General features: G+C 36.7%; 2 protein-coding genes across 2 annotated transcripts; one reads left to right on the top strand and one right to left on the bottom strand.

The window, feature by feature from the left end:
- Positions 1-38,050: 38,050 nt before the first annotated feature.
- On the bottom strand, positions 38,051-38,755 carry LOC142985797 (uncharacterized). Its single transcript, XM_076134045.1, has one exon. It carries the CDS (start codon positions 38,753-38,755, stop codon positions 38,051-38,053), a length of 705 nt encoding a protein of 234 aa, XP_075990160.1.
- An 8,152-nt stretch (positions 38,756-46,907) lies between these two features.
- On the top strand, positions 46,908-47,910 carry LOC142985796 (uncharacterized). Its single transcript, XM_076134044.1, has one exon. The coding sequence runs from the start codon at positions 46,984-46,986 to the stop codon at positions 47,908-47,910; it is 927 nt and encodes a 308-aa protein (XP_075990159.1). The 5' UTR covers positions 46,908-46,983.
- Positions 47,911-72,089: the final 24,179 nt, after the last annotated feature.

Here is a 72,089-nt window from a genome sequence, read left to right as displayed (position 1 = left end):
ATATTAATTTTAAATGATATAAAAGTTCTGAAGAGTTTACAATTGATTGATGTAAAATGGATATCCTGCTTAGTGCTAGTGCAGTTTCAATTTCGCTTAATCTATACTTATAATAAATCTGTAGAGAGGTCAATTCTGTACATCGAATATATTTAAAAAAAAACCAATGGGGGATGTTTAGTAACGGATACTGATACCGAATCTGCAATTTATATTTTTCTTTTCTGTCTGTCTGTCTGTCTGTCTGTATGTTACGCTGCCACGTAAAAACTAACGTATAGAATGCACTGAAATTTGGTATATGCATAGAATAAGTAGTGGAGCAACTTATAGGATACTTTTTATCGCATAAAATTTCGAAGATTTTTAGAAAATTGAAAAAAATACGTACAAATCGTTTGAGCCTGCGTTTCCCTAAAGAGACCATAGATGGCGTTGCAATTCATTTCACAACATTTGCATATAGTTAACGCGGCGCCCGCCGTAACGATACCTGTTGTTCACACCAACCAATAGATGGCGTTACAGTCCGCAACACAGCATGTTTTTCCTAATTAATTTATTTTGATTGCTTTATTGTAAAAAAAATACCTTTGAAACAGGCTATACATTTATAAGATTTTCAAACATAAATGTTGTATGATATATTACACAAAAATGTTGGTTTACGTGGGTCTGGTGCGGTCAGGATATCCTAGATGGCAAACCGAGTAATTTCGTTTGTTGTCGTTGTTCGCCGCAACTAAAAGATGGCGTTGTAGTTCGTAACACATAACCAAATTAATTGGTTGCATTAAGGAAATAAATTGGATAGCTATGAAACAGACTATGTGGTAAGTTTTAAAAAATAAACAACGGATGATATATAAAAAATAATTACGGGTTACGCGGTTACGAACGTATCATCGCAGGTATACATTATTACGCGTGTTAGAGCTCAGGCGCAGATCATAGGTCTGTCTGTACCTATAATAATATTCTGAATCTAAACGGGTAAGCAATGGTCAGTCTATAATAAGGTATTATAATTTTACACTGTAAACTGCTACGGATACAGACGAGAGCGGAAAAGAAGGCAACCACAGGAAATCAGGCCTGCCTGAGCTTGTGTCACATTGAGTGCCCTTCGGGTCCCTTTCGTAAATAAACATTAGATGACATATGTAAGTGTATCGAGTGCTTCGCAATTCGCGTGCTCAAACGAATAAGCAACAGTACGAAATTCACGCGAGCGGAGCCGCACGGGTCAGCTAGTCTAATAAATATAGTACGAAAGCTACTCATAAAAACATTGAATAACCCAATTACATAAGTTAGAAAATTCCAATTATTTTGTTGGACAGTTAAATCTTTAATTAGTAGTTCAATTTTATTCAATCTGTTATGAAAATTAACTGTAATCTGTGAAACTGTTTCTGTGATATTTATAAAGCTATCAAACATTTTAGAGACCAGAGTTAACTTTTTAGATAATATAATGATTTGATAGTGATTTAGTTTTGAAATAAGTTTATCATATTGTAAAGCATCATCATGGTCTAGATTACCGGTAATAATTTTTATAATAGAACCCAATGGATTTATAAAACCACGCCTAAAGCGTTTAGATTGTACAAGTTGCTGATACTTTTCCATAGTTATATCGCGTATAGACTCTGTATGTAATTTTATACTAAAAATTTCTTGTGAATATGATGCATTCCAATCGATTAAATTACAAAGTTTTTGATAGTTTGTAGAGATATAATGTAAATCTTTATAAATCTGTTCAAGACTGATAGCTTTTACAATAGTCCAATGATCGGTTTGGTAATATGCTTGGCCTTGTTTCACCGGCAGTATTCCTGGATTTCCTTCAAGGGTTTGCAGATGAAGGGCCAGCGACGGCATTGTCACTGTCATCAGTAACACGACGCACCTGTGGAGGGCGTTTTATATTTTTAATAGGAATTTTAGTATCTCTATCTCCTATTTTTATGGGTAAAACGTTTCTCTCTGCTTCACCTGTGACCTTAGCTTTTGTATATCGGGGCTTATCCTTACTTTTACGTTTATTTACATCATTACCGAAAATAGTATCGCCTTCTTTAAATTTTACATCGCCTTCACCACCTTTCCTAGCTCTATTATGTTCTTTAATAGTAACCATTTTTTCCGCTAAGTGTTCATATAAAGTTTTTATTCTTTTTGCATGATCTTTTACTAATTTTTGGAAGTAACGCTTATCTAATCTAATTCTATGCTAAAAGGGCTAGTTGAGTCAGTGTGCCCGAAGACAACTTCGAATGGAGTAAGCTCAGTTACAGAATGAATAGTATGATACTAATGATACTAATATTATAAAGCTGAAGAGTTTGTTTGTTTGTTTGATTGTTTGTTTGTTTGTTTGAACGCGCTAATCTCAGGAACTACTGGTCCGATTTGAAAAATTCTTCCAGTGTTAGATAGTCCATTTATTGAGGAAGGCTATAGGCTATATACCATCACGCTACGACCAAAAGGAGCAGAGTAGAAATAAAATATGTTACAAAAACGGGGAAAATTTTGACCCATTCGCTCTTATGTGACGCAAGCGAAGTTGCGCGGGTCAGCTAGTTGCTAAATAATTTACGATGTTCATCTTCCTCAAAGTAAATAAAATACTAAAGTTTTGGTTGAACGTATTTCTTTAGAAATTCCTTTACCAATTCGGGATTATTCTTAGGAAGGAAAACTTCTAATATCTTTTGTTTTTCGCGTGATAAATTGTTAACATGCATCTGATTTTTAAGCCATGAAAATATTAATATTTGATTGGGCTTGATGTATATTGCTTCATCTATACTAATATTATAAAGCTGAAGAGTTTGTTTGTTTGTTTGTTTGAACGCGCTAATCTCAGGAACTACTGGTTCGATTTGAAAAATTCTTTCTGTAATAGATAGCCCATTTATCGAGGAAGGCTATAGGCTATATATCATCACGCTGAGACCAATAGGTGCAGAGTAGCAATAAAAAATGTTACAAAAACGGGGAAAATTTTGACCCATTCTCTCTTATGTGACGCAAGCGAAGTTGCGCGGGTCAGCTAGTGTAATATACATAGGTATTCCAGTTGATTCTTACTCTACGGCTGAATGAATAGTTCCGTCTGATTTACTGGATACTGATCGCATCGGATAATCATTAGTATTTTGGTTACTGTCTCTAATATTTTTAGAAAATTCTATGGGACTACTACATGACGCAGTTCGACTAGAATCAGATATCGTTATCGTTGATGAACTTTTTCTTTCCTGTTTATTTCTACTTAGCTTTTCTATGTCTTCAACTACACTTTTAACGTATTTTTTTTAATTATTATCTTCCTTTTCACCAACATTAACTGCCATAGACTGATTTTTGTCGTCTGAGGATTATGCATTAAGGTTGATTCTGGAGAGAGCATCTGCATTTGTATTTTGTTTACCAATCTTGTAGATCAATTCGGAATCGTAATCTTGTAAGCGTAATCGCCATCGAGTTAGTTTACTGCTAGGGTCTTTGAGTGATCGAAGCCAAACTAAGGGGCAATCTGTGTAAATATAAAATTTTCGACCGTATAGGTAGGGCCTAAAATATTTCACTGCCCAAACGAAAGCGAGTAGTTCACGTTCGATAGTGCTATAACGTGATTCTGTATCACTGAGAGTACGGCTAGCATAGGCAATAGGCTTGTCACTTCCAATCTGTCCTTGCGATAGGACAGCACCTAAGGCGACATTTGACGCATCCGTGGTCAGAATGAAGTTTTTTTCATGGTCAGGGTATTGTAAAAATGGTGCGTGTGTCAGAAGTTCCTTGCATTGATTAAATGCGTCTATGTATTTTTAGTCAATGATAATTTTGTTACGTTTCTTTAAGCAGGCGGTCAATGGTTGAGTAATTTTTGCAAAGTCTTTTATAAAACGTCGATAGTAACCGACGAGACCGAGAAAGCTTTTTATCTCAGTTGTAGTCTTGGGTAATGGGTAATTAAGTACAGGATCTATTTTGTCGTTGTTGGATCTTAGTCCGTCTTTAGTTATAGTATGGCCAAGATAAAGTACTTCTTTGCGCAAGAATTCCGATTTGTCTAACTGAATTTTCATGTTGGTGGCTCTAAGTCGGTCAAATACAATTTTAAGTCTGTTTACCATTTCGTCAAGGCTATTTGCGTAAATTATGATGTCATCTAAGTAAACCACATAGTGTAGTTCCTGTAAACCGCGCAGTATGTTATCCATAGTACGTTGGAAAGTTGCCGGGGCAGTCTTGAGTCCAAATGGCATTCTGAGGAACTCAAAATGACCATTTTGCGTGGTAAAAGCAGTCTTCTGTCTGTCCTTCTCCTCTACTTCTATTTGGTGGTATCCACTTGCTATATCTAGCGTAGTAAAATAAACACTCTTTCCTAACTTGTCAAGAAGATTGTTGATATTGGGTAAGGGGTACTTGTCGTCAATAGTAACGTCATTTAGTCGTCTGTAGTCAATAACCATCCTGTATTTAATTTCGCCAGATGCATCTTTTTTCTTTGGGACTAGGTGAACTGGAGCACTCCATGGGGAATGCGATTCTTGTATGACATTGTCATGTATAGTTTTTCTACCTGATTACTAATTTCATTTTGAATGAAAGGTGCCTGTCTGTAAGGTTTAATGTATATGGGGTCTTCATTCTTTGTCCGTATGTTATGTTTGACCTGATTTGTAAATGTCAAGGGAATTTGTTCACAGTAAAATATATCTTTGTATTCTTTACAAAGTGCATATATTTTGTTACGTTCTTCGTCATTAGCGTGGTCGAGTCTTAATTTATTTAAATTTTCCTCGAGTAATTTGTCTATTTCTATGGTAGAGTCGCTTGCAGTAAAATTAGTATTACATTCAGAGTTATTGTATGTTGTCACTGAAAAAGGTCGTGTAATTGTCAATTGTCTGGGACAGACTGAAGTAGTTTTTATGATTGTAAATGCATATCCGTGATCACAATTTACTATCGCGCTTGGCATTCGTAGTCCATTTTGAAAGTCATGATAGTCAAGAATAGCGTCACCTGAATACTGGTCTACTGGTAATTTGACACGTTGTTCTGTACGTGGTTGTATATTAATTTTATAATTTAAATTATCTATACCAATATTATAAAGCTGAAGAGTTTGTTTGTTTGAACGCGCTAATCTCGGGAACTAATGGTCCGATTTGAAAAATTCTTTCAGTGTTAGATAGCCCATTTATCGAGGAAGGCTATAGGCAATATATCATCACGCTACGACCAATAGGAGCAGAGTACCAGTGAAAAATGTTACAAATACGGGGAAAATTATGATTCTCTTATGTGACGCAAGCGAAGTTGCGCGGGTCAGCTAGTGCACATATATAAATCATATACAAAATATATATAAATAACCAAATATATAATAAATATAATATATAATTATATTAATTATATTGATACAGAGATAGCAAGAGGAGTTTATTAAGACAGTCATGGGAAAGTAAAGAACTTAGAGTAGTGAAAGCTGAGAGGTATTCAAGAAAAAGTGTCTTGCAGTGATAAGTAGTGTTCCTTCACCCGATTTTTAACTGATGATTTTGAACTGGTGATTTTTAACTCGAATTTTACTACAAAAAAGGTAAAAATGCAACGCAAGCCGCGAAAAAAATTGCAATGTTTATGGACCTAGTGCAGTGTCTGTGTGAGTAGCACAAATTTGGTTCAAGCGTTTTCAATCCGGAAATTTTGATGTCAAAGATGCACCTCGCTCTGGTCGCCCTATCTATACTAATATAATAAAGCTGAAGAGTTTGTTTGTTTGTTTGTTTGAACGCGCTAATCTCAGGAACTACTGGTCCGTTTTGAAGCCCATTTATCGAGGAAGGCTATAGGCTATATAACATCACGCTACAGTCATTAGGAGCGGAGTAGCAACGAAAAATGTTACAAAAACGGGGAAAATTTTGACCCATTCTCTTAGGTTACGCAAGCGAAGTTGCGCGGGTCAGCTAGTTATTAATAATTGGAATACTAGTAGAATTGGTTCGTAAGGTTTGTTCTTTTAGATCAATAACAACGCCTAATTGTTGTAATAGATCATTACCGATAAGTCCATCATATCTTATATCAACATCGTATACAAAGAACTTATGCCAGTCGTTACTAACAAAAGTAGGTAAAAGTGGTATTTCAATAACTTCGTCATGGGCACTAGTAGCATGTGTACTGACAACGTGGAAATTTTCTTTACCTATATAGTCACTGAAATATTCGTACGCTTTCCTAGGGCTAATAAAAGAGCGCATACTACCCGTGTCTATCATCATTTTTGCGTCTATTTCTTCTATGTAAATATAAGGTAATTTTAAATTAGAGTCAAAAGGAGAATGCTCAAAAAAACCCAGGCTGTACACAAAAGTTATGTAACTCAAAAAATTTGTTATACTGTGTAATTGAATTCCCAATGTTTACCTCTATCAAATTCGATGGCTGAACATACTATTTTGCTATAACTTTTCAGTAGGGGTTTTCAATATATTTTTATATTTTTTAAATAAGTTACCTATATAAATGTTTAATCTTTTTTGAGTCACACATTTTTAATATAGGTATGTAACTGAGTTACAAATTAAAAATATTAAAAAATATATTTTTGAAAAATGAGTCATCATCACCAGGTCATATATGTCCCCACCGAGGGGCACGAGCCTCCCCTCTTAACAAAGAGGGGGATCAGGCCTTAGTCCACCACACTGGTCTAATGCGGTTTGGCAGACAATTGGAGGGCTATTATAAGGTAGAAAAGTGTTGTCATGGTGGTAGATTGCTAGCCTATAGCCTATGAAGCACCAAACCCTTCCATCCCTCTACTGACTTTTGCAGTATGCACGGGAAGAAATGCAGCTGGCACCTTCTATGTTTTTTTTTCGCTCTCAATCCAGCATGGGAGAAATGAGTGATACTGTGTAATTAATTCCAGATATTTACCTCTATCAAATTCAATGGCTAAACATATTATATTGCTATTACTTTTACTTTGTTTTGTACTATGTAGTGATAGAATATAATTATTTTATTGTTAATTATTTTTTAAAAATCACAGTTCCATTAAAATTAATTATTTATTAGTATTAGATATTTACTTATACAATTATATTATTCAAAAAATAATCATTGTGATGAATGTTTGAAAAATATTTATTTTTTAAATTTACCTTTTAAATAGTAGATAATAGCAAAAAATAGTATTTAGCCATCGAATTTGATAGAGGCGAATATCTGGAATTGAATCACTCAGTATCACTAAAATTCAGAGTTACACACCGTTTGTGTACGGCCTGGGTTTTTTTCCCATACATTTTGAGCATTCTCCTTTAGTTCTAAGATTTCTTGCTGTTCGAGGCTATTTTCCCGAAAATTTTCATTATGAATTTCAGCTTCCGTTTGTTGTTCACAATCAATAGTTTCATCATAATAATTTAAGTCGTAGTTATATTCATCGTCATAATTAGGGCAATACTCTTCGTAATAAGGCTCATAATATTCGGTACATAATTCACTAACTTTGAAACCTTGTGGCACATTTGATTTAGGCTGTGCTGTACGCATGGAAACGTCCGTATTTTGCAATTGCGGTTTTTGTTGTTGAGGAACATTGAAATTAGTAGGGGGTTTGTAACCAAACTGTTGTGGTGGTTTATATCCTAACGGTTGAGGTTGAGGATGCCTATAGCCAAACGGTTGAGGTTGTGAAGGTCTATTGCCAAACTGTTGAGGTTGTGGTGATCTATAGCCAAACTTTTGCGGCACAGGTGGTCTATAGCCAAACGGTTGAGGTGGCTTATATCCAAACTGTTGAGGTGCCTTGTACCCGAATTGTTGTGTTTGGGGTACGTAGCCAAATTGTTGGCGTGATGCATTAGATGGTTGACCTTGAAGCATTTTATTTTGGGGAATAATAATAATATTCTTTATTGTGGATCATAGGTTAGTACATGATATATTGGTGTTATAATACAATTAATTAGTTCAGCTATGTCCCACCCATAGGGCATACAATACCTACTTGCAGATACACAAAAACAAAAAATTTAATTAAATAGAATTGAAATTAAAATACAATATAAAATTAATTGGATTATTTCATAGTATAAAAGAGAAAAACAAAAAATAAATATTTTGACCAATGAAAATATGGATAGCAATGTCAAGAACGATAATATGAGGAGCTCGTGGCTTAGTTTACAACAGCCGCACGGATCGATCTCTGAGGTTAAGCTACGCTTGCCGAGGTTGTTCCGTGGATGGGTGACCATCTCGAACATATCGAGTTCCTCCGTGTTTCGGAAGGCACGTTAAATTGTGGGTCCCGGCTGTCATTTTCGAAGATCTTTGACAGTCGTTAACAGTAGTCAGAAGGTTGAAAGTCTGACAACCAGTCTTACCGAAGGGTATCGTGTTAATACCTAAGTAACTGGATTGTAGAGGTCAGATAGGCAGTCGCTCCATGTAAAACACTGGTATCCAGCTGCATCCGGTGAGACTGGAAGCCGACCCCAACATAGTTTGGAACAAAGGCTAAGCGAATATACATATAATGTCAAGAACGATAATATAAAAGCAGAGGATACTGAACACATCATGATTGAGGTATCATGTAATGCAGCAGTGACTTATCAGATCATCAGAATCTTTAATTGAATAATAACATTTATTTACCAACAGGTTATGTAATTTATTTTTAAAAGTGGATACTTCTGTTACTATTCTGATTTCTTTTGGTATATTGTTGTATATAATTGATGCTGTACAGAATACACTCTCATGCATTAGATGAGTCTTACAAGCGACTAATGAGAATACCAATATAAACACCAATGATTTTTGTTATGAGCATATTTAAAAACTAGGTACTTCAAGGATAAAAAATCTGTTTTTATTTTTTTCGTATCTTCAAAAATGACCGAGATATTAAACGTCAAAGTATGGCCTTCGCGCCAAACTCCGGCGAAGCGGCCGCACGGACGTGTGACGCCATCTCGCGACACTGCTATTTCGTCAGTACTTGCCGATACATACATAGGCTCGTTGCGCTCTCGCGGTTTCGCTTTAAATAATTTGTTTTGCTTATAGTGGACAAACAAAATGGTTAGAAAATATTGTATTGTTCCTATGTGTACTAACTCCAGTGAAAAAACACCCCAAAAATTGTTTTTTTCTGTACCATGTAAACTGTTTTATATTTTTGCAAAAGACACCTACTCTAACACTTAACGCCTGGTTCAGATACTGTCAAGCGCAAATGTTAAATAGAAGTTTATTGCCTTTTGAACACTTCCTCAAGATCAAGATGCCATATCATGTTCATACCTACCTTAGCAATGAACTTCTACTAAACAGTTGATACTATTTAATGAGCAGTTCAATGACCTCACAGGCGGCGGCGAGCCGAGCGCGGCGGTTGAGTTAGCGATGGTTTTTTGTTTTGAAAAGAGAACCCATGTTTATTAAATCTAATAATATCAAAATTAAAATGTTAGTTTAATTAAAAGTTCTCATTACACACCCAATCATATAAGACTACCTACAGAGTAGATTCATGCGTTCATATGATAGCCATCAACCTGACTAAAGTCAGAGGCAGGGGTGACATTTTTTTTTTAATAATATTGTTTTAAAACTATGTTTTCCAAATTTACACTTGGTAGGTACGTAACACTCATTATTTGTAATGCCAGTTGTAACAAACTTTCAATTTTATTGTTAACTACACACAAAAATATTATTAGTAGTATACGAGTTCAACTTTCTTTACCTGGGTCTAGTTGATGATTGTGTGCGTGGCGATCGAGATCGAAGATATCTTAGTGGAGGCTTATTTTACAAAAAAACACGATGATTAAATTTATAACACATACACAGACTCTTTAAATATTAAATGCAAATCACTTTTCAAATCAAAACTCCGCATCACCCGCAGTCGAACTAGCGTGTCTGTCGCGACGTGACGTCAGCGCATAGCGCGCGAAGCAACGCAAATTTTAAAAAGCAGTGAAACTTTATAACGCTGTAACTTCGGTAATTTTGAACCGATTTTGATAAAACAAAAACTATTATTATCAGCATAACTACACAAATTAAATGCAGTTTAATAGTCATATTTTGATGTGCTGGTGTGACTCATTGTAATTTATCTTTATGTCTTATGCGTCCGCGATAATTGAATAACTTAGGATTATTCTTAACAAATAATGCAGTCTCCAAAATGTACAGACTTGGCAAGGTAAGAATTTTCATACTTTTGAAGTGTGGTACACATGAGTCTGTACCGTGCAAATTAAAGATGGCCCTTATGCATCGTTTTTGTGCTACAAATGCACGGTCTTTATCTACACTATTACCCCAGAATATTACGCCGTACCTAAGGGTTGAATTGACGTAGTGATATATATGATATGCGGTCAAAAGTGTTTCTTTATTTGAAACTTTTCTTAAGCGATTGAGGGCATATGAGTACTAACTTAATTTTTTACAAACAGAGTCAACGTGTAATTTCCAGTTAATTTTGCTGTCTATATATAACCCTAGAAATTTTGTGACTTCTGTTTCTTCAATGTCGCTATCAAGATATCGAATTTTTATAGGATTTGTGCGATGCTTGCGTATTTTAAAATTCATTATTTTAGTTTTATTGATATTAATGTCTAAATTATTCATTTTAAGCCAGTCTATTATTGTGATTAAAGATTGATATATGTCAAGTTCTAAATTATCGAGATTATAATTGTTAAATAATATTGTGCTATCGTCAGCAAACAGTGTGATGTCATGATTTATTGCTAAGGGCATATCATTTATATAAAGGAGAAAGAACAAAGGGCCCAGGATACTCCCTTGTGGCACACCAAATTGTGCTGTTTCTGCTTCAGATTCATAGACTTCTTCAGTCATTGACAGTGGGTTTAGCTGACGAATCTGTGTGCGTTGTTGCCTATTTGTAAGGTACGATTTTACAAGTTCATATACATTACCTCTTACACCATATGCATACATTTTTTAAGGAGAGTTTTATGCTCGACACGGTCAAATGCTTTTGACATGTCCATGTAGGTATAAGGCTATAGCCGGTAATCCTTTGTCTAAATTATTCAGAACTTTTTGTAAGAAGTTGTATACTGCAACATTTATAGATTATTTTTTTCTGAAACCATATTGACTAGGCGTTAGGATATTATAACTTTCCAGAAATCCGTATATGTATTTGTATACATATGTATTTTTCAAATATCTTTGCAAAGACAGTTAACAGAGCTATGGGCCTATAATTACTCATATCTGTTTTATTACCTTTTTTAAACACTGGCTTTATAACCGCTATTTTTAGTTTATCTGGATAGATACCGGTCTCTATGCATATATTAATAATGTGGCTTAATGGTTTAGATATGACACTAGAAACATCCTTGACAATATTTGTCCTAATACCATCATAGCCCACGCTGGTTTTATTTTTCAAAGCTAATATAATATTATTTATGTCATTAGGAATAGTTGGTGCCATGAAGATTGAATTGGAATTATATGTCAATTTATTATATGAATTATTAAATGAAGAAATCTGGTTTCTATTATTTATGTCAAGAAAATGTTTATTGAATGTTTGGGCAATGTTTAAAGGACCGTGTATGATAACCTCATTATTAATTAATTGTTTTATGTTTTCAGTTGGATAATTACATTTTATATCATCAATCACTTTCCATGTTGCTTTACATTTGTTTGCGGCTTTACTTATGAAATAATCATTTTGAGCTTTTTTTGTCAGATTTATGATAGTTTTGTACTTTTTTGCATAAGTCTTAAATATGTTCTTATTTGATACACTGGGCTTGGTTCTGTATTGCCACAAAAGCTGACATTTGCGCTTGCTACATATCTTTAGTCCGCGTGATATCCATTTCGGTCTGGGTTGATGATAAATCTTGGTTTTTACTTATGGAAAGCAAAGTTCATAAAGCATAGTATAGTTCTCATGAAATTTATTATAAGCACTATTTGGATCCATACAGTTATAGACGTCATTATTGCTCAGTTGAGCCAAATATTCTTTGAATATTTCTCGATTTTCTTTAGAGTAAACTCGATTTATCATATACCAATACTTTATTAAGCACGTTTTCTTTACCGGTATTTTGAGAATTTGGGCATTATGGTCTGATAAGGCCAATTCACTGATAGTGCCTGTACATGCTTTAATGTTGTGGGCTATATTATCTATACAGGTTTTGCTACCGAATCTAATAATTTGCTTAAATTGTAGTTTTAAGTTAAACATAATTAATAGTTCCTTGAATTCTGTCGATAGTTTAGTTTGCTTTAAAATATCAATATTAAAGTCTCCACACAAGACAATTTTTTTATTGTTTAAGCATATACACTCAGCGGCAGAAAAAGTGGCCCAAAGCAAAACTACGATAAAACTTTTTAGAATATCAATATATGGTTACTATTTTGACTATAACTATTAGTTGAACAGTTTATACACAAGTTTAGTTACAATTTACACTAAATAGTCGTAATTTTTAATCAAAAATGGGAAAAATTAAAAAATACAGCTTTTGTCGATATCGCTTACTGAAAGTTTTTGCAAAAACCTAATTCTGCACCAAAGAAAAAATCTAGTTTATACCGCGTGTTAACTCCTCTAGCATTTATGGTGACCTGCATGCATTCTGGCATGCTTTGGAGGATGTTTTAATTACTTCTTGAAGAACTTTATCCCACACTCTGACTAGAGCGGTTCTTCGCTCACCAAGTGATTCTGGTGGGTTGTGCAGTGCGCATACACTGTTTTTTAGTATGTGCCAGACATGTTCTATGGGGTTGATGTCTGGACTGTGAGCAGGCTAAGCCAGTTTTTGAATCCCGATATCAGCAAGGTGCGATTCCACAACGCGGGCGCTATGAGCGCGCGCATTAAACTGCATTAGAGTTAATCCTCCCGACCAATGAAATCCATAAGTGGTACAACATGGTCTTGGAAGATTTCTTCAATGTACCCGGCTGCTGTTAGGCGCTGATCTACGATGACAAGCTCCGTACGTGCCTCCAAACATACACCTCTCCATACCATAACAGACCTACCTTTGTAACTGACCGTCTGACGCGTTGTGTTGGGAAAAAACCGTCCTTAATGGCGTCTTTACACTCTCTCACGACCATTTGGTGCTCTTAATGCTACTCAGCACTCATCGGTTAACAAGAACTTGCTCCATTGGTCGATAGCCAATTCACATGTTTACGAGCAAATCGTAATCGCGCAACTCGATGGTGTCTCTCGAGTTCTGGTACTTGGGTTGGTCTTCCTGCCTGTAAATTACGTTCTTTTATCCTTCGCCTCATGTTCCGTTCACTAAGAATGACTCCGCGTGCCGCTTGAAGCCTCTAGTGAATCTCAAACGCTGTCAGAAAGCGGTTTCTCAGCACCTCGAGGTTAACAAATCGGTCATCTCTTGCGGATGTACATCGTGTTCGTCCAATTCCTGGTCGCCGCGTGTAGAGACCAGTCTCACGATACCTCCTAATCGCAGACCTTAAAGTGGTACGCGATACATTGAAAAATGCAGCCACATCTCAATGGTAATGGCCCTGATCGGACAACAAGACCACCTAAGCTAACTTGTTCAGCAGTAAGTGGCATCTTCAAATCTTTTCTAAAATCTAAATAGACCAATAATCAATAAAAATCATAAAGAAAATCGTTTCCGTGCAGCAATATTTCAAAATACAGAATTCAACTGACCTCTCGAATCAACACTGAATTCAGTTCTAACACACATTGTTAGAAAAAGTCATCCGTCACTTAAATTAATCTCAAATTAAACACTTCATAACACTAAACAGATCACTTCGCAACTACTTACAACAATATATCTTTATTTAAAAATAGGTATTAATGCTATGGGCCTATAATTACTCATGTCACCTGTGTCTCCTTTTTTAAATAATGGCTTTGTTATAGTTATTTTTAGTCTTTCCGGGACGGTGCCTTCTTCAATACATAAATTTACAATGAAGCTTAGTGGTTCAGATATAATATGGGCTACATCTTTTACAATTTTTGTCACAATGTTATCATAGCCGGCACTGGTTTTATTTTTTAGATTGGTTATAATTTTATAAATGTCATTCGGTATAGTCGGTTGCATAAATATTGAATTAGAATTATATGTCAGTTTATTGGAAGATTTTTGAGGTTCACTAGAATTATTATTATTAATGTCAAGAAAAAAATTATTAAATGAATTTGCAATGTCTTGAGGATGATTTACGATTTCACCATTTCTAATTAATTGATTTATGCCTTCATTTGGATATTTAGATTTGATATCATTTATAACTTTCCAGGTAGCTTTGTTCTTATTTATAGCAGTTTTAATATAGTAATCGTTTTGAGATTTTTTTGTCAATCTGATTATATTTTTATACCTCTTTGCATATGTTTGGAAAGCAGTTTTAGTGGTTGGATTGCGATTATTCCTATATTGCCACAGTAGTTGGCATTTACGTTTACTGCATATTTTTATGCCACGTGAAATCCATTTCGGTCTAGATCTACTATGTATCTTGACTTTCTTTTGAGGAAAACAGAGATCGTACAACATAATGAAATTATCAGAGAATGTATTGTAGGCAGTGTTTGCATCGGAGCAGCTATAGACATCACTATTAGTTAATTGTTTTAAATATTTTATAAATATTGCTCTATTATCATAAGAGTAATCCCGTTTTAAGATATACCAATATTTTATGCTACATGTCTTTTTGACTGGTACCTTTATGATTTGTGCATTATGGTCTGATAGCGCTAATTCCCTGATAGTGCCTTTGCAGGCTCTTATGTTATGAGCTATGTTATCTATGCACGTTTTACTAGCGAATCGCGTCACTTGCTTGAATTCTAATTTTAGATCATATCTAGCTAAGAGTTCTGTAAATTCTGTGGAGAGTTTTGTACGCTTTAAGGTGTCTATATTGAAGTCTCCGCAGATAATGACCTTTTTTCCGTTTGCGCATAAGTTATTTAGTATTTTATTCAGAGTAATGAAAAAACTATCAATAAATCCTGCAGAGTTATTTGGCGGCCTATAAATACAAAGGACATTTATATTATGATCTAATAACTCGATTGCAGAACATTCTAATGTGTTGCTAATTGAAAGTTTTACTATATCGTTTAGATTTCTATATTTAAAATTATTTTTTATTAATATACAGGAGCCTCCGTGTCTGCTGTCTCTCATATAATAGGATGCAAGTTTATAATTTGGAATTTTTATATACACTTCATCACCATCCATCATGTTGTGTTCAGTGATACATAGTATGTCAACAGTTGTTCTGGGTAGCCAATTCGTTAACGCAAACAGAAATCATATCCGATTTATTATGTAATCCGTTAGTATTTTGATGTAAGATAGTTACAAATCTATAAACGAAATAAATTATTCCTGTTTGGGTCTTCGATTTCACTACATTCCGATTCAGTTTGTTTATTAATTGGTTTATTTAAATCGTCTGAATTAAGTCTATCTAATACATTTTTTTCAGAAGATAAGTTTACTTGCACATATTTACTGACAAAAGACTTCTTATATTTAATTTGACACATTTGTTCATATTGCAATGCTTTGAAGTGATAATGAATACATAATATTTCTTTCAATAGAGACCTTGCAAGATTTAGTACATAATTTCGTCTACTTGGCAGAAATCTAGTGTAATTCATATTCATGAACGATACATTTTTATATTTGTTACAGATAAATCTTAATAAATAGTTAATTTTTGACTCATTGAGAAATCTGTTACTAGGTACTTCACTTATTATAACATTTGTATTAGCTGTTGACGACAACCAGCGATGTAGATTTATGTCCATATCATACGGGTTTCGATCGCAGCACCCGCCCAATATAATCACATAGTCGCTTTTTGTAAATGTGCTTATTTCGTTTTTCGAGTATTCTAAGATCTTACTCATTTCAGCACCTGGTTTTAGGTAGGCAATCACGTCGTAAGCGGAACCAAGTAAATTTTGTAGTACGTTGCGTAGACCCCGACCTTGACCATCACCCAGGATAATTACTCTGTGTTTGTTGTTGGCAGTCAGAGCAGGTAGGCTTTCCGAGCTTATAACAGAGTGTGTTTTATTGCACATTGTGTTGTCAACGTAACAATGTCGACTTTCTGACTGAGTGTTCCTGTTACACTCAGAGTTTTCCTGCTCTATTTTATGAGAGCTGGTGCTACTTATGGTGGTACTTTTAGCTAGCCGTAGAGGAGAATGGCGGGGAGTATTTACTCTCATGCTTAGTATTCTCCTTGAGATTGGAGGTGAGTTATTTTTCCTCTGCGGAGTAGTGCAGGTAATTTTTTTAAGAAGTTCCATTTGACGTTTTTGTTCTTGTATAAACTGTTTCAAATGACTGTTTTCACAGTTCAAATTTTCAATTTCATTATCAGCACTATTTAATTTTTCTTTAATTTCATTTATTTCTCGTTTAAGGTCTTCTAAATATGATTGATCGTAGTTTTGCGTTTCACTTTGTATACTCATCATAGTAGAATCCAACATTGTCGAATTCAATAAATCCTTACTAGTTGAAAGCGATAAGTTCCCTTGAGAATTTGACTTAATAAATTTATTTCGTACAGTAATATTATCCATGTTTTAAGTTTCCTTTTTGGCTATTCGACGCTAGATGTCGCGATATCGGTCGGTAAAGCAGTCAGGCTATTGGCGCAAGCTTAGTTGCAATCGCTATTAGTTTTGGCTATTCGTCGCTAGATGTCGCGATGTCGGTCGGTAAAGCAGTCAGGCTATTACTGCACGACGTTCAAATAGATGAAAATTAACCGTCGTTAAGTTTATTTTATCACACAGATTTACTAAATCAAACAATTAGTTCAAATACTACAATGTTCACTATTTAATTTAGAGATATAACGTCATGTGTTACTTACAAAAAGTCGTAGTTTATAATATTGTTTGTTTATGATCACTTCCACTTTAGTCTGTTAATTTCATTTTTAACTGAATATAATTAAAAGATAACACTTGTACTGTATATTTAGGAGTTATTATTCACTTTGGTACTTAAGAAGATGTTTTAAACGAGTATTTTTTAATTGAAATCAATTATCATATAACTTTCGACACGAACTCCGTGTTTACGCGACGGCAGCGCCATCTACTCTTCTATATCTATTACATATAAAACGCAGCAAGTAATTAATTTTAGATTCATTTAAGAACTTGTTATGTGGTACTTCGCTGACGATAACATTAGTGTTGGCTGTAGACGACAACCAGCAATGTAAGTTATTAATACCGAAATTAAATTTTGGTGCACTCATATTACCAGGCAATAAGGGTTTGTATTCAGCTGGAGTCATTACTAACCTTGATCCTGAACTATGAGATTGACCTTGGATACGATTTTTGCCATTATACTGCTCTAAGAAATTAACTTCCTCAAGTACTAAACTCAAGGCCGCTTCCAATGTTTCGGGTGCCTTAAGTCTAACAATACGTATCATATTCTCAGGAAGATTATACAAGAATACATTCAGAGCCGTATTGTTATAGGTAATAGATTTCGCGCGTTTCAAATCTGTATCATCAATCATGTTGACCTTGGTTATTAGAGCTGATCGGACACTTTGGATTCTGTTACAAAATTCTAAATAACTTTCACCGGGTTTAATTTCTAAAGATTCAAGTTCAATATTTATGCAAGCTTCGCTACGTGGGTCTCCGAAATGTTGGACGAGTAATTCCCGAAATGTGGACCATGTCACAGTATCATCGCGTTCTGATAGAAGTGCGGCTGCGTCGTCTCGCAAACGGCTAGTTATCACGTTATATACGTAAAGATTTTGTTCATGGCTTCCCTTGTATCGCTCAAGGACATATTGACACTTTTTCAAATAAAGATTTAACAGTCTTTTATCCCCATTATATAAAGGTATTAACTGAATAATTTCCTTTGGCATTTGTTCGACAGTAGGAACAGGTTCGATACTAGGGTTCGACATTGTTACAGAGTAATGTACAACACAGATATAACACTAATATAAAAAAAAATCACAAAATTAAAAAAATAAAACAATTTACACAGGTAAATCAAATTGAACAATAGTATAAAGCAAAATGTAATTGCTAAGAGTTTTAAATTGATTTTAATATTATATGTTTGTATAAAATTTATATTATTATACAGGGTGTAAATGACAGCTAACCGAAAACTTTACTGGTAAGTTTGTGACACTGTATGCGCGTACTCCAACGATATTTCTCGGAAATGATTGGTTCCCGAGTTAGTCATTTTTGAGCGTTCAATGTATAGTGAACAACGCGATGTTTCTCCGCGCATGCCTACGAGACTTCTGGCGGCGGTGGCGCGCTGAGCGACGACATGTCGCGACGCGTCGTAGGTACGTACGCGTACCACCACGTCTATGCGCTCACTAGTATGCAACCCTATCATTAGATAACAATCTTATGTATCGTTTATGGTATCGTAAGTAGGCCCGTATGTTACAATAGCTCATAGTAAAATTGTAAGTAGGTAGGTACCTACTTGGCTTACGTGAAATCAAAACAATAATAGCAAAATGTAACCAATAATAAGAAAGTGCTAAAACAAATTGTTATCAATGTCTATCAACACGCAAATACCTGGTGTATGGCGAGAGTTTGAGTACCTTTGGATCCGGACGTACAGGTGCAGAGCACGCCGTGCACTTCCACGTGCTTCACCATACCTTCCATTTCTTCCTATTTACGAACACAACTGCACTTCGAAAACAATAACAACAAAAATAATAACAATAAAAACACTAACAACTCAAAACCGAAACAATAACAAGTAATAATAAACAACAGTTCACACACGACACGACGAATAGGACATAACGAACGACACCGGTGAAGAGCTTCCGTCTTCCGCGAGCGAATTGCTCGAACTATCGATCAAAGAGAGCCGCCGGCGCGGGCGCCTCTCCGCTCACTCGCGCCGCCCCTCGCCCGCGCCACCCGCTCCCTCCGCGCCGTCCGTGCGCGCGCCGCCGATTTGGTGACGAGCGACGAGTTAGGATCCCAGCGAGAGATTAGATTCAATAAAATATTGATGTGGCATTACTATTTTTACTTGTCACAGTTGTTACTGGTTGCATTGTAGTTTTATTCAAATACCAAATAACATTACAAACATTATTGATGTAAGTTTAAAATACTTTGATATTTATAACATAAAATCAGCTTAAAGTAAATAAAATAAACACGAAACGTTTATTTAATTAAACCATAAAAAATGTAGGTACATAACAATAATAACAATCAATATCCATTAATATTCTTATCAGAGAAACTAACTTATCATCTATACTAATATTATAAAGCTGAAGAGTTTGTTTGTTTGTTTGAACGCGCTAATCTCAGGATCTGCTGGTCCGATTCGAAAAATTCTTTCACTGTTAGATAGCCCATTTATCGAGGAAGGCTATAGGCTATATATCATCACGCTACGACCATAAGGAGCGGAGTAGTAACGAAAAATGTTACAAAAACGGGGAAAATTCCCATTCTCTATTACGTGACGCAAGCGAAGTTGCGCGGGTCAGCTAGTAATTCATAATCCCCGGAGAATTACTTAGCATCCATTTTGTCGCATCCCATCTATGTAACATCCACGCGCGGTCGCGGCGTCACGCGTCACTACGGCCATCTTCTTTTCGAGTCGCACCGCGCTTGTATGAAGTATGAATGAGCGTGTAAATATCGAAAAGAAATTTGCAAGAACAAATGGAACAAAGCGACAATACATGTTAAATTGTTTTTTAGAGATTTTTATAGCGCTAAAGAATATCAATAGGATTTTTTGTCGTTCTGTATGTATTTGTACGTGTAATAATAAGATATCACACATTTTAAATCTTATGAATTTACCTTTTATCGGAGAGCGGGATAATTATGTAATTTTCATTTTTAACATAGAACAAATACTAAGTAACGCTGCATACTAGTGAGTGTGAGGCTGACAGCTGTGTGCGTAATCGTGTGTCTGTGTGGCGCGCGTAGGTACGCGGCGTGACGTCGACCGTCGCGGCCGGCCGCCGCCGGCGCGGTGTCGTTGGCCGCGCACAGCTGATAGCGAATTTATACGTTGTTTTAATCCATTGCTGTTTTTTGTGAAAAACAGTAATATGACGGATTTTTTTTCATATTCATGTTGCATTGTGTAGTATTAACGAAATAATACCAAAAAAAAATAAAAAAAACGCATAAAAAATCGGAAAAATCAAGAAAAAACCGATGAAAATTTTCAACGCCATAAGTACCAGAATCGTGTCTAAAGTCATTTTTTTTCGTTTTCGGTAGGCTGTCATTTACACCCTGTATAAAATATGTGTAAAATCATATTTAAAACACATTTAAGAGACATTTAAAACACATTTTATAATTACATATATCAGAAAAGATAATAATAATAATAAAACTCTTTATTGTACACAGTGTATCAGTAAAATATAGGAGTAGATAAAAACTATAATCTAAGGCTGGATACAATTCCTATGCACAATCGGCGGCCTTATCGCACAAGGCAATCTCTTACAGGCAACCATGGGATGGAAAGAGATGTTTACCAGAAAAGAGGTAGTACTGCGTACAAGTCACGTTAACCTAAATGTGTGAGTTATATAAAATAAAGAATAAATACAAATCGTATACATATAAAAAAATAAATAAAAAAAAAAAATAGAATAGAATAGACATCATCTATAAATAAATAACCACATATGTAAATAATACATAGAATATATATATATATATATATATATATATATATATATATATATATATAAATAAATAAATATATAAATATATAAATATATATTTTTTTTAAATATACATGTAATTATATTCATACAGAGATAGCAAGAGGAGTTTAGACAGTCATGGGAAAGTAAAGAACTTAGGTTAGTGAAAGCAAAGAGTGAGAAGTATTCAAGTAAAATCGTTTTGCAGTGATAAGTAGTGCTCCTTCACCCGATTTTTAAAAATTGGCAAGCTCTGAGCTCGCCTAATGGGTAACGGTAGCGCATTCCACAACCGCACAGCTTGCACAGTAAATGATTTGTCTGCGAATTTAGTGGAATGCACAGGCATCTTAAGTCTTAAATTCTCTGATGATCGTAAAAATCTTGAATGTGTGTCATGTAAGAAAACAAAACGTTGTTTGAGATAGAAGGGAGACAAAGGATTAAACAAGATATTGTACAGAAGATAGAGAATGTGAGCATTCCGGCGTGAACGTATTGATAACCACTTGAGCTTGTTTCGATACTCTGAGACGTGATCATATTTGCGTAATCCAAATATGAACCTGATAAAGAAATTTTGAAGGCGCTCAAGCTTGTTTAGTTGGTCCTCGGTTAGATCGGGATAGCTGACATCGGCATAATCAAGGATGGGGAAGAGAAGGGATTGTACAAGCGCGATTTTAGTGTTGATGGGGAGAAAATTGCGTAGCCTGCGCAAGGACCCCGCCGAAGCAAATATTTTACGGCTGAGTTCCTGGAGTTGAGGACTCCAGGATAAGCTCCTGTCAAAATATAAACCCAGGTTTTTAATACAATCACTAAAAGGGACGGTAGTGCCGTCAAAGATCACAGTGGGTACTACTGTCCAATCTACTCTAGAGAGCATCCTGGGGCTACCGATGACAATGGCCTGTGTTTTGTGAGGATTGACATTGAGACCATACGACTTACTCCATTCACAAATGCGAACCAGATCACTATTTATCGTGTCCACAGCTTCCGTCAACCTATCCGCGGGAGCAGAAGAATAAATTTGTAGATCATCTGCATAGAGGTGGTAGGAAGAAGTTAAGCGATTGGATATTGAATTTATAAAAACTGCGAAAAGTAAGGGAGATAAAACGCCGCCCTGCGGTACGCCAGCAGATAACGCGCACCAATCCGAGACATTGTTTTCAATGTTAATACGTTGCCGGCGCCCATACAGGTAACTACGAAACCAGTCAACCACTGATGGAGATATGTTAAGAGAACACAATATACCTAGTAGAACATCAAAATCAACACAATTGAAAGCGCTACTGAAGTCTAGCAAAACTAGGGTTGTAAGCTTGCCATCTTCCATACCCGATCTGATGTCCTCCGTAATATGAACCAGGCTCGTAGTAGTACTATGACCAGGGCGGAAACCGGATTGGAAAGGATTTAGGAGTAGGTTTGATGAAAGATAGTTGCTGAGTTGCATATGTACTAGGCGTTCAAGTACTTTGGATAGGAAGAGAAGTATGGATATGGGACGATATTCAGAAAAAGTAGTGGGGTTACGTTTTTTTGGTATAGGGATAATTTGGGCATCCTTCCATGTGGACGGAAAGATGCCGCTAGTGATAGAAAAGTTAAGGATATGACATAGGATAGGGAGTATTACATCAAGGATGGGAAGGATCATATTACGGCTGACACAATCAGCTCCCTGCGCATTCGATGTGATGCACAAGATGCTCTTCTTAACATCACAAGCAGTGAATTGACTGAAGACAAATGGAGAACAGTCAGGAGTCGAACAAGAAGAAAGATAACTGAGTGTATTACGTTTCATGGTACTATCTAAATTTGATAATGCAGAGAAGTGTTGATTTAAAAGGTTCATATTAGTATTATTTGGGACAGGGTTTTGTTGCGGTTTGCCGACCCCCAGTGACTTAAGAAATTTCCAAACCTTGGCTGGATCTCCGTTTTCAACGGATTCTTGAATGTGTCGGCGTTGTGCATTCCTACACACCTTGCTGCAGTGATTACGTATGGATACATATTTTTCTCTGTTAGATTCAGAGGGGCGACATCTGTACTTAGTTTTGGCTATAGATTTTTTATGGAGCAGTGATTTGATGTCGTCCGTAAGCCAAGGCGACGGAAGCTGTTTCACTTTGATTTGACGAAAAGGTGCGTGAGTGTCGTATAGATCGGTTAATTTATTTGTCAATATAGCCACCTTGTCATCAACGCAGTCAGAGTCAAAGACTGAGCTCCAATTAATATTGCCGGCATCCTCGCAAAGCTTAACAACATCCATGTCACGAAAATTACGATGTACAAGGGTTTTCGGTTTGGGTTTAGGTGGTCGGATTCGGTAGGATAGAAAAAGTAAATCGTGGTAGGAGAAAGCATCAGCTGGACACTGACCATGTTTGGAGACACGATTTGAGGAGGAGACAAGAATGAGGTCAAGTAAGGAGGGAGTGCAGTTGGGAAAGTGGTGTGTGGCACTGAGAGGAAGGATAGACAGGTTGTTGGATTTAACTATAGACTGGAGTGTGGTGGAGCGGGAATCGTTTTTAAGGAGACAAGTGTTAAAATCACCCATGATTATGGTTTGACTGTACATTGGAGTAAAGTTTTCTAAAAGAATCTCAAAAGATGAGAAATAATCAATGCGAGAAGAGGGGCAGTAAAATACACCGAGCAGTATTTTAGAGTGGAGAAGTACAATCTCAAGAAAAAGGTGTTCGCCAACATCAGCATGTGATGACGAACTAATGATAGAATAGGGGATGTTATTTTTAAGATATATGGCAACGCCACCCCCACCTCCCACAGCCCGATCATTTCTGATGAGCTGATAACCAGGGAGTGAGTATGCGGAAGAGGCTAAGCACGGCTTAAGCCATGACTCTGAGACTAATATAGCGTGTAGGTTTGTACAGTCAAAACTAGTCAGCATATCTGGATAATGAGCCGGAATACTCTGGGCATTGATATGGACAACATTCAGATTTCTAAGGGCACCAGAGAAATGAGACGATATTGTCTCAGCGAGAGAAGGAACACTAGCAAAACTGGAATCACTGTCAGCTGAAAAAAAATCATCACTATCGACACTGTCGTCATGTAGCGACATGATAACAGTGTGAAATATATAATAATAATATATGTGATACTATAAATATACTTCAACAATAGTAATGTATGTGTAAATATAAAAGTTAAATAATAAATATAATAACTAAATAAAATATAACAAAACGTTAATTGTTCCATCTGCCAGTTGTGAAAACTAAACGTAACAGATAATGCAAACGCAAGATGAGTAAAAATAAATAAAAACAAAATAGCTAGTTCAGGCACAAAGATATTAAATAAAATAAAACTACAAAGAAAGGAAATTCAAAGGAAATAAATAAATAATTAGGAATAGTTTAAAAATAATAGCATAACAATAATTACATATATCAAGATAATAGGAGAAACGAAACGTTAAGCGGAAGGAAGGGCAGTGACAGATGACGTTTGACATTTGACAGATGACGTTTGGTCGTGTCATTGTCACGCATCATGATGTGCAAATATGAGTTAAAAATAGTAGCATAAGTGAAGGTATTAGGAAGTTAGGAAGAAAAATTTAAGGAAAATAAATGTGTACCTGAACTAGTAACAAATAGCAGGATTTTCCATCACTTCTTGGCAACTGTGCGTTTGGACTTCGCAGCAACTGGTACCTCGGGCTTCTTAGGGGCTGAGGTCGACTTAGGCACGAGTTCGCCAATCCTGCTCAGCTCCACCAACGAGGTGACCCGATACCGCGTGTCATCCGGGCCTTTTATGAACACTGTACCCTCACGAGTCCAGCATTTGGCGACACCGAACTTCTCCCGTGCGGCCATGAACACATCGTGCCTAGTCTTCGTGAGGAACTCAGACATTGTGACGCCCGTGCCCTTCAGCTTTGTTTTCGAGAACCACATCTTGTCACGAACATCCGAGTCCACCAGCTTCACAAGAATAGGTCTAGGCCGCTTAGGAGAGTGTTTCTTGCCAAGGCGTTGGCAGCGCTTGATGCATTGATGATGAAAGTCACTGACGCCTAACTGGTTGGTGACCAATTTGGTGATGGTCTGCTGCACATCCTCGACCTTCTGCTCACTCTCTGCCACACCGTGAAGCAGCAGTATCTTCTTCCGCCTCTGCATTTCCATAACATCAACAGTGCGTGCCAATGTGTCGATTTGGGACTGTAGCAGTTTTAAAGCCTGGGTGACAAAGGCACGGTATGCTATGAAGTCACTTGTTAAGCTGGAGACGGTTGTAGGGGAGGACTTCAACAGTTGAGCTTCGAATTCTGCCATCCTACTATGAATGCTGATGTTCATCTCATCAAGTGTAGCCTGCATGGTGTCCATTTGTGCACAGTGGAGATTAGAGTCAGGAAATTATTGTAACCGGCAGGTAGGGTGTTTAGTTGATGGTTAAGTACATAAACTATGTAAATATACTGTTTTATATATTTAAATTAAATAAAACTTTGTGGAGCTAATTATTTGTGACCAACCCTTCTGACTACCCACGTCCAAAAAATTTGTATTCTCTGACTTTTAAACAACTCTGTTTATTTTATTCATAGCACAGAGATAAGAACAATGGAACTTATAACATAAACAATTGGACACGTTATAATGAGAGAGTTTCGATCTCAAAATAATGTAATTATATTAATATAGGATATATATAGGAGGATAGCGGAACAAGGATTGGCGAAAAATTTCACTCACCAACCGACTGCGACTCCCACACCGGCTGTTTCTTAATCGAGATTCGTCGGATTCCACTCGTCGTCGAAATTGACGCGGCGCGACGATTTGAGTTTACCGCGGAAAATCTATGATTACTGAGTGAAATCCTACCGGCTGCGCCACTCTTGTTTCCGGAGCGGGGAAACAATTTTTTAAAAACTAATTTAATTAAAACTAATGTGAGAAATTAAACACAAAAATACATGTATAGCCGATTCGGAGGCTTTTTTAATTCTGAGTTGTTTACGACAGTTAGACCCTCAGGAGAGACACATCCGTTGGGCCCGGCTTATCTCATTACTAAGAATTGTCAGCATTCTGCTGGCTAAGCATAAACTATATTCTAAACTTAATCTAAGGCTGAAGGTGTGGGTGTTACCATAACTAAGTGCAGTTGTGTTTGTGAATACGAAGAAATGATAATGTGTTATGGTGAAGTACGTGGAAGTGCACGGCGTGCTCTGCACCTGTACGTCCAGAATCCAAAGGTATCCAAACTCTCGCCAGACACCGGGTAATTGCGTGTTCATTGACATTGATAACAATTTGTTGTAGCACTTTCTTATTATTGGTTACATTTTGCTATTATTGTTTGATTTCACGTAAGTCAAGTAGGTAGATATTTACGTACAATTAGACTATGAGCTTTTGTAACTTAAGGGCTTACTTACGATACAATAAGCGATACGTAAGATTGTTATCTAATGATAGCGTTGCATACATATAAGTGCATAGACGTGGTTGTACGCAATCATTTCCGAGATATAACGTTGGAGTAAATTTCGCGCATACAGTGTCACAAACTTACCACTGAAGTTTTCGGTTAGCCGTCATTTACACCCTGTATATAATCAGCTAAGCCTTTTTTCCAAATTGTGTTGGAGTCGACCTCCAGTTTCACCGGATGCAGCTGAATACCAGTGTTTTACATGGAGCGACTGCCTATCTGACCTCCACAACCTAGTTACCTGGGATATTACACGATACCCTTCGGTAACACCTCTCCTGGCAACACTGCCACAGTGTACATCACGATCTTATATTAATTTTCTATTTTCGCAAATTCCTCGTAATATCAGTTTAAGTGCAATAGTTTACTAAAGTACAACCTCTGAAGAACAAGTGATATCGTTCGCAAGTGCTATCATCATCAACGAGCTCCGGAAACAACTCAGTTAAGTTTCACTCTCTACCTGTTGTTGAATTTATTGTGATAGTCACACAAACGTCAAAAGTACCGCCAAATAACAGAACTCATACCTACGTACGCATCAATAGACATTGTCAAACTCAAGTGACAGCTGTCACTTAGCTGTTGACATTTACATAGTGTTGCCAAGTAACTAACACAAAGAACAATGGTCAAATATCTATAGGAGCTGTACCTGGACTCTAATTTATGTGTACAACAACAAAATATTGTGAGATTTGTTTATTTGTATGTATTATACACTATTTCGTCAAAAACAGCACGTAAAAGGCCACAATAATTGAATATTGAAATAATACTTTAAAGGTTAGAATTTACAATGGAGGTTTAACAAATAGGTTACTTTATTATTTAAGTCCATCAATCTAACTTTAATAACAAAATAAATAACTTTTAAAATAAATAAATGCAATTTGAAATGCATTTTATCACATTTGATGAGTCACACTTTAACATTAGACGAGTATAAGATGAGTACCTATCTAAGGTTTACGTATACCTAATGATGTTAGTTTCGTAATTTCACTTACCATTATTGTAATCAATTTAAATGATAGGTAAGTCTATGACTCAGTTTATGTTAAAAAAATTGGTTTCAAGTTTTAAAGCAAAATAGACAAGGCAGTCTTTTATTTATTTAATAGGAACTACTATAGTGCTAAGTCTATTGCACAGATTACAATAATTACCTAATTATGCCAATTATGTGGTCTATTGTTGGCAAACATAAATGGCAATCTAATTAATACTGTCGTTCAGTAGAAAGTGGTAGATAAATACTTGGTAGGTAGGCAAAGGATAAATGAAAATAAAAAACACGACATGTTTCATAATAATATCTTTATTCAATGTCTTCTCTAATAACTACAGCATCGAGGAATGCTGCGGGTGCCAATATTGAAGGCTGATGCCTGGCCCATACAAGATACCACACAAGAGTCATAACATGTGCACAACACAATAATAATCAATAATGCCGTCTCTTCCAGATACATTATTTTCAATTATTATGTAAACATAATATATTTTTCTTGATATATGTCTAGATTTTATTTTGCCTCTGATTAGAGCATTATCTCCACTCCCTCTTAAACGATTCTCTGATACATTAATGTTTTCTCTGCATATTTCGATTCTTTATCCTCCATGAAATCTAATATGTTCGCTATAATATGATCTTGCTTGTTTGATTTGATAGGTACCGAGGGCAAATAATATTAGGTCCCTATATTCAAGACGGGGAAATATTAATCTACTGTCAGACTGAGCATTTATATTAATGAAATTCGATGATCATCTATTCATATTTGTTAGATTTACAAAATCAGCTAAATGGTTATTTAATGTTAAGCGTTCCCTAATTATTTGAATTATTTCTTCAGCTTCATTTCTATTGCTCAGCCTGACTCCGAATTTATTTAGAAGACTTGCGGCTATCGAAAACATTTGCATCATGTGCGGTACGTTTTTATTAAAAAATTCGTTACGAAATATTTTAAAATCGCGTTTAAAATAGCCGTTTACTACTTCCACCACCCAACGACATAAGGTCACGCAGCGACTCCTATTTGCTTGCTCACTTGTAAGCTGGTGTTCGCCCTCATGGAGTGAGTCTGGCATATACGCCTTATAGCCACAAGTCTCTAGTAAATTAATTGAATCTCTAAATCCCCTGTCTAGAATGAAAATATCGTTGTTTTGAAAGAATCGTCTAAGGGAAGAGATTTCTGAAAAGAGAAGTCATGATTTCTGCATCTGATGTGGTAGCTTTGTATGGACCAAAGCAATCTACAATATCTACAATGTAGCCATCAGTGGTCACCAGCAAAAACGGTTTCAAAAGGTTCCTATATTTATTTAAGGAGTATGTGTCCTTTTGAAACATATAATTTGAACTCTTGTTCAAATAAATATATGTTCCATCACATATAATAATTGTATTGTCATTATTTGGATTATAAATCCCATTTGGTATTGCTAAATTGTGTTGCAATAACTGCTGACGAGATACATGATGTATGCCCAAATTCCTGGGCACAAAATCTTGTTCCAAGATTATTCTGACCTTGTCCATTAGTCTTTCTAGTGTCCTTCTTGAGGTCATCAATGACTGCGATATGCGGTCGTCTGAGTCGCCAGTTCTCATTTTCATGAGGAGAGCACCTAGTCCTAAAATACCCCTATGAGCTTCTGATATACGAGGTATCTCATAACAAAGCAACTCGAATTGCCGTTTATTAATCCCCAGCCAATAATGAAATAAATGATCATCTATTCTTTCAACACTTTCAAGACTTTTTGGCAAATAAAACTTATGCTCGGACAAAGTTGTTGCCCGCAGAGGGTCAGAAATTCTCCTCAAGTCACCACTTTCACATCCATAGAATGCACAATGTGATGCAGTGTTAGGTGCCCGTCTGTAATTTCTCAAAGTAATTGTTCCAAGTTCTTCTTCCACTTGGTCAGCAGCATCCACAGGGAGCTGGGGTTCCATGGATTGGCTGCGTCCAGGCTGAGGTTGATGCTCATGCTCCAGCTCCTGCTCAATATTTTCATGAATATTGGGCGATACAAGTCTTTGCACCCTCAACCAACAGGGGTGACAGACATGGTCTGACGAACAAACCTAAAACAACCATATTAATATATTGTAATATGATTCAGATTATTTCAAATAGCTGACCCGCGCAACTTCGCTTGCGTCACTTAAGAGAATGAGTCAAAATTTTCCCCGTTTTAGTAACATTTTTCGTTACTACTCCGCTCCTAATGACTGTAGCGTGATGATATATAGCCTATAGCCTTCCTCGATAACTGGGCTATCCAACACTGAAATAATTTTTCAAATCGGACCAGTAGTTCCTGAGATTAGCGCGTTCAAACAAACAAACAAACAAACAAACAAACAAACAAACTCTTCAGCTTTATAACATTATAGTATAGATAATAACAATTTGAATTTTAAATAGTTTGCTGTGGTTATTAATTAATAGCTCTAAAATTAAAATTATCTATTTTTTGTATTTCTTGAGGACACCTATGATTATGTTGTGGCTTACACAACAAACATTTGTTTACTTGGCAGTCACTATATATGTTGATAGTATTTAAAATTCAAAAATGAAAGATCAATCTTGCAAAGGTTACTGTCATACTGATATGCTAAATATCATCAACATCATCCCAGCATTCATCCCAGTGACATCCAAGGCTAGAGCCCGGATCCGTTTACTATACACGGGGCAAGAGTTAACTTATTATTACCCAGGATTCGAACCCGGTACGATAAGATACCAGTGGCGAAGGCTCCCTATAACTCGATTCCTACCGGCTTTACTTTGCGAACCCTCCTAAAAATGCCTCTCATTAGTGTTCAATTTCGTCAAGTAAAGATTGTACATAAAAGAAAATATAAAAAAAAAAAACAATTATTTTTTAAAACTAATATTATAAAATATCACATTTATTTCAATATTCACCAATATATTATTCAAAACAACTAAATTATTAATAAACGCCTGCCATTTTTGTCATAGCAAAATTTGTAATCACAAAATCACTGTCAAAAAACTCGAAGGTTGCTCCAAGGAATCGCGTAAGGGGAAAAAGATGTCGATGACGTCACGCGGTGTACGTTTAGAAGGCGCGAATTAGTACCGAGTTAAGCCGGTATTCTCCGGCATATAGGGCGCCACCGGCGACGGTGGAAGCGCGGGGAGGCGAGGAGCTGCAACTAGCAAGCAGCACGCGAGTGTGCGAAAGGGATGCAGTTATATCTATTGACTAATTATGAGAGAGAGGCATGCGAAATGCATCTATTTGTTGTGATGACAATAATATTGACAGATGAATTACTTTTCATGTCGCGCGCTCATTTGCATGATAGTTATTTTGGATTTTAATATTTTTGAAGTTATTATAGTGTAATTGCATGTGTATAATTGTGTAATATTGTAATTATTTTGTGTAAGAAAGTAGTGATTAGTGTAGTGTAGTGAATTAGTGATTCTCCACATATCTGTAAGTATTTCTTTACTGTTTTTGTTTGTTTTCCTAGGTATCCATCTTGGCAATAGGTAGAAAACAGTTATTGTTTTAGTTTAGGCATTTTATTAGGCATTTCGTCACTTCGTCAGTGAAGTAAAGAAGTTCTTTAGAATGGCAGCCTTAATAGCTATAGACTCTTCTAAGACAAAAATAGTATTTTACCAGTAGTCGGCCGCATATAAGGTCAGTGAATTTTATGAGGCCGACCATTAGACCTACATATCCCATAGTCGGCCGTCAGTTTTGCTAAATGAAATTGGGTCTTAAATCCTTTCATTAAGGTTCAAATTTGTGGACGGCTATGTTGGCACAAAACTTAGTTACTTGTTTTCGAATAGTATCATATCAAAAAGACCAAAAGATCTGTATAAAGAGGAATAATTGTCATGTGCTATGGTGGCGATCAAAAATGTTATGAAAATCATGGAAACGAGTCGAGTACTTGGCATTTCACACATTATTATGACACTACAAGTCCGAAATCGTTTAATAGTCGCACAAATGCCCCGTATGGTACGGGGCATTTGTAAGCTAGACTAAGTGCACTCCCAAAAACAAATGACTGCCTTAAGAAACTGGTCACGATATGCTGGAATCAGCTTCCAGTTTCACCGGATGCAGCTGAATAGCAGTGTTTTACATGGAGCAACTGCCTATATGACCTCCACAACCCAGTTACCTGGGCTATACCACGATTACCATAAGACTCGTTATCAGATTTTCAAGCTTCTGACTAATGGCAACGATTGCCAGAGATCCTTGAATGCCCGCCGGGACCTACCGTTTACCATGCCTTCCGAAACACGAAGCATTTTGGGAAATGAGAATAGAAAGGAATGATACCAGTTACTTCTATCATCTACCTTCTATTTCCTAGCCTACCATTGACTTATGTATCAACACATCAAGAAAGCTAAAATAGTTTTATAGAAGAGAGCATCTTTTGTAGAGTGGGGAAAGTTGAGAAACAGAAGGAATAAAGGAACAGAAAATAAACTTTTATCGATGTGAACCGTGTTAAGGAAAGATTGACTAGAAAACATTTAGAAATCAATTACCTAAGTGCTAATAACTATAAATTAAAATCTTGAAAACCCCCGATTTCACAATATATTTTTTTATTTCATACTTTTTATAGGTTGGTGGTTAGGTTAAGCCATTCTGACTTTCCCACCACCAGCTTTCTCAGCATGCGAAGCCATTTGAGACCCCGTCCGAGTAAATTTGCAGACATTCGGTTAATCTCCCCACTTTAACCCACTACAACTTTTAAACGGCTCCACCGATTTTCATCAAACATGTCTAGAACACTTGCACATATGTCACCTTTAATTAAAAAAAAACTAAATTGAAATCACTGCATCCTTTCGGGAGTTATGATGCCATAGACAGACAGACACACAGACAGACACGTCGAACCTTATAACACCCCTCTTTTTGCGTCGGGGGTTAAAAATGAATGGATGTATAAATTGTACTGCATGGTATTATTGCAAATGTGCTTTATTTCCTGGAGATTTCAATAAAAATATATTTAAAATAGAACATTTGTATTGAGTAAGTAAGAGGCTGACTACTGGGTAAGACATGGCTGACTAGTGGCGAAATGGGGCTGACTACTGGTAAAAAGTGCCATATTTTGTTTAATGTGGATTTTTTCCATAATAATCTTATGAATATGATATTTTGTTATTTTTTTCTTAAAGTTTAATAAATTACCTTTCATACAATGATTTTACATCTAGTTGTAAATGTTAAAAATATGGCTAAATCAAATTGACATTTTCACTAAAAGGCTGACTACTGGGTGCTTTACCCTATGTCAACTTTTGAGAGGTTAACTTTGCGTGTGAAATTGATTATTAGCAGTGAATATTATTTACGTTTTTAATAAAAATGGAAGTTGGGTTTATCAAAGCAGACTCCAGGAATTTACCAAAAGTTAGTGTCGACATGGTAGTAACTTTTTTTGTCGTGAGTCCAGAGTTTTCAAGTGTAGAAATGAAGGGGACTTGCATTTTATTCAGCGATTTCTAAACATAGCAGTTATATTTTAGCTCAACGAGAGAATCTTACGGCGATAACGCAATCGGTTATGTGCAAATTAAAAGAGATGGAGAATTATGTACAGTAAAAAGTCGAACGAATAATAGTCTTTGGAGAATAATAGTCATTCCTCTTTGCAGCTTGAAACCACTTTCTTCTCAGTTTTGGGTCAGAAGGTCCAGTCAAAAACAATTTATTTGGAAACTTTGTTGAAGTAGATGGACACATTGGCACAAAACATGAGTCAACACGACTTTTTATCGGAATTTTATGGGTATTATTGTGATCACCTGATGTTGATGCATACTCCATTTTAAATTATTACAAAAAAATAAGTAGAAAGTCGAGAAAATTTGCAATTTATGATAACCGCCGAAGGCAAGCACGACCAGTGACAGATAGGAGTGACGTCATCGTGAGTGTAGGTCTGTTTTGGCGCGAAAATTTAAACGATCCCTTTAAAACCGCATTTTTTTTACGATAAATTAGATTGTTTTGATTTTTTAATATGGTTATGACCTATTTTACATGGAATTCTTTAAAATGAAATCAAAACTAAAAATATTGCATGTTCCCTATTGCTTATGATAAACTTTAGACTAATATGTTAGCGAAACGATAACCTCTAGAAAGACAACACCAATGCTAACTGATGCCAAATATGTTAGAATTGAGTGGTTTGTTGAAATTTTTGTAAAATACCTTCATTTTAAAAAGCTATTTTGCGCGTGTTCTCCATATACCTAGATACAGTGTGAGTCGCCCAATCGCAAAAGGATGTTGGTCATATCGTACCTGGGCGCGTACACATATGTTATATACATGAAAAAAACCGTGATTTTTTACGGATTAATAAACAGTTAAAAATATCTCATAAAATACCCACGAAAAAAAGCTATTAATTTTTTTATTATCGTACATTTTGTAGAAATCGGGATGCCCCATATTAACGTTTCGTTTCGTATAAATTATTTTATTGATTAAAATTAATGTATTATTATGTTTTTAATACTTTAGAAGTAATAAAAAAATCACTCACTAAGTAATTATCACAGTAAAATAATAAATAAATATAATAAAATAATGTTTATTTACCAGTCACATTCCAATTCTTAAAAACTATACTAAACAAAGTTACAATTTTCTATTTATATTAATAATTCTAGTGACTCTTCCACTAGGCTGAGCCTGTCTCGGAAGAGTCAAATTGTAGCAGTATCCAGTTTTTGTCCCTGGTTCGATACAGTACAGAGAGTCTTATTAAAATAAAAGATAGGAAACAATAAAAACATTAATGTGTAACAAAATAAAATTCTAATAGAATAAAAAGAAAAAACAAAACACAACAATTGGTTATTGGTATAAATTGAGATTTTCAAGTACTTTGATGTGTATATGTATGTAAGCGTGTGTGAGTGTGTGTGTGTGGGTATGTGTGTGTGTTTGTATGTGAGTGTGTTTGTATGTGTGTGTGTTTGTATGTGTGTGTGTGTCTGTGTGTGTGTGTGTGTGTATGTGTGTGTGAGTGTGTGTATGTGTGAGTGTGCGTGTATGTGTGTGTGAGTGTGTGTATGTGTGTGCGCATGTAGTTTATGCAGGTGCGTGTGTGGGTGCGTAGTGGAACGCGAATGTGTGAGTGCATGCTAAACGGTTACTCTTATGAATTGTTCTGTTTGAAGGTAATCTTTTGTCATTAGCCATTTTCTAACAATTTTCTTAGCTTCGTATCTATTACTTTCTTTTATGTTGCAAACGTTTACAGTTTTATTATACAGAAATACAAGCATGAATTCTTGCATACGTTGGGCAAACGATGTATTAACGACTACAATTGGACATTTAAAAATACGCCGGGTGAGGATTTGTTTATAAATGGGGGTCTGAATGAATTTGATGTGCTGCTTTATGACCATTCTATGAATATACAGCTGTCTTACGCTTAACAGAGATGCTTCATTGTATAAAAGGTTGGTAGGATATCGGAAATGTTTCTTGTATATAACTTTTAATACTGAGCGTTGAGCTCTTTCAATCGTTATCATCGTTGTAGTGCCAACGCCTCCCCAAACGGGTATACAGTAACTTAGTACGGATTCACACAGAGCAATATATACTGAACGAAGAATTTTGATGTCAGCTGAGTTGCGCAAACGTTTCATAATATAAATTAACTTCCTACTTCTTTTAGCTACTGATTCAACGTGATGTTTAAAAGAAAGACATTGGTCTACTGTAACTCCTAGGTACTTGACTGAATCTACTTTACTGATAGTGTCGCAAAGACAGCGAGTGGAGACGCAGTTGTTTGAGTGTATTTTAATGGGAATGGGATCGGAACAGGCAGAAGCTATAGTTTTATGAAAGGGAATAAAGCAAGTTTTACTAATGTTAAGTGAAAGGAGGTTCAGGTCTAGCCATTTTTTTATCTTTGAGATAGTATTTTGTGCAGTTTGGTGAACTAAGTCCCAAGTGTTGTGATGGACAATGATCACTGTGTCGTCTGCGTAACAAATAATATTAGCATTGGGCGTGATCATACGTTGAATATCATTAATGTAGATAATAAATAACGTGGGGCCCAGCACACTGCCCTGTGGAACCCCAAACTCGATTTTATTAGGATCGCTAACATAATCACCGACTTTAAGGCGTTGACGTCTATTAGATAAATAACTTTTAAACCATTCTAAAGGTGGGCCTCTAATACCAATGTTTTCAAGTTTTCTGATCAGTATTGGAATTGAAACTGTATCGAAGGCTTTGGCTAGGTCAAGAAACACTCCGATACATTTCTTGTTGTTATCTAGTTGAGATGTAACAGTATTGGTTAGTAGGCTAACAGCGTCCTCAGTCGATTTGCCGGTTCTGAAGCCAAACTGTTGACTAGATAGTAAATTATGCCGTTCCAAATACGACATTATACGCTTGTTAACAATTTTCTCCAAAATCTTTGAAAATATACCTAGTAAGGAAATTGGTCCATAGTTGGAAGGGTTATGTCTAGGTCCAGTTTTATGAATTGGGGTGATCAGAGCTTCTTTCCATTTTGACGGAAAAGTACCTGTGCTTAAACTAAGATTGAAGATGTGTGTAAGGGGGGAAATTATTTCACTTTTTATATGTTTGATTAATTTTGGTGAGAAGCCGTCACTACCAGGAGCACTGTCAATTTTAATGTTATCGATTAATTTACCTACTTCAAAGATATCTGTGGGGCGCATAAAAAAGCTCATGCTTGCGGATTCTCGCAAGTGTTGCTTAGAAATTACTGTTTCCTGGGTTTCATTTAGCTCAGTAAGAATATTATCGGCGAGGCTTTTTCCGACAGATGAAAAGTAGTCATTGCAGCTGTTAATTGAGTCTTGTATATTGGGTTTATATTTAAGAAGGTCAGCAGGATTATTTTTCTTACATGGATGTTCGCTAATATTTTTAATGGTTTTCCATAGGTTTTTGATATCATGACTGTGTTCTTGCAATTTTTGGGATTCAAAATCCCGCTTTAACTTATGAACAAGGTTAGTAAAATAGTTCCTGTAGCGCGTATAGATTAATTTTTTAGTTTGGTCATTAGGATGCCTTCTTGCTTCTAAATGTAGTTTATCTCTATGGTTCATACATCTAATGAGTCCGGGTGTAATCCAGGGTTTGTGAATATATTTATAACGGCTTATTGTTTTAACAGTTGTATGTTTGTCTACTATCCCTTTTATAATTGAATCAAAGTCGTTTACCGCTATGTCGACATCCCGCTGCTCGAAAACTAAACTCCAATCAAAGTTCTTGAGATCTTCAACAACGTCAGGAAGACATGTGTGCTTGACGCTACGATTGTGTTGTTTTGCATTTGTTTCTTCTGGTGACGTAATACACCCAAGCATAATCAGCTGGTGGTCAGTGATATCAATGTCACAAATGAGACCTTTCGAAGCGTTGTGTCTTGTTTTGATAAAAAAATGATCTAGGCAGGACCCAAGCCTCGTGGGTTTGGTTATAGCTGGAAGTAAGCCATGCTCGGCCATTAGGCATGTGTATTTAGAACATGACACTTCAGAAGGTGATAAAATATTAATATTGATGTCCCCAGTCAAGATAACCGTCGGGAACCTGTTAGTTGTGTTGAGTATGTTATCCAAGGATTCAAGAAAGCTATCAATTTGTTTAAAAGATGGTGATCTGTAAATCGCAATTAAAGTGATATCATTTGTCAATTCGACTACCAGCGATTCAGCGTCTAGGATTGGTGGTTCGATAACAGTGGCATTCCAGCAATCTCTGACATATACTACGACTCCACCACATTGATTAAGGTTTTTCTTTGTTTGAAATGCAGTGTAACCTTGAATTTGACCAATAATAGAATCGTTATGCAGCCAACACTCGGTAAGTACAATAACATCGTATTCTATGTTGAGCCGCTTTAATGCTACGCAAAACGAGTCGAAGTTGCGCTGTATACTTCGTATATTAAACGTAAGTATCCTAGGCTTGAATTTTCCAGTCAGTATGTCTCGACACTTCTCAACTCTGTCAATTACTTGACACTCCAAGTCAAAGCTGTCATCTAAGTCATTAGATAGAAAGGTAGCCATAGGTAATATTTTCTGTAGTAGGCGATAGGTGGCATAAAATAATTACAAACAAGGGCTTGGAGTGTGAGAATACTGTAGATGAGACGTAGGTATACTTGCGTAGAGTCTTATAAATTCGACACCATATATAATTTTGCCTTTTGTGCCTATTGTTTTTGTAATAAATGTATGTGTAGAGTATGTGTAGTGTGAGTGAACCGTGTGAGCGCGTTATGAAATAAGCGGGTACTAGTAGGCAGTTCCAATAAGACCTGTGAGAGGTGTGTGAGATGCGTATTAGTACGTAAGTTTGACAGTAAGTGTATTGTTGCATGTAATATTTGTGGTGTGTTAGATTAATTGTATGTATGTTTTGTGAAGTGAGTTGCACGTGAACTTGTTTGAATGATTGTACAAAGTATTGAATACACGTAATAACTGTGTACAAATAATCAAGTAAAGCAAACAAAATTTGAATTAGAGCAAACATAGTGAACATTTTTATACTAAGCTGTAACAGTGTCCGATGCAGGCGCTCCTGGCGGCCCCACGTTGTCATCAAGGTCAGCCGATGATCGAATGGGGATTGGAGGTTGTTTCTCAGCTTTACGAACGTAGATAGTCCCATTGCGTATCCAGCAAAACCGAAATCCATGAGCTTGTGCTCTGATCCGTGCGTTACGAAATAACTCCTTATTGGTTTTCGTCAGACGTTCATTGATGAATACTTTGGAGGAAGTACCTTTAACGATGTCCTCAGATGTAAGTGGGCGTCTGTTTTTGGCAGCTTTTAAGATGTCTGAACGTTTAGACCGGCGAGTAAGTCTCAGGATGATCGACCTCGGCCTCTCCACTGCGTTAGAGCGACGCGCGCCAGCACGGAAAGCTTCGTCGATCTCGCTATCAACAAGTTGAACTCCGATCTTCCTGGCAGTAAGCATTACCACATGGCTGACATTTTCATTATTTTCCTCCGGCACTCCAAAGATTTCAAGTTCCGAACGCATATTTTCTTGTTCTGAGAAATTCAATCTGTGCTGAAGTTCCGACACGGAGTTTTTTAAAAGCAAGATTTCATTATCTCTCTCAGCTATTTTCTTGTCAAATTCTACCAGTTTATGTTCAAGGGTTTCAGAGACGTTGACTAATTTTAACCCGATGTCAGTGTTTTGCTTCTTAAGGTCATAAACTAGCTGTCTTAAGAGTCGCATTTCTGAGAGCAGTTCATCTTTATCACAAACCTCAGGAGGTTCTTGTTGCGGCCCTTTAACCCGACTGCCACGCTTCGTATTCACATTACAACTAGTGGATCCAACAGAGTTTGACGCATTGCCTCTTTTAGGCTGGGAACATTTGCAGGTTGGACAAATCCAATTCTTTTTGTACTCATCTGTGAATGAGTCGTAACTGGGTTAAATGATGTTAAGGCAGTCAAGATCATAATGCCTATCGCAGTCCGAGCACTCCATAAATTTTACCGAACTTATTGTTTTAATCACAAGCAGCGCATGAGGAAGACATTGTCAATTTTAAAAGTAATGTTCAAAGCAGTTATCTCAAAAAAATAAGTTCAATGACACTTTGCTGCACACCTGCGTTGCACACCTGCAACAGTCGCGCGGGCGCGGTAGGGATGCGCGGTGCGGGCGGTGAGGTCAGCGGGCGAACTGCGAGTTGGGATAGGTCAGGAACCAAAGACCGTTTTAGAAATAATTTGAACTGTTTTTGCTCATTACTCGAAAAGTTAAGCACGGATCGTATTTATTTTTCACCACAGGCTGTATTAGACACTTAACAACAGACACTGTTAATTTTGTCACTAACTGTTCACTTTTTACTGGTTTTTATTAATAAAATTGCAGAGCGGAACTATAACGGACTAACTCTCGGTACGTATCGACGACGACGACCGTCGAGTCGAGTCGTGTTGACTCATGTTTTGTGCCAATGTGTCCATCTACTTCAACAAAGTTTCCAAATAAATTGTTTTTGACTGGACCTTCTGACCCAAAACTGAGAAGAAAGTGGTTTCAAGCTGCAAAGAGGAATGACTATTATTCTCCAAAGACTATTATTCGTTCGACTTTTTACTGTACATAATTCTCCATCTCTTTTAATTTGCACATAACCGATTGCGTTATCGCCGTAAGATTCTCTCGTTGAGCTAAAATATAACTGCTATGTTTAGAAATCGCTGAATAAAATGCAAGTCCCCTTCATTTCTACACTTGAAAACTCTGGACTCACGACAAAAAAAGTTACTACCATGTCGACACTAACTTTTGGTAAATTCCTGGAGTCTGCTTTGATAAACCCAACTTCCATTTTTATTAAAAACGTAAATAATATTCACTGCTAATAATCAATTTCACACGCAAAGTTAACCTCTCAAAAGTTGACATAGGGTAAAGCACCCAGTAGTCAGCCTTTTAGTGAAAATGTCAATTTGATTTAGCCATATTTTTAACATTTACAACTAGATGTAAAATCATTGTATGAAAGGTAATTTATTAAACTTTAAGAAAAAAATAACAAAATATCATATTCATAAGATTATTATGGAAAAAATCCACATTAAACAAAATATGGCACTTTTTACCAGTAGTCAGCCCCATTTCGCCACTAGTCAGCCATGTCTTACCCAGTAGTCAGCCTCTTACTTACTCAATACAAATGTTCTATTTTAAATATATTTTTATTGAAATCTCCAGGAAATAAAGCACATTTGCAATAATACCATGCAGTACAATTTATACATCCATTCATTTTTAACCCCCGACGCAAAAAGAGGGGTGTTATAAGGTTCGACGTGTCTGTCTGTGTGTCTGTCTGTCTATGGCATCATAACTCCCGAAAGGATGCAGTGATTTCAATTTAGTTTTTTTTTAATTAAAGGTGACATATGTGCAAGTGTTCTAGACATGTTTGATGAAAATCGGTGGAGCCGTTTAAAAGTTGTAGTGGGTTAAAGTGGGGAGATTAACCGAATGTCTGCAAATTTACTCGGACGGGGTCTCAAATGGCTTCGCATGCTGAGAAAGCTGGTGGTGGGAAAGTCAGAATGGCTTAACCTAACCACCAACCTATAAAAAGTATGAAATAAAAAAATATATTGTGAAATCGGGGGTTTTCAAGATTTTAATTTATAGTTATTAGCACTTAGGTAATTGATTTCTAAATGTTTTCTAGTCAATCTTTCCTTAACACGGTTCACATCGATAAAAGTTTATTTTCTGTTCCTTTATTCCTTCTGTTTCTCAACTTTCCCCACTCTACAAAAGATGCTCTCTTCTATAAAACTATTTTAGCTTTCTTGATGTGTTGATACATAAGTCAATGGTAGGCTAGGAAATAGAAGGTAGATGATAGAAGTAACTGGTATCATTCCTTTCTATTCTCATTTCCCAAAATGCTTCGTGTTTCGGAAGGCATGGTAAACGGTAGGTCCCGGCGGGCATTCAAGGATCTCTGGCAATCGTTGCCATTAGTCAGAAGCTTGAAAATCTGATAACGAGTCTTATGGTAATCGTGGTATAGCCCAGGTAACTGGGTTGTGGAGGTCATATAGGCAGTTGCTCCATGTAAAACACTGCTATTCAGCTGCATCCGGTGAAACTGGAAGCTGATTCCAGCATATCGTGACCAGTTTCTTAAGGCAGTCATTTGTTTTTGGGAGTGCACTTAGTCTAGCTTACAAATGCCCCGTACCATACGGGGCATTTGTGCGACTATTAAACGATTTCGGACTTGTAGTGTCATAATAATGTGTGAAATGCCAAGTACTCGACTCGTTTCCATGATTTTCATAACATTTTTGATCGCCACCATAGCACATGACAATTATTCCTCTTTATACAGATCTTTTGGTCTTTTTGATATGATACTATTCGAAAACAAGTAACTAAGTTTTGTGCCAACATAGCCGTCCACAAATTTGAACCTTAATGAAAGGATTTAAGACCCAATTTCATTTAGCAAAACTGACGGCCGACTATGGGATATGTAGGTCTAATGGTCGGCCTCATAAAATTCACTGACCTTATATGCGGCCGACTACTGGTAAAATACTATTTTTGTCTTAGAAGAGTTTAGCTCAACGCAATAGTTAAATTGAGAACTATTCGCCCTGTTAATTTCAACCACATATATGAGATTTGCAAAAAAACCAGTAGTCAGCCACTCATGGCCGATTACTGGATCAACCTCATAATTTGGAAACCCAATAGTCGGCCACGTTAATTTATAATACAAAAGACAAATAAAACGCCTGCAATGCATGATTTTATTGAAGATAAACTATTAAATACTAGCATAAAATATCAATTCGTTCCATATTGCATCAAATTCATTTAAAAACATGCCAAAAACTAAAACAAGAATCCTTAACAAAAAAATAGCAATGGCGACGTTTTTGGCCCTGCTTTGATGGCAGTTCATAAGAATGAGTGTAACACGTTAACCTGCCATGCTATCGAATCGTAATTGTGCATATTAGTCAATAAGATTATACAGATTCGATTAATAATTATTTTATTGGTCTTTACTATTTTCGACACTAATTATATGGATATTAAGCCTGTAAAGGCTGACTACTGGTTGGGGGCTGACTACTGGGTGCTTTACCCTAGCAGGAGTGACGTCACTGAACGCTGATTGGTGTTTTGAAATGCGTTTCGTTTTACGTAATTTTAATTCGTAATTATTGTTAAAAATCAACATAATTTAAAATAAAAATGTTGAAGTAGTCCTTCTTTTATATTTTTTTAACATTTTAATCATAAAATTTTCATAAATATCGTATTTGCATGTTCCCTATTGCAATAATACTTTTTTGTAAAATCAAAGTGTTCGTGTTCTAAATTGAAATATTGTGGATTTATTTAATTTTTTATTTTTTTTATTTTACCAATTAATTCGTTTTTTATTGATTTTGCAGAAAGTTCTTTTGAAATTATTTGATTCATTATAATCGTAAAACCTATGAAATTGAAATACAACCTACTTACAATAATACGATAGACAGCGTCAAACAAATCAAAGAATCTGAAGTTTATGAACATATAAGAAAGCTGAAGGCTGATAAAAGTCCCGGACCAGACCGTTTATCCAATGAGGCTCTTAAAATAGGTGCACCTATATTAACACGTCATTTTACCCAATTGTTTAACATGATACTAGAAGAAGAACAAGTACCAACACAATGGTGTACCTCAGACATAATTCTGCTCTTTAAAAAAGGAAACTCTTTAGATATTGGCAACTACAGGCCCATAAGTCTGCTTGCAAGTGTATATAAACTTTTTTCATCCATAATTCTAACAAGAATATCCAATGACATCGACAGGCAGCAACCAAACGAACAGGCAGGATTCAGATCCGGTTTTAGCACGATTGACCACATACAGACACTAGAACAGATCATAGAGAAATACAGAGAGTACAATAGACCTCTGTATGTGGCCTTTATTGACTATAGTAAGGCTTTCGACAGCATCAGCCACTGTTCAATCTGGAACGCACTAAAACAATCAAATGTCAACTATAAATACATCAATATCTTGAAGTATATCTATACAAAAAGTACCAGCAGAGTTAAGCTAGAAACTAGGGGAGACGAGATAAATATAGAGCGAGGAATTCGGCAAGGAGATCCTCTTTCCCCGAAGTTGTTTATCGCAGTACTCGAAAGTGTTTTCCAAAAACTAGACTGGAAAAACAAGGGAGTGTACATGAACGGACAATATTTAAACCATTTGAGGTTCGCTGATGATATTGTTATAATCGCTGAAACTGTAAGAGACCTAGAAGAAATGATGAAATCCCTGGACTGTGAAAGCTCAAAAATCGGATTAGAAATGAATGTAAATAAAACCAAGATAATTACCAACAATCGCGAACGCCCCATAATGATAAAAGGTAACAATATAGAATACGTCAACGAATATATCTATTTGGGGAAGCAAATATCATTCAGAACGTCGAGCAACGAAGAAGAAGTAACAAGGAGAATCAACGCAACTTGGAGGAAGTTCTGGACACTAAGAGAAATCATGAAAGGGAACTTCAGCTTACACATGAAGAGAATAGTATTTAATACATGTCTGTTGCCCTGCTTGCTGTATGGTTGCCAAACTTGGACATTTACAAATAGAATCAAACAAAAAAATAAACAATGTCAAACAGCAATGGAGAGGAGCATGTTGAAAATAAGAAGAATACACAAAATTAAAAATGAAACAATTCGGCAAAAAACCCAACTCACCGATGCCCTCAGGCACGCACTTTTACTTAAGTGGAGATGGGCAGGACACATTTCTCGATACACAGATAGAAGATGGACCATTGAAGCCACACGATGGAAAGGACCAGTGGGGACAAGAAATGTTGGTCGACAATTAAGACGGTGGGCTGATGATATAACACAAGTTACAGGAAACGACTGGATAAAGTCAGGCAAAGACATAGGGTCATGGAAAAGGATGGAGAAGGCCTTTACCCAAGCAGGGGTCTAAATCTCATAATACTAACACTAATATTTTATAAGAAATTTATTTTAATAAAACTAAAGCAGCAATTTACTAACAAAACTTTGTAATATATATAGGAAGAAAGATTTGGAATAAATGGCTTTATTATTATTATTATTAATCGTAAAACCTTCCTTATTCAGAAACTGTAAGCTAAAGTAAAAGAACTTTGTGCAAATTGAAAATATTTGGAAATTTTGCTCTTACCTTTTTGTAAGGCACTTAAGAATTTTAATAATATTTTCAGATTTATCGTCTAAAGTCATTATTAAAAGGAAATCTTTGCTAGAAGTATTTTTTAAGAGCAATTACAAAGCATTTGATCGAAGATTTCATGAAATTGTAGATTTTGTAGCTTCTAAAACTACTTGTCCAGAGAAATCGCGTAGTCAGTTAGTGTTAGAACTACGTAACTTTAAACAACAATTTATAAAGAAATGGGATTTACATGGTAGACGAAAAGAAAGATTTTTAACTAGTGAAAAGACGTGGATAGACGGAAATTGTCAATTTACCCGCTTTATAGTTCCAAAATCAGGAAGACCAGATGTAAATTTCAATGAATGTAGCAAAAGTTCAAAACGTAGAAAAACATCTATTCTACGTGCCGAAACAAATTCAGATGTACTAACGTATGCTGCACTTATGACTTTAAGGGCTTCAGGAAAAAGCACAGAAGCTCAGGTCATTAAAAAAATATCAGAGTCTCCCAAATACGCTAAAGACTGTTTAGATTTATCATACGAAGCCAAAGTTAAGAAATTGTCACCGCAAGAAGCTCTTTCCTTACTTGTTGAAGCATAATTGTCACGTAAACAAAACGATACAATAAGGAACTACGCAAAAGACATTTTTCCATCATATAAACTGGTACAGGCTGAAAAAAAACTTTGCTATCCGGAAAACGTCAACGTAACAGAATCTGAAGCCACTGTGTCTCTTCAATCTTTGCTAGACCATACTGCTTCTCGTTTGATGCAGTCACAAGCAGTGCCGGTTTTAGCACTACTAGCGCCCTGGGCGAGAATTCTTCGGCGCCCCCTAACTGCAATTCAATTACATACGAAAAAAGGCAATGTGTACAATGAAATAACTATCTATTTAAAAAAAACATTTATTTAAAAAACTAATAAAATTTCACTTTTCTAGCCTTTAAATCGGCGAACTCTTTTATTAGACATTCAAAGTCCATGTTTTCTGCAATTTCGTTTTCGATTGATAAAGTTGCTAAGTTTGTTAATCTAGATTGAGAGATTGTCGATCGTAGATATGTTTTAATCAGCTTTAGCTTGGAAAAACTTCTTTCTCCACTAGCAACCGTTACAGGTATAGTCAGTAATATTCGAAATGCTATCCATACATTTGGATACAGTTCCTGTAAGTTGCGATCTTTAATAAAATTTAAAACATAAGCAGGGGTAGCCACATTCTGATCAGGCAAAAAAGATTTCAGGCTTATGAGTTCATCACACAACATACAACCATCTATATCTGATTTAGAATTCACAGTTAATTTCAATTGGAGATCACTACAGAGTTTGACAAGGTCGGGTTTTTCAGGAATCTGTTTTATATTGTACAAAAAAGACCAGCAATCCGAGTACTCATTGAACTGTTCAAATCTTTCATTAACTGAAATTAATGTAGCGTCCAAGAGAGAGTTGAAAAATTCTACCTCAAATTTCTTTTCAGGAGAAACAATAGGCTCGTCGCGGGCAGTTTCATCAATTTCAATTTCAATTTCAATTTATTCAAATAAATTAATACATAAAGTTTAATATAAGTCTTATAGTTAGAATATTAGGTAGGTACATAATAAAAACATAGGGAGCCTGTATTAGGATAAATAAATCCTGTATCACAGGCTCTTAGATACGGCGAGCGTTATTGATAAAAAACAAAAATTTACTTATACAATATTTAGATATTAAATAATAATAGTTAAAATTTCTGGCAAAGTAAAGTTTAGATAGCACTACAGAACTGTATCATACTCCAGACCAACAGGATATTATTCCCCAGCTCCCGTGCTAGGTTTGTACCTGTGTTACGGTGAGACAGAGAACAAGGCCGTCAGAGTCTTTGATAACACAATTATTGAAGTACTATGTTAATATAAAGATTATAATGGACCTATACACTATCATTATATAAAAATGACAAAATATGCTAATATGTAACTTAAGTAACGAAACATGTATATTGAAACAAAAATAAAAATCTAGGTCAAGCATTTAATGACGCAGTTCAGAAATTTGCTAACTAAGGAATCGAGTGTAAGTGGGTCAGTAGTGTTTGATGGAATGTTTACATTGATGAAAAATGAAGTAATATAATAATGAAGTACAAAGTTCACACACATAATTATTACGAAAAATAACTTAATTAAACGCCTATGCACCCTCATAATCAACAGAGTTGATGTATCTCTGTTCAGCAGCTTTTCTAGCGGGACACTCTGCTATTCCTGTTTGGTGTTTATTGGGCTTATTGTAACGTGTGCAAGTAGCGCATTTAGGCTCCATGGTATGCTTCATTATACAAGCGTCTATTTTATGTCCCGTAGCCGCACAGTGTCCACAAATGGTGTGACTTTCACGGCAAGATTTTGCCGCATGCCTGTACTGCTGGCACTTGTAGCATCTAGTTACAAGTGTGAAGTCCCTAACAGGACAAGAGGTCCAGTTTATGAATATACGAGTCTGAGTGATGAGAGCCTTGCGAATATTAGCAGGGACTTCAATAATATAATTACAGTTCGGGGCATCTTTCCTGCCGGATTTGTGGCTTAACTTGCATGTGGTCAAAAAGTCACAGTCTTGTGCATACTCTCGGTCGTACCGCTCGCTCCGTTGCAACAAGTCATAAATCGTCAACCTTTTCCTATCCTCACTAAGTGATATCTTTATAATATGATGAAGTCTTGTGCCGCTTGCAACAACCAGTTCAACGATGGTGTGCAGTGTGGGGTCTGTAAAAGACACTTGGATTTTGGATGTGCTGGTATATCCGAGGCAGGTTGGAGGAAGCTTGGGGCTGATAGACGCAGCCAGTGGAAGTGTGCCGGGTGTAGAGCGTCGTCACCAGCAGTTCAGGTGCCAGAGCAAGTCACGCTTGATACTGTCTTAAAGGAGATACGTGACATGAAAAGACAACTGCTTACACTACCAACCTTGGCGGAAGACATGCGGACGATTAAAGATGAGTTAACTGAACTTAAAGCATCCTGTGAATACTCGTGTGGGAAGCTGGACGAGCTCGGTTCAAGAGTCAGCGATGTCGAAAGCAGAGTTTTAGTTCTCGAAAAGCTTCAAGACCAAGTTAATTGCCTGCAAACTGACTTACAAAGAACTAAAAATGAGCTATCTACATATGAACAGCGTTCTCGTCTCAATAACGTAGAAATCAAGGGTGTACCAGTCAAGCAAGGAGAAAATTTATTTACTATAATGGAAAAAATTTATCACAAAATCAATTATAACCTCCCAAAAAGCCAAATAAACTATATATATAGGGTGCCTATGTACAACTCCAAAGAAAAACTTATAATAGTCAGTTTTTTGAACCGCTACATTAAAGAAGATTTTATTGCGGCAGCGCGTGCAGTGAAGGATCTATCGACGGCTGATCTGGGCTTTGCTGGTTCATCTCATAAAGTCTACGTCAATGACCACTTAAGTGCCGACCATAAGAAGCTTCTCAGTAAAGTGAAACAAGGAAGTAAGGACAAAAACTATCAGTTTGTATGGATTAAGCACGGTAAAATACATATACTCAAAGATACCAATAGTAAAGTCTTAATTATAAGAAGCGAGCTTGATTTAAACAAGATTGTTTAAGATATAACTTATCACATTACATATTTTTATTACCAATTTTGCTATTCATTTTTATTGTTTACATTGTTAGTTTCTTCCCCTGGTACAAAAGGTTTAGCGCACCTGTGTTGGGCGAGCATCGAGTTAGCTTCTATTGTTCTTTCTACTACCTGGCCCTCGGTTCAAAGGGCGTAACTAATAACAACATCTGTGTCTCGCTTACACTCCTGCGCACGGCATCCACATTGCTTTTTGTCTCGCTCGCTCGCAAACTTGTTTACAACTTTGACTTAGTGAACGTATTGAAAGCTTACCCACAAATTACTTTTATTAGCGACGATTATGTTTTATTAAAAAGCTTGCTCATTATTACTTATTTAAGTACATTAGCCAGCCAGTGTTTGTATTATATAGAAAGCAATATTTATTATATAGGGCGCTTTACGTTGCTATCTCTTTTACCTTAACCGCGAGTTATTTACAGTTAATTTTTTCCTACAATTACAAAATAGTACACACTACTTGCATGATTTCTCCGAATTTTATACGTACGCATTCAACTATTAAGTTTTATCTTGCTTGTGATGATTGTTGTTTGGTGACTGTAGCACGGATATTGGGACTTGTGTTGGGAGGATGGTCTGCATTAGTTACTTTTTATAAACTCACTGAATTATTGACTTGTATTTCGGTTATAAAAGTGTTTATTACTGTGTTTTGCCGACTTTTTGTTTTTCCTGGTTTCTTGTTCATTTATCCAATTACTCATGTATTATTTATTGAAGAACTTAAATTGTACAATAGTTTAAATTATCATGTTATTGTTTATTATGGCGATGGCTGTTAATGTAATACACAACTTGTAGTTGTATTACCAAAATGTTCGTGGGCTCCGTACCAAGACTGATTTATTTTACCGTCAAGTATTGTGCAAGTCATATGACGTAATAATGCTCACAGAAACATGGCTACTGGATGGAATATCAGACTCAGAATTATTTGATGACCGGTATATTGTATGGCGCCGTGACCGGGATTATGTCACTACGGGGCAATCGCGCGGTGGTGGGGTACTTATCGCTACGCGCAGAGAATTGCCGGTTGTATCTCACCCATTTTTGCATTCCACTGCAGAAGATCTTTGGCTTAGTATTCGAGTAAGAAAAGCTAATAGCCGCACGTTCATTAATCTATATCTGTGCGTTATATATTTATGTAATCAAAATTTAGGCCTTTCATTCACTTCACAACTTACCAACTTTCTATTAAAATTAAATCAAGTAGTAATCAGCAACGATTCGGACGTTTTCCTTATCGCAGGGGATTTTAATATGAGTGGAATCAACTGGTTCCCCTCTGGTCAATTATCTTTAGTGCCGACGAATGTCAGCACTATCGACGAATATGCTCTAGTTGACGAATTAAAACTATTAAATCTCAATCAATGTAACAGTGTAGTCAACAAATATGGTAAAACGCTCGATCTAGTCTTATCTAATACTACGTCAGTAGGTGTCACCTCTAGTGCAGATCCATTAGTACCAATTGATGATTATCACCCCGCACTTTTAATCGAAATAAACTTTTTTGAAATCACGGCATTACAGAGTGCACCACGAATCAAATTTCTATATGATAAGGGTGACTTTGACAGTATCAATAGTAGAATTAATATGATTGATTGGGATTATGAGTTCGCATCCCGTTCGGTAGATGAATCTGTTGATTTCTTTAACCGCGCTCTTCTTGATCTCCAAGAAAAATACATTCCTCACAAGATTTCACGTAACAATTCATATCCTATCTGGTACAGCCGATCACTTATAAGAACTATAAAAGAAAAACATAAATACTTAAAAAAATTCAAGACTTACGGGAACAAATCGGACGAATTAACATTTAGGCTTCTGCGAGATAGAGTGAAAACCATGGAGAAAGAATGCTACGACAACTATTTAGCACTCACGGAAGAGTCAATTAAATGTAATCCTAACAACTTTTGGACATATGTGAAGAAGCGACACAATTCACATGCCATCCCTTGCACCTTAACTTATAACAACCAAACCTTCACTACAGGCGAATCAATCTGTGAGGCGTTCTCCTCATACTTTAAGTCTTATTTTCTTGATTCATCAACTACTAATTTCTCGACTATATCTCTAGCGATGCCAGCTCATTCCTATCATATATCTACTATCTCTGTTAACAGTGATCTCGTATGCAATTCTCTTAAAAAACTAGACACATCAAAGGCGCCTGGGCCCGATAACATTTCACCTAAATTACTTGTGAAATGCGCGCACTCTCTAGCCAATCCTATCACTTTGCTATTTAAAATGTCCTTGCGTGCTTGTGTGTTTCCTAAATTATGGAAATCAGCGTTTATTACCCCTATCCATAAAAAAGGCGCTAAATCAGAGATTTCAAACCACAGGCCCATATCCAAGTTATGTGTTATAGCCAAGCTTTTTGAGAGAATTGTGTATGATCAGGTTTACTCTGCTCTTAAAAACTCATTTAGCCCATTTCAACACGGCTTTTTAAAAGGTAGATCTACCGTCACAAACCTTGTCTTATTAAATGACTTTATCACAGATGCCATAGCTGTAAACCCTTGTCCATAGACAAGGGTTTACAGGTCGATGTCGTCTACACTGATTACAGCAAGGCTTTTGACCGGATAGACCATTCAATCCTGCTTAGCAAATTAAATAATATAGGTGTATGTGGTGATCTGCTCAGATGGTTTTCTTCCTATTTGCAAAACAGGTCACAAGCTGTCGCTTTAAACAATTATATTTCTAGTTGGATCCCTATACCAATCGGATGCCCTCAAGGTTCCTTGCTGGGACCATTTTTATTTACAGTCTATGTGAACGACATCGGCCTGTGCCTGCAGTCTTCTAATCTGTTGTGCTTCGCCGACGACATGAAGGTCTATGCCTCGATATCATCGTTTGATGACATGCTCGCACTTCAGGCTGACTTACGACGTTTGGGGGATTATTGCCGAGCAAATATGCTGGATCTTAATCCTTCAAAGTGCTCGGTGATGACATATTCCCGTAAGCGGTCTACATTAGCCATGACCTATACCTTAGACGGTTATCCATTACCCCGGTGTAACTCTGTTCGCGATTTAGGTGTATATCATGACTCCAAGCTTATCTTCGAGTCGCATGTAGATGCTATCGTGGCCAAAGCATCTCGGTCATTGGGATTTATAATGCGTCTTTCAAAAAGTTTTACAAAGGCCAAAACATTAAAAATTCTCTACTGTACGTTCGTTAGAAGTCAGTTAGAGTATGCATGTGAAATTTGGAATCCATGCTATCAAAAGTATATTGACCGAATAGAAACCATACAACGAAGGTTCATCAAATATCTTTGTTACCATCAAAAAATACCATACCAGGCTAATAACTACTTCGATCTTTGTAAGAAATTCCATCTTCTGCCGTTAACCCTTCGTCGATTCTCGATATATCAGACTGCGTCTTAATATCGAAAATCCTTCAGAATGATATTGATAGCCCAGACCTATTGTCCAGATTCAGTCTGAATGTTCCATCTAGAACCCGCAACAATCCACCAATACGAGTCCCTTTCGCTATGTCAAACTACAAACAAAACTCTTTTATAATTCGTGCCAGCAGAACCTTTAATAAATTCAGCAAACTCGTTGATATTGATCCCTTTTGTACCAGGGTGGATACGGTTAGGAAGTCTATTAGTTTTTCCTTTTTCAAAGGTGTATAATGTCATTTAAATAAATTATTGTATTAGCTTAACTTCTAACTATAAAAAAAAAAAACAATCTTACAAGCTTCGCAATGGTTGTACGCATAGAGACGTATGCATAATAGAATAAAATGTATACTCTCATTCTAATGCTGGGGCTACATTAGCGAGCGAAGATTCGTATGGTGTTGGCGCGACAAAAACATCGTGTTCGGGTATGGGCGATGTTCTTGTCTACATTAAGGCGGGCGAAGATTCGTGTCGAGTTGACGCGATGCATCGTGCCTTGTGCTGTTCAGTTTGTTGTGCGGAGACGTGAGCGGTAAATTAAAAATGGAGGAAATAGTGGCTTTGCATTATATTTAAAAATTAAATGCACGTCCGTCTCGCTTCAAAGTCTGGACGACACTGAATTGACGTAGATGTAGCCACCTAAGCGAATATTGGCGCGACAAATCCCTTTGATTCGCGCCAGTTTACCGACAGCTCCTCGATACTACATCGTCTTCGCCCGAATACTACGCGATGACACGATGAACCCGGCCACATTCATCGCGTTATGCTGGGGCTACATTAGCGAGCGAAGATTCGTATGGTGTTGGCGCGACAAAAACATCGTGTTCGGGTATGGGCGATGTTCTTGTCTACATTAAGGCGGGCGAAGATTCGTGTCGAGTTGACGCGATGCATCGTGCCTTGTGCTGTTCAGTTTGTTGTGCGGAGACGTGAGCGGTAAATTAAAAATGTTACTCCACTCCATAGTGTAAAAAATTAAATGCACGTCCGTCTCGCTTCAAAGTCTGGACGACACTGAATTGACGTAGATGTAGCCACCTAAGCGAATATTGGCGCGACAAATCCCTTTGATTCGCGCCAGTTTACCGACAGCTCCTCGATACTACATCGTCTTCGCCCGAATACTACGCGATGACACGATGAACCCGGCCACATTCATCGCGTTAACACGAATATTCGCCATAGCCCGCTAATGTAGCCCCAGCATAAACGTGTCGACTTGTAATTGGCTAGCTGTATCTATGTCACTTTCATTGATAAGTTAATGTAGCTGTAATGCTGGGGCTACATTAGCGAGCGAAGATTCGTATGGTGTTGGCGCGACAAAAACATCGTGTTCGGGTATGGGCGATGTTCTTGTCTACATTAAGGCGGGCGAAGATTCGTGTCGAGTTGACGCGATGCATCGTGCCTTGTGCTGTTCAGTTTGTTGTGCGGAGACGTGAGCGGTAAATTAAAAATGTTACTCCACTCCATAGTGTAAAAAATTAAATGCACGTCCGTCTCGCTTCAAAGTCTGGACGACACTGAATTGACGTAGATGTAGCCACCTAAGCGAATATTGGCGCGACAAATCCCTTTGATTCGCGCCAGTTTACCGACAGCTCCTCGATACTACATCGTCTTCGCCCGAATACTACGCGATGACACGATGAACCCGGCCACATTCATCGCGTTAACACGAATATTCGCCATAGCCCGCTAATGTAGCCCCAGCATTAGTCGTCCATGCTTTTTTTTTAAATAAATAATTTTTTTAAATAAATAAAAGGTTTCTAGTGTCAAAGATGGAATTTTCTCGGCTATGTTTTGTTCGAATATGCAGGCAAAAACCTCTTTTTCGGGCATTGCGGAGGGAACCCCAACGATCACAATCCGAGGTTTGCGCTTTTGGGGTTCATCGGCTGTGAGTCCAAACGTAAATTGTTGCACGGCTTGTTTCAACTTTTCGGCATCATTTTTTGTCTCCGTGCTAATTATAACGCCTCCGTTTTTCGTTTTCTGCAGTCCGCGCACCTTCAACTTCATTTGTTCCGGACAAATTATTTTTTGTACAAGGTTTTTCGTCTCTTCGCTAGATTTCTGTTTATCCTTCGGGTATACGGCGACAGAGCTGAGGTTAGCGGGTCGAACAAAACTATTAGCTCCCTTTTTGACCATATCGGCAAACGAAACATTTCCAACGGTCGATGACTCCTGGACCGTCTGCTTGAGTGCAAGAATATGTTCTGTCAGGTCGCACTTTTCTTTCAGAGCTTCATTCTTACTTGATAAGTCCAGGGCTTGCTGCTTCAGCGACTGATACAGAACCGCCATTTCAGACGTTCCTTTCCCAACTTTGCGACATAAGTTTGAGATTTTTAGCTTTTGATCCGAGTTTAGTTTACCCTCGGTGGATATGGAGCACACTTCATTCAAATAGGTATGTCTCAATGGTCGTCATCCATCTCTGCAACTCTGCTGTAGACACCACTTCAAGAGACACGGAAGTGGAGTGTTGAGGCGACCTACTCGAGGTGCAGGGGCTGTTTTCCATTTTAGTATTTCTATCTATTATACACGTACACGTAACTTATAAACTCATAACTAACGATGGAATTTGCAAGCTTGCATTGTCAACGCACTACACAATTAAATTCTAAAGGAGGTCAATATATTATAAACTATATTAAATAATGCATAAGAGCACGTCTATATGCTTCAACGGTCAATATCTAAGCTAAGCTCTAAGCTTGACGCTTAACAAATCGAATTCTTTTTGTGGCCTTAAACACAGGTTCAACTTCCAGTTCTTCAGCCAATTCTTTTGCAGTTGAAATGGCGCTTTTAAAGCCTGTATTTCTATATTCTTCCAAGAAAGTGCAGCATTTTTTCAACATTTCTGTGCATTTACTGAGATCTATATCTGGTGATTGTAGAGATTTACTAACGACGTTAATTTGAAAAAGTATGTCATACCAAACAACCAATGAAACTATGAAACTGAAATCTTTTAACTGTTCAGCTAGAGTATGAGAGACTTGAACATCAGTTTTCTGAGTTTCAATTGCCAAAGTAATTAAAGCGTCATGGATGGCACTAATTTGATAACGAACTGCTTTGACACTGCTTATTCTTGCTTCCCAACGTGTGTCACTGAGCTTTTTTAGAGTATATAATCCCAGGCTATCGGTTAGAATTTTCCATCGATGAACAGAAGCTGAAAACAATGTGATCAACCTCTGAAGTACCCCAAACAAAGTCACTGATTTTACGGAAGACTTAGCGGCATCGCATAGTACGAGATTGTAGCTATGACAGCCACAAGGTACATAAACAGCTAAGGGATTTATGTCTAGAATTCTCCTTTGAACACCAACATTTTTCCCTTTCATATTCGCCCCGTTGTCATAACCCTGACCCCTGCAGTCGTTCAATTCAAGTCCGTGTTTATTTAAAATATCAATAATAACTTCAGTTAGTTTTTCACCAGTCGACTGATTTACAGGCAAAAATTCTACAAAATGCTCTTTTACTGATATTTTATCGTCATTTGATGATATATCAACAAATCGTATTGTCAGTGAAAGTTGTTCTACGTGACTAATGTCCGGTGTACAGTCAGCTACTTAGGTCACTATTTATATTTTGAGCCTTGACGAATCTGATTGTTTTAGACCCCATTTGGCGTTTTCATCGTAAAGTTTGGTCTTTTTGACTACTACATTTCTAAGAAAGTTTTGAAATCTGCGCTGAAAATATTTTCAATATCATCGATCAAAAATTGTAAGTGTGCGGGAAAATGGCATTAGGATGTTAACATTTTCGTGCAAATATTTTTTACGACTTTCGACGTGACTTATAGAAACAGTCGTGTCTATATCGACTTATTTATTATTTTGGTGATAAAGTCTGATCCTTTGAAAATTTAAAACGCCAATAAATAGAGTTCTATCACGATTATTTTTCCATCACCAATGAGATTCCTGAAGGTCGTCCAAGGTCACCAGTTGTCTCCGAAAAAATTGATGCTGTGCGAAAATTAATTATGCATTTTAGTTTCCTGATACAAGAAAAGAATGACACAATCCTAAACATTATTTCCACTCTTAGATATAAAATATTAAGTAACAACATTTCCGATTAGAAGATTTTTTCTAAATTAACCATTTTTTTTTTACAATAATTCGAGAAGGTCCTCCCGCCGATTAGTGCAAACAAATGCTTAAAAAGTCCATCGTTTAGCTTCAAAATACGTGTATCAAATTGTGATAAAACAGGGATCTAGGATATTATGCGCATGAGCCCAAACATAAACACCAGTCGACTTTATGGAAGCTTTAAAATGAACCAAATCCAGAAAAAAATATTCGCGCTTGAAGCACTTCGGAACAAATGGTCCCATGATTTTTTATAAAAACTTTATAACGGCACAAAGTGTCTTTATAAAAATGCAGAGTGGTTAATTCTTATTGATTTACAACCAAAAATTTACCTAAAGACTGGTGTAAAATATGGAAAAATCACAAAATCCTACAGGTCGAGCTCAATAAAATCAATGCCGGCCGTAACGCATGTCGCTAAACAGCCGGCTATTATGTGCACGAAAAAAACCAATTAATGAGTTTCTCGTAATGCCGTTACAGTTTGACATCAAATGACTTTATTTAGATCCAAAACGTCAAAAATGAAAACCGTAAACATTGGTTTTTCATCGCCTCAAGAAACAGGTTATGCTTTTAAACACCTTGTTTTTGAAGGGTCTTCGGGAAAGAAAAAAAATATTAAAAAAATATTTCGATCGGATAAAAATCTATCTAGATCATGCATTAGAATACCCGAGAACACGATAAAGTAGTTTTCACTCACACGTTTACCGTTTTTCATAGTTAGGCTCAAAATATAAGTAGTGGCCCACGTATAATAGAATAATATTTTGATTTCTTTGCGCGTGATATGATTTCTGACTTCACTTTTTTACCCATCAGCTCTATTAATTCATTTTGAATGTCTTTTCCGCAGTAGTGGTCTGCAATATCACCCTTCATAGCTAATCGCAAGTGCTCCTGCATAACTGGATCAAATTTAGCTAGTAATTGTACTAAGCCCAAAAACTTTCCGTTATTTGGCGTATATAATTTGTCAGAATTACCTCTGAACGCCATATTGTTTTCAGCTAAATAAAGTGTAATATGCATCAATCTAGATAAAACATTATTCCATCTTGTAGTTTCCTTTTTAATCAAATATTGCTCTTGGCAATCTATTGTTTTGCCTATTTTTAAACGTAGTTCAGTTTCAATCCATGAAAGGTAAAACTTCTTATGTGAAGTGCTATTCTCGTGAGTTTTTAACATTTCAGACAAGTGTTTCCAGTCGTTATATCCTTCAGATACTAAACTCGACGTTGAGCTACTATCAAACAGCCGGCAACAAAAACAATAAACTCAATCCTTGGAAATGGAGTATACTAACCAACGACGCTGAATTGTCTCACTGTTTGCTAGTTTTTTTATGAAATGAGAATTAGAGAAATGTCGCCCTGTATCATTTTTCGGATAACCATCACAGTGAGTTTGCAGTGGGCCGGTATTTATAATATGATCAATTATTTTGCTATTTCGAATAGGTGGCCAAGTAGCTGGATCCGCTATATTCGGGACAACAGTATCAACATCATCTAATACATGTATTTGTTGTACATCAATAACAGATTCTTGAGCAGCATCTGTAATCGTAGCACAACTTGCTCCCTCACTTCGGGATTTTTCATCCACAATCTCTTGAGTAGCTATTCCATCGGACTTGCCAGACAGAGGCTCCACTGCCGATGCATTCGTTTGTATTGCAGATGTAGATGCCACATTCAACTCTTGATTTTTTGTTCTGATATATTTATCTATATTCATAAACTTCTTTGTTTTTTGAAATTCCTTTTCTTTTTCCGCTTTCCGTTTCGTTCCGTGACCCAGATGGTTTTCTTTTGATAAAATCACCCTGTTTAGACATTTTGTACCTTCTAGTTGTAATAAATAAAATCTGCAACAAATTAAATCTGTATCAATCGAAACATTTATAAAAATAAATTGATTGCAATAAAACTTCGTTACAACGCTATTGACGTTCCAGAGATTATGCTGCCCAAACGTATAAACATATAAACAAATTTTATAAATATTAATAGATAGCAGAGACCGAAAAACATAGTATTTATTTATTTACATTGCACGTCTTAAAGTTATAACAATTACACAAAGTTATATAAAACAATTATGTGACACCCTGTTAGGGTGTTACAAAGATAGAGAGCCTGGAGCCAATTTCAATAATTAACCTGTTATTTTAACATCTTATATACTTTAAGTATTAGGGAGTGTGTAGTATAGATAGTAAAAATAAATTTGTACTTACTTATTGATGTGATCCGTCAAAAATTAAACACCTACTTATACACTATTTATTTGTCTACTTTTTAAATAGGCAAAACTAATGTCACTCTGTAGTTGGAACAAGAGCATCGTAACGTAGCGTTAAACGTTTGATTACTGTGTTTGTTTGTTTTAAAACAATCGAATAATTATTTTAAGAGCGTCCACTTATGTCAAGCAAGAAGATGATTGTGTTCTGTTTCGTCAAAAATTAAAAACAGATAGATCCCGGGGAATCCCCGACCATAGAAAAACACATTGTTTCTGTATGTTTGGGAAGTCGGGGATTCCCGAGAAATTAAACCGATTGAACACAACGTTCTAGTGCTGCCAACTTACAATTTTTACCTAAATTTTGGGAAAATTACAAGTCAAAAATCAAAAATCAAAATCAAATCATTTATTCATATAGGTCAAATGTTGACACTTATGATAGTCAATGATACAGAGAGTGAATTTACCGCCAGTTCGGAAGGTAGGGCCAATGAGAAGAGCTGGCAAGAAACTCCAGGCCACTCTTTTTAATCGCCAATTAATTTTAACAATCTTTCTATTAGGTATAAATTTTTGATGATGTAAGGAGCTGCTACCAACACTACCGAACACACATAGGTATAATATAAATAAATTAAATTAATATAAAGGTGCTAATAACATAACAAGTGTATTGGAAGCATGATGGGAGCATCTACCTAGATCATGATAGTATTGCAGTCATAAGACGCATCTCAAGAGCATACTATGGCACAAGGAATTATATCGATTAATACTTATTTACTTAAAAAAAAAATATTTGGCAAATTCACCACAACCAGGACGACCAGTCACCCCAAGCAGCACCCGTTCACGAGTATGACGCATGGACCAGCCATCACCCCCTTCGCACATATTAGAGGGAAGGTGGTGACCCGGCACACGACGCCGCCGCAAGCAATGACATTTTAGTGAGCATGACAAACCTTGGCATGTAGGAGCCCACCATATCTATCAAGAAAAGAAAACGAGTGCCACTGAGGCTCGTGTGATACCTCTCTGTTACAGAGTTAAAATACTACTGATTAATATTTATACAATGCAAAGATGAATATATACATATATAGATATTTAATCTTGATTTGTGTAGAACGCGCAACTAATCCCATGATTTCTTGTCCATTATATAATCGTCGATCTTATAATAACCCCTTTTAATAAGATGATCTTTAACAACTAATTTGAATTTTTGTTGGGGTAGATCCATAACACTGCTGGGAAGTTTGTTGTACAACCGAACACCAAGACCTGCAAATGAGTTGTGTACTTTTTGCAATCTATTGCAGGGACCTACTAATTTGTGCTTATTTCTGGTATTAATGTTATGAATGTCACTATTCTTAGTAAACGAATTTATGTTTTGTTTGACGAACATCAAATTCGCAAAAATATACTGTGATGCCACCGTCAGTATACCTATTTTCCCAAATACCTCCCGCAGAGAGTCCCGCGCTCCTAAGCCGTAAATAGCGCGAATTGCTCTTTTTTGAATAACGAAAATTGTGTCTATATCAGCAGCTCGGCCCCAAAGTAGAATACCGTAGGACAAAACGCTGTGAAAATAACCAAAGTAAACCAGTCTTGCCGCATCTACACCCGCAAACTGTCTTACTTTTCTTATCGCATAGGCTGCGGAGCTGAGCCTGCCCGCGAGCTTTGTTATTTGGGTGCCCCATTGAAGCTTATTATCTAAGTCTACACCTAGGAAGGTTGCGGAGTTGACCATGTCTAACACCTCACCATTTAGAACTACATTCGTACCTAGATTCCTAGCGTTGGGCATGGTAAACCTAATGCATTTCGTTTTCTTAGAATTTAACAATAAATTGTTGGCTGTAAACCAATCGAGAACCTGTGTAAGAGCACCATTTACATCGTCAAAATCAGTTTTCTTACGATCTACTTTAAATATAAGCGACGTATCATCAGCAAATAGTACGATATCACACAGATCCTGTACCTGATGTGGCAAATCATTAATATATACCAGAAAAAGAAAAGGACCAAGGATAGAGCCCTGCGGTACCCCTAAACTAACTGCAGATTCAGTGGATCTTGACCCATTGATATCTGTATACTGTACTCTCTCAGACAAGTAGGATGCAAGTAGGTCAAGTGCCACATCCCCAATACCATAGAATTTAAGTTTATATAAAAGAGTATTGTGATCAACACAATCAAACGCTTTGGAGAGATCGCAGAATACCCCAATAGCATCCTGCGACGCTTCCCAAGCTTCGAAAATATGCCTAATAAGTGTGACCCCTGCATCGATGGTAGATCGACCCTTTGTAAAGCCAAACTGTTTGCTGTGGAGTAAATTATACAAACTGAAATGGCTCTCTAATTGCTCTAATATAGCCCTTTCAAATATTTTACTGAGAGCAGGCAAGATGGATATTGGCCTAAAGTTACTGGGCTCACTTTTGCATCCGTTTTTAAACAAGGGAATTATCTTACTGTGCTTCATTAAATTAGGAAACACACCTACATCTACACATCGATTAAAAGTTGCAGCTAAATGAGGCGCTATCTCAGCGATAATACTCTCAAGTAACTTTACAGAAATTCCCCACAAGTCCGCTGTATTTTTTGAATTAAGCGACTTGAATACTCTGATTATGTCAGAGGGGTATATATGCTTAAAATAAAATGAGACATTGCACTGACCCACATTGCTCCTAAGTAATGATCCTGCTTTAGCGGTTGAGGAATTTAAGGAACTAGTCGTAATGACTGGTATATCAGAAAAATAATTGTTAAATGTTTGAGCTACGCCTAGGCTATCTGTAATAACCCGATTGTTAACATTTAATTCGAAGTCGTGATCAGGTGGTGACGATCTTCCTGTTTCATTGTTGATAATATTCCAAGTTGTTTTTATTTTATTGTTGGAATTTTTGATCTTGTTGCTTAAGTACAAAGACTTAGCAGCGGCACAAGATTTTTTAAAGATTTTAGAGTAATTCCTAACATATTCAAGAAAACCTGGATTGAAATTATATTGTTTCATGGCATACAGCTCATACATCCTAGCTCTACTTTTGTAAATTCCTACGGTCGCCCAATCGCAGAATTTCAGCTTTGTATTTTCCTTTGTAATAGTTTTTTCCTTAAAAACCGTATTAAATTCAGACTCAATAACATTAAACAAGGATTTATAGAGAACCTCTGGGTCATCCTGAGTAATATTAATGTTGGAAATCTTGGCGGCTACCTCTTGATTAAATAATGCCAAGCGGTTGTGGGTAATAGGTCTAAAAGTTATCGTGTTAGATTTGATAACGTTCTTCCTAGAGAAGACGGCGTTCAGTCCACAGTGGTCTGACGTTAAATCGTTGACTATGACCCTGTCTAGACATACGCAGTTGCTAAACATATTGTCCAAGCATGTGGCCGAATGTTCGGTAATTCTAGTTGGATTATTAAAGAGATGTTTAAGATTAAATGATTTAAAGAGAGAAATCAGTCTGGTGGTAGTGTTGGACTGCTCCAATATGTTTACATTAAAATCACCACAGACAACCACATACTTGTTACTAACACTCAAACGCTTTAATATATCTTCCACTATCGCTTCAAACAAACTGAAGTCACTCATTGGTGGACGGTATATACATGCTATAATATGCTGCTCGAGTTCTACACAAGATACTTCGGCAGTACGTTCTACTGACAAGTTAACTATATCCTTACGTTCTTTGCATTTTAAATTGTTGCTAACTAAGATCATTGACCCTCCATGTATAGCCTTCTTCCTACTGAATGCACTTATCATGGAATAATATTGATTATTTAATATTAATTGGTGCGACAGCAACCAATGTTCCGTGACGTGTGTGTCATGTTTTTTCAAAAATAATTCTATCTCTAATTCTTTGCCGGATAAACCTTGTATATTTTGGTGTACTACGTTCAGAAAACCTGCCTGTTTATCCGTTGTCTTGCTTAAGCGTTTAAATTATTGTTGTTCTTTGTTACATTATGCGTAACTGTGTCCTTACAAACTAAATTATCAATAATATTAATCACAGTATTGTTAGTAAAACGACTAGACAATACTGTTCCGTCCTTAAACCTAGGCTGTGTTATATCTTCTATAACTAAGTTAATATTATATGCTAACAGAGTAGCAATTAAATGTCGATTTTTGTAAGAAAGGAACATTCTTTTTTTGTTGAATAAAAAGTACTAATAAATTTATTAGTATCAAAAAACAATAGTCTATCACTATGATGACTTGTTATCAAATGTAAGATAGCATTCAACTTGTGAATTTGTCGGTTCTCATTCTCAGATAGTGAGTCAGAGTAGGGGAATGCACATATTATTATTTTTCCTAAATTCATTTCTAATAAACTAGAAGTAAAGGTAACAAGTAACAAGTAAGTAAAGGTCGGCGAAAAAAGACAAGAAACTATATAATATTTTTTGTCGTTAAGTTAAATGACTGTTACCATGTATTAAAAAAAAATAACTCTAATAGTAAACCTCTGCTTTAATATGGGAAATTATCGATAGGTGTAGTTAAATACGGAAAAACTCGAATTATTGTTATGCTATAAAATAATATGCTGTTCTGTTTTTCCATAATATTTTTCATGTTGAGTTTCCTTTCAATTCATGCTGACAGTGAGGCAACTTGAAAACAAAAAAAATCCCTCACGGTTCTTGTCTTTTTTTGACCTAGTGGGCCTTGCTCAATGAGCGAGGGAACAATAAGGGGGTGTTTTAAAAAAAAAATTATAAAGAATCAGATAGAGGCGCCGGACGAAAATGGGCGCCGCGGCCTGCGGCGCCCCTTTTGATCCGGCGCCCCTGGGCGGTCGCCCAACCGCGCCCTACCCTAACGCCGGTACTGGTCACAAGAAGCTGTTATACAGTCACATTCCATAAGCACATTAGATAAAGTCGTTTTACATACAAAATGGGGGTTTGATGGAAGCTCAAGCCATAGCCCAGTACAGGCAAAAGTTTATTTCAGAATCTGCTGACGATAAATATATGTTTCTAACTAGTCTGGTCCCGTTAAGGCTTTCATACGAGCAAAATGATAATACAGTCGTGATATGGCAAAATCCAAAGCCTTCTTCACCGCGATTTTGTCGACCTATTAGTCTACAATATTTAAAAGAAACAGATAAATTAGTGAAAGCAAAAAAAGAAGATATAGATAATCAGATTCAGAATTTATCTCTTACAGAAATCGAAGTAAACGGTAAAACTTATAAAATTATGCATAAGCCTGTGTTCACTATGATTGATGGAAAACTGTGTAATATACTTTCTAACACTATATCAACTATGAGGTGTTATCTGTGTGGCGCAACTTCAAAAGAATTTAATAATCTCAATGCTGTGTTAGAAAAGCCCGTTAAGACTGAATTTATATCGTTTGGGTTATCCGTTTTACACTGTTAGATACGATTATTCGAATCGCTTTTACATCTTTCTTATAAATTACCTGTTCAGGAGTGGCGTGTGAATAAAGAAAATAAAGACGTAGTTGAACAGAATAAAAAACGAGTGCAAACTGAATTTAAAAAAAAATTATATCTTATTGTAGATAGACCAAAACCAGGTTTTGGTAACAGTAATGACGGTAACACCGCGCGCACGTTCTTTCAAAATTTTGAAAAATCTGCAAAGATTACCAAAATTGATTCACAACTGATAAAAAGATTTTACATTATACTGCAGACTATATCCAGTGGATTTAAAATAAACTGCGAAAAGTTTCAAAAATTTTGTCGAGACACGGCTTTTCAATACGTAAATCTCTATCCATGGATGCCAATGACACCAACTGTCCACAAAATATTAATCCATGTCCTGAAATTATTAACCAGGCCTTATTACCGATTGGCCAACTTAGTGAAGAAGCTCAAGAGAGTAGAAATAAGGATTTTAAATCATACAGAGAACGTTTCAGTAGAAAAACGTCCAGAACTGAAAACCTTATGGATATTATGAACCGATTATTTATATCATCTGACCCCATCATAAGCCAAATGCGTCAATTACCCAAAATGGAACGAAAACCTTTTGATCCGGAGGTTATTGCGATGTTAGAAGAAGAATAAACGTTATTACCATTTGTTTTTATAATATAAGAGTTTTGCGTACTGTTCCCATATAGCCGACCCCAGTGTGCGACTGTAGGAATTTACAAAAATAGAGCTAGGATGTATGAGCTGTATGCCATGAAACAATACAATTTCAATCCAGGTTTTCTTGAATATGTTAGGAATTACTCAAAAATCTTGTGCCGCTGCTAAGTCTTTGTACTTAAGCAACAAGATCAAAAATTCCAACAATAAAATAAAAACAACTTGGAATATTATTAATAATAAAACAGGACAATCGAAACCACCTGATCACGACTTCGAATTAAATGTCAATAATCAAGTTATTACAGATAGCCTAGGTATAGCACAAACATTTAATAATTTCTTTTCTAACATACCAGTTATTACGACTAGCTCCTTAAATTCTTCTACCGCTAGAGCAAAATCATTACTTAGCAGCAATGTGAGTCAGTGCAATGTCTCATTTTATTTTAAGTATATAAACTCCTCTGACGTAATCAGAGTATTCAAGTCGCTTAATTCCAAAAATACAGCGGACTTGTAGGGAATTTCTGTGAAGTTACTTGAGAGTATCATCGCTGAAATAGCACCTCATTTAACTGCAACTTTTAATCGATGTGCGTAGATGTAGGTGTGTTTCCTAATTTAATGAAGCATAGCAAGATAATTCCCTTGTTTAAAAACGGATGCAAAAGTGAGCCCAGTAACTTTAGGCCAATATTCATCTTGCCTGCTATTAGCAACGTATTTGAAAGGTCTATATTAGAGCAATTAAAGAGCCATTTCAGTTTGTATAATTTACTCCACAGCAAACAGTTTGGCTTCACAAAGGGTCGATCTACCATCGATGCAGGGGTCACACTTATTAGGCATATTTTCGATGCTTGGGAGATGTCGCAGGACGCTATTGGGGTGTTTTGCGATCTCTCCAAAGCGTTTGATTGTGTTGACCACAATACTCTTTTATGTAAACTTAAGTACTATGTGATTGGGGATGTGGCACTTATTTACTTGCATCCTACTTGTATGAGAGAGTACATTATACGGATATTAATGGGTCATCCACTGGATCTTCGGTTAGGTTAGGGGTACCACAGGGCTCTATCCTTGGTCCTTTCCTTTTTCTGGTATATATTAATGATTTGCCACATCAGGTACAGGATCTGTGTGATATCGTACTATTTGCTGATGATACGTCGCTTATATGTATTTAAAGTAGATCGTAAGAAAACAGATTTTGACGGTGTAAGTGGTGCTCTTACACAGGTTCTTGATTGGTTTACTGCCAACAATTTGTTGTTGAATTCAAAGAAAACAAAATGCGTTAGACTTACCATGCCCAACGCTAGGAATCTAGGCACGAATGTAGTTCTAAATGGTTAGGTATTAGACATGGTCAATTCCACAACCTTCCTAGGTGTAGATTTAGATAACAAGCTTCAATGGGGCACCCAAATAACAAAGCTCGCGGGCAGGCTTAGCTCCGCAGCCTACGCGATAAGAAAAGTAACACAGTTTGCTGGTGTAGATGCGGCAAGACTGGTTTACTTTGTTTATTTTCACAGCGTTTTGTCTTACGGTATTCTACTTTGGGGCAGGGCGGCTGATATAGACACAATTTTTGTAATTCAAAAAAGAGCATTTCGCGCTATTTACGGCTTAGAAGCGCGGGACTCTTTGCGGGAGGTATTTGGGAAAATAGGTATACTGACGGTGGCATCACAGTATATTTTAGCGAATTTGATGTTTATCAAACAAAACATCAATCGTTTGCTAAGAATAGTGACATTCGTACATTAATACCAGAAAATAAATAAGCACAAATTAGTAGGTCCCTGCAATAGATTGCAAAAAGTACACAACTCATTTGCAGGTCTTGGTGTTCGGTTGTATAACAAACTTCCCAGTAGTGTTATGGATCTTCCCCAACAAAAATTCAAAGTAGTTGTTAAAGATCATCTCATTAAAAGGGGTTATTATAAAGTTGACGATTGTTTAATGGATAAGCAATCCTGGGATTAGTTGCGCGTTCTACACAAATTAAGATTAAATATCTATTTATGTATGTATACATTGTATAAATAAAAATCAGTAATTTAACTCTGTAACAGAGAGGTATTGCACGAGTCTCAGTGGTATTTATTATCTTTTTTTTGTTGTAATGGTGGGCTCCCATGCCAAGGTTCGTCATGCTCACTAAAATGTCATTGCTTGCGGCGGCGTCGTGTGCCGGGTCACCCCCTTCCCTCTAATATGTGCGAAGGGGGTGATGGCTGGTCCATGCGACATACTCGTGAACGGGTTCTGCTTGGGGTGACTGGTCGTCCTGGTTATGGTGAATTTGCCAAAATTTTCAAGAAAATACATATTAATCAATATAATTCATTGTGCCGTAGTATGCTCTTGAGGTGCCTCTTATGATTGTAATACTATCATTGTGTAGGTAAATGCTCCCATCATGCTTCCAATACACTTGTTATCTTGCTTACTAGCACCTTAATATATTGATTTAATTTATGTTATGATCAAAGTGTTTTCGGTGGTGTTGGTAGCAGCGCCTTACATCATCAATGATTTATACCGGACATAATTATATTGTTAAAACCATTTGGCGATTAAAAATAGTGGCCAGGAGTTTCTTGCCAGCTCTTCTCATTGGCCCTACCTTTCGAACTGGCGGTAAATTTACTCTTTGTATCATTGATTTGATTTTGATAACTTGATTAGTTTAGGGTTATGATAAAATCTTGAAGTACTTAGATCATTTGCCGAGATTTGACCAAATCACTAAGGGATTTGACCAAGTCACTAATTTCAACATATCCCTGCGACATATATTATACTAGCTGACTCGCGCAACTTCGCTTGCGTCACGTAAGAGAGAATGTGTCAAAATTTTCCCCGTTTTTGTAACATTTTTCACTGGTACTTTGCTCCTATTGTTAGTAGCGTGATGATATATAGCCTATAACCTTCCTCGATAAATGGGCTATCTAACATTGAAATAATTTTTCAAATCGGACCAGTAGTTCCTGAGATTAGCGCGTTCAAACAAACAAACAATCAAACAAACAAACAAACAAACTCTTCAGCTTTATAATATTATAAGTATAAGTATAGATGTACATGCCAATTGCACGTAACTGATAGAGAAAAGTGCTGTAACTTGCTGCAATTTTATATGTAAGTATTTTTGTATCTCAAAAGGTTGATTTTTTATTGATAGTTGCTATAAATGTGGTCTTAAGTTCATTACAGTAGGAGATGAGGTTAAATAAATCGTTCCCATAGAGCGAAAAGTCATTAATTTTTTTTTATGACGCCATTGAAATCGCGATATTTTTCTCTAATTTTCTGTCTAATCTTAAAGAATGTGAAAATTAACTATGTCTACCCGTTTGAGCTAAAAATAAAATGATCAAAATAACTAATTTTAGTTAATTAATATTCATTCCTTAAGATTGTATCAAACCTATACTTAAAAAATACCTAAAACGATTTCATTACTTTTCCCTTGAATTATCTCTGCATATTAAAATTTATTAGCAATTGTAAAATCACTAAATAGATTTAGTTCTTTTTCAGATCGGATTTACTTTGACACAATATACGAAAGCGAAAACTAACTAACTCCACATTATGATTTGCAGCTCTTTATTTTTAAGTAATTTGGAAGATTTACAAAAGCGAAAAGACATTTAATCATTTTAATTACTTTTGTTTTAATGACTTTATTTAATGTATTTGACTGCCTCCGTGGCGCAGTGGTTTAGGTCGCCACGCCGATACCACTGCAACGGGAGGTCGTGGGTTCGATTCCCACTCGGAGCAATTATTTGTGCGATCCACAAATAATTGTTTCGGGTCTGGTTGTACTTTGTGTCCGTTGTTTGTATGTTTGTAAAAGTCCCCGCGACACAAGAGCAATTCTTAGTGTGGGAGTTGTCTTTTTTAAAAACGAAAAAAAAAAAAACGAATGAAAATACACTCAGCGGCAGAAAAAGTGGCCCAAGCGCTTATCCTGAATTTGTAAACAAATTAAGTAATATATGAAAGATATATTGTTGTAAGTAGTTGCGAAGTGATCTGTTTAGTGTTATAAAGTGTTTAATTTGAGATTAATTTAAGTGACGGATGACTTTTTCTAACAATGTGTGTTAGAACTGAATTCCGTGATGATTCGAGAGGTCAGTTGAATTCTGTATTTTGAAATATTGCTGCACGGAAACGATTTTTTTTATGATTTTTATTGATTACTGGTCTATTTAGATTTTAGAAAAGATTTGAAGATGCCACTTACTGCTGAACAAGTGGCTTAGGTGGTCTTGTTGTCCGATCAGGGCCATTACCATTGAGAGGTGGCTGCATTTTTCAATGTATCGCGTACCACTTTAAGGTCTGCGATTAGGAGGTATCGTGAGACTGTTCTCTACACGCGGCGACCAGGAAGTGGACGAACACGATGTACATCCGCAAGAGATGACCGATTTGTTAACCTCGAGGTGCTGAGAAACAGCTTTCCGACGGCGTTTGAGATTCACTAGAGGCTTCAAGCGGAACGCGGAGTCATTCTTAGTGAACTGAAGATAAGGCAAAGGATAAGAGAACGTAATTTACGGGCAGGAAGACCAGCCCGAGTACCAGAACTCGAGAGACACCATCAAGTTGCGCGATTACGATTTGCTCGTAAACATGTGAATTCGTCCATCGACCAATGGAGCAAGTTCTTGTTTACCTATGAGTGCTGAATAGCATTAAGAACACCAAATGGTCGTGAGAGAGTGTACAAACGCCACTAAGAACGGTGTCTTCCCAACACAACACGTCAGACGGTCAGTTACAAAGGTGGGTCTGTTATGGTGTGGGGAGGTGTATGTTTGGAGGCACGTACGGAGCTTGTCATTGTAGATCAGAGCCTAACAGCAGCCGAGTACATTGAAGAAATCCTCCAAGACCATGTTGTAGCACTTATGGATTTCATTGGTCGGGAGGATTAACTCTAATGCAGTTTAATGCGCGCGCTCGTAGCGCCCGCGTTGTTGAGTCGTACCTTGCTGATATCGGGATTCAAAAACTGGCTTAGCCTGCTCGCAGCCCAGACATCAGCCCCGTAGAACATGTCTGACACATGCTAAAAAACAGTGTACGTGCACTGCCCAACCCACCAGAATAACTTGGTGAGCTAAGATCCGCTCTAGTCAGAGTGTGGGATAAAATTCTTCAAGAAGTAATTAAAACATCCTCCAAAGCATGCCAGAACGTATGCAGGTCACCATAAATGCTAGAGAAGTTAACACGCGGTATAAACTTGATTTTTTCTTTGGTGCAGAATTAGATTTTTGTGAAAAGTTTTAATAAACGATTACGAAAAAACCTGTATTTTTTAATTTCTCCCATTTTTGATAAAAAATTACGACTATTTAGTGTAAATTATAACTAAACTTGTGTATAAACTGTTTTGTACACAAGTGTGTACAAAACAGTTTATACTTCTGTGTGTAGTTATAGCCAAAATAATAACCATGTATTGTTATGATAAAAAGTTTTATCGTAGTTTTACTTTGGGCCACTTTTTCTGCCGCTGAGTGTACAACATAATATCTGTTGCGAATAATAATTAATACGTTTTGATTACTTTTAAAGGACTCCGACGCGCTTTATTATAATCTATACTACAATACTATAATAATAATAATAATAATAAGGGCACCTTGAGGCGAGGTGACGGGGAGTAGCGACCCCGCGGTACCTGAGTGCTCCAGGGGGAAGTCACCCTTCCTCATCTCCGGCTTGCCTTAGTTGGCTGGTCGGAGTGAAAACTGACGAGGAAGCGGTCCCCCGCCTCTGGCTTGCCTTCATTGGCCGTCCAGAGTGGAGTCGCAAGAGCAGAGCTCCCACTCTGTTCGGAGGACGGATGCTGAGCGTAAGTGCCTAGTGGGCCAGTGATGCCGGACCCTCAGGGAGCAAGTGATCTGAGTTTAACGTCCAGTGAGGCCTCTCCGTCCTTCAGCCGCTCACGTCCCTGTTACCCCCTTGTTGCTATTTATGCGACTTGTTTAGGGTGGCCCAGTTTGTGAGTTGGCAAGTCTCCGCCTGCCATTTTTACATGTAACATTGTTTTCATGTGACATTGTTTTCGGCAGGCGCCATAGTTCCCGTAATTTCCTAGTTTCCCAATCCATAAGCACCTCATCCAATAGCCCTAGTAGTTTTTCCCTTTAGTTTTGCCATAGTCCCACACAGTCCGGTGACTGTCCTTGGGTGCACTTTATAGTGAAGACAGGGATAGTCACCGGATTGTGACACCTTACATACTTTTTGAATATTAAAGCTGTCTAAATGGGCCTCTACGTGTTGGCTTCGGCCCCACACACGCCTTCTAAAAGTCCGGGACTCTGTAGTCCCGAGATAATGAACAGACACACAAATAATAATAAATAATAAATAATGAATAATGAATAATGAACAATGAACAATGAACAATGAACAATGAACAATGAACAATGAACAATGAACAATGAACAATGAACAATGAACAATGAACAATGAACAATGAACAATGAACAATGAACAATGAACAATGAATAATAAATAATAATATAATATCATATATTATATAATGCATATTATTTGTATATTATATATTATATTAATTATATTATTATATAATATATAATATACAGGGTGTAACAGACAGCCTACCGAAAACGAAAAAAATTACTTTAGACACGATTCTGATGCTTATGGCGTTGAAAATTTTCATCGGTTTTTTCTTGATTTTTACGATTTTTTATGCGTTTTTTTTATTTTTTTTGGTATTATTTCGTTAATACTACACAATGCAACATGAATATGAAAAAAAATCCGTCATATTACTGTTTTTCACAAAAAACAGCAATGGATTAAAACAACGTATAAATTCGCTATCAGCTGTTCGCGCGCGGCCAACGACACCGCGCCGGCGGCGGCCGGCCGCGACAGTCGACGTCACGCCGCGTACCTACGCGCGCCACACAGACACGATTACGCACACAACTGTCAGCCTCACACTCACTAGTATGCAGCGTTACTTAGTATTTTGTTCTATGTTAAGAATGAAAATTACATAATTATCCCGCTCTCCGATAAAAGGTAAATTCATAAGATTTTAAATGTGTGATATCTTATTATTACACGTACAAATACATACAGAACGACAAAAAATCCTATTGATATTCTTTAGCGCTATAAAAATCTCTAATTAACATGTATTGTCGCTTTGTTCCATTTGTTCTTGCAAAATTCTATTCGATATTTACACGCTCATTCATACTTCATACAAGCGCGGTGCGACTCGAAAAGTATGTAGACGGCCGTAGTGACACGTGACGCCGCGACCGCGCGTGGATGTTACATAGATGGGATGCGACAAAATGGATGCTAAGTAATTCTCCGGGGATTATGAATTATGATAAGTTAGTTTCTCTGATAAGAATATTAATGGATATTGATTGTTATCATTGTTATGAACCTAATTTTTTTATGGTTTAATTAAATAAACGTTTCATGTTTATTCTATTTACTTTAAGCTGATTTTATGTTATAAATATCAAAGTATTTTAAACTTACATCAATAATGTTTGTAATGTTATTTGGTATTTGAATAAAACTACAATGCAACCAGTAACAACTGTGACAAGTAAAAATAGTAATGCCACATCAATATTTTATTGAATCTAATCTCTCGCTGGGATCCTAACTCGTCGCTCGTCACCAAATCGGCGGCGCGCGCGCGGACGGCGCGCGCGCGGACGGCGCGGAGGGAGCGGGTGGCGCGGGCGAGGGGCGGCGCGAGTGAGCGGAGAGGCGGCCGCGCCGGCGGCTCTCTTTGATTGATAGTTCGAGCAATTCGCTCGCGGAAGACGGAAGCCCTTCACCGCTGTCGTTCGTTATGTCCTATTCGTCGTGTCGTGTGTGAACTGTTGTTTATTATTACTTGTTATTGTTCCGGTTTTGAGTTGTTAGTGTTTTTATTGTTATTATTTTTGTTGTTATTGTTTTCGAAGTGCAGTTGTGTTCGTAAACAGGAAGAAATGTTGATGTGTTATGTATGGTGAAGCACGTGGAAGTGCACGGCGTGCTCTGCACCTGT

The sequence above is a fragment of the Anticarsia gemmatalis genome, chromosome W, assembly GCF_050436995.1.
Source record: "Anticarsia gemmatalis isolate Benzon Research Colony breed Stoneville strain chromosome W, ilAntGemm2 primary, whole genome shotgun sequence".
Lineage (NCBI taxonomy): Eukaryota > Metazoa > Arthropoda > Insecta > Lepidoptera > Erebidae > Anticarsia > Anticarsia gemmatalis.
The sequence above is the reverse complement of the archived record's forward strand: the minus strand, read 5'-3'. Positions and strand labels throughout refer to the sequence as shown.

Coding starts and splice junctions, on each gene's coding strand:
- LOC142985797 (XM_076134045.1), bottom strand. CDS start 38,755: ATGCGACTCTTAAGACAGCTAGTTTATGACCTTAAGAAGCAAAACACT.
- LOC142985796 (XM_076134044.1), top strand. CDS start 46,984: ATGATGAAGTCTTGTGCCGCTTGCAACAACCAGTTCAACGATGGTGTG.